Raw genomic sequence first — 72,089 nt, 5'->3', positions numbered from 1 at the left:
GAAGAAACGCCGTCCACAGAGGAAAGGGACAGATACTCCTCGCACTCATTCACTGAACTAAACCACTCATAAACCTACTTGATCGGCAACCCTTTCCCATTAGAGTAGACGGTTTTTGCCTAATCGGGGTAACGTGGGCCCCTTCAAAACCCCTCTCCAGGCGGAACGGTTTCGAAGCTTATTGGTTTCTCATCGGTGGGTGGGCAGATACCCCGGCTGTTGCAATAGTAAAAACACAGTTACGAATTATAACTCCACATTAGTCGCCTCCACAGGTGAAGCATTACTTATTCGGGATAGTGCAATACCACGGCAACTCGTTGTGAAGGTATTCACAATATGAGATATAATTTAAACGATGCATTGAAACTACGTTAGTAGCAGTAGAAGAAGTGATGTGTGTGCATTACCCATTCATAAGTAAATTTAGGCCAAGCTTCGGAGGGTTAGCAGGGCGAAAAGGGGGAATTAAGGGACGTCGTTTAAATCTATTACACAAAAGTATTTTATTCCTCATAACCGCGCATGCCACCAGAGATTGGTTTATGAAGGCTTAAAACTGAATAATACAGAAACATCTTCTTTCGGCCCAGACATTCGCTCTTTTGGGTGTTGCCCGTGTTTATCGCACCGAACTTATAAATGCCATACAGGTTTTTTCAGGTAAATTACCTGCTGACCTGTTGGTCATTCGTACTGGACTTATCTGTGACCTCGCACGGGGTAACCCTGCGTTGGTGTTAGGTGTTCGGTCGTGCTCAGATTGGGTGGGGCCCGGTGAGGCAGTGGCTTCAGTAGACTGGAGAACAATGTATGGTTTGGTTCTAAATGCATGGCAAACTCGCTGGAACAGCTCTGAGAATTGCAGAGAGACGTTCATATTCTCGCTCTCAGTCTCTTCTGTGAATTACGGGATTAGACCCTCGCACCAATTCAATTTGTATCCCTCTTCCTTTCGGATGGAGCGCGGCCTAAGGTCTAGACTAATTAAATTGAGCTACGTTTCTTCTGGCCTTTTCTTTTGCGCGGAGATGGAGGCTGGCAGTCATATCATTGTCCTCTGTCCATTCTATGTTCACCTATGAAAGTTGCTTGACAGAGGGGTCTGTACCCTAGACAGAGATAATTTACCACTTTTATTTGTAAATCACCTTAATTTTAAGGTTGTTTGTTGTTATGTGTATTCCTAAAAATGTTTTTTAACAGAAGATTTCGGTTAGTGCCAAGTAGAATATGGTACACCTGTGTGAGATTCAGGACGGTATTCGGTGGAACAATTTAGCCAAAGAATGGACTTGTTTCTCTTTTTATGTATATCGACTCTACTCAGTCCAAATTTTTTAAATAGAGATTGAGAAAATGATTAATTGAAATTAACATCGGAAATATTGTTTAAAGTATAAAAGAGGATGGTCTGTGGCACTGGATTTCATGATTTAAGAGAATAATACGACGCATCCAGTGGAGACTGGAACTGGATTTTAATAAGTAAGTTAAGATGAATACAAGTCGGTTTCAGGGTGACGAACGCCTTCTTCAGCAAGTGAAATAAACGCATACTAACAAAACATAGACGTTAGAGTGGAATAAAATAAATGCTAAATGAGCTGCGCGTGATTAGATGACTTCGAGAACGCGCACATGACCACGAGATTGCGCAAACATGATTCACGTGATCGGCACTCATTGTTGGTGCGCAGACGTGTGTGGGATTGCTGCGAACATATGTAGAGTTTCAAAACTGTTGATTCGAAGATAGGGTGTAACCTTGTATGCAGCCTTGGAGCGATTTGAGGCTTTTGGACAGTTCGATATATTTAACGGTTCTAACCGAAGGCGGTGACAGTAGTGTCGGGATTGGTTGATCACCTCACAATCGCGTATCGGGTTAAGGTTATGATGATTTGACCAGAAATGTTCCACGATTGCGAAGTGATCGGTGTCACCTAGGCGAATCCATCTATTATGCTCTGCGATGCAGTCCTGAAGGCGTCTTGAACTCTCTCCAAAAAAGCAACTGCCGCAATCAAATAAATGTTTGTTGTGAAGTACAGAGTAACAGCGATTTATCCCGTCACGGCCACGAGCACCAGGGGTTCACATGAAGTAGATTGAGAAAAACAGAATAATATACCGTTTTTACAAATACAAGACGAGTTTAAAAAAAAAAAAAAACTTGACAATGGTTCAGCAAGGCTCCAGTGATGACAGATTTGAACATGGGGAGAGGTGCATCACAATCCACTTTTAGAAGTTCAGGGTTAAAGAGCTTTGGTCAAGTTGTATCTGTCCTTCTTGTTACTTATTAGCCTGTCAAAGTCTGCGTCCACACACTTCAAGGTGGCGAGCATCTGCTTGGGGAGAAACCGTCAGTGAGTGCAAGGCAGTTGTGGTGAGCTTTCTAACAGTGAAGGGATGTCGGACGCAGCTGCTGCTTTGATATCCACCGTGACGAGAAAATGTGTTGATTTTGTCGATCTGGTTGACAAAGGACATCTTTTGATCAAACAGAACACCAAGGTGTGTATTTGCGCGAGGGTATGTTTGATACCCCTCCGAATGACACGTTGAGTAGAGTTGGCACGGATTTAAGGGAGAATATAACCTGAGCGGACTTCCGTGGATTGATTTTTAGATTGAAGCCCGCCAGCTACGATTCAACATCCTTAAGTAGGGAATTCATCCTATTGCTGAGGGTTGTCGCCAGTATTAATTTGCGTCAGCAGTTTGACATCATCAGCATAACATAAGAGACCGTTCATGGAGGCAATGGGCACGATGATAGACGTGAACAGTACAGCAGATAGGACACCGCCCAGCGGTACTCCAGCAGTAATATCACAGGATAGGGTGTGTTGTTCCCAATGTAAAATAAGTATTCTGGGACAGAGCAGAGATTACAAAGAGCACAACAAATCACCTCGAATATGAAATTTCTACTTAAGTAGAAGGAGCAAGGCCGGGATCGACACGGCATCAAAGGCTACTGTTATGTCGAGATATATGGTTGCCAGCACAGCTCTTTGTTGGAATGCTGAGAGGATGCGTTCTGTGGTGGCTGCTAGTTAGTGATTGATGATTTTCCTGGGATGGCGTAGTGGATTTCAGGTGGTTTCGTCTTGAGGATTTGATGAGTAACTGTCGGTAGCAGAGCCTTATCGAGAGTTTTTTTCAGCAAATAGGAATGCAACGAAGATGGGTCTAAACTGGCTGACGTGTTTGGAAAATTGGTTTCTAGGGATGGGGTACACTCCGTACTTATTCCACTTGGTTGGAAAATAATGTTCAGTGAGGCATCTGTTGTAGATCGAGAGAAGAGGGTCTATGATGAGTGTGCTCAAGCATTTGACCATAAATTGCGGAATTCCATCCTCCCCAACAGTGGCTGTTATGGGAAGAGAATTGATGGCACCTATGAGCTCCTGTTTCGTTATCTCGATAGTCCCCAGGACATCTGAAGGGTTTTCATAGCGTGGCATGTTGCGCGGTAGACTATTCCACTACGTAAGAGAGGGGCGATGGGAATTTTTTTACATTCGAGAGCAGAGGACGTAAGTTCCTACCAGGGAGTTGCACGCATTTCATGCCTAGGATCTTAGAAATCTGATCCGATGTGCCGGACAGTAAGGAATATAGGCAGTTGGTGTACTGTCACGGGGGGACGATGGCCTCAGATGTGTCGCAAGTTGTTGTGCTTGTAGGAAGCACTTGTCTAATAAATGGGTTGGGTACCCGCAATTCACTAGGTGAGCTTTTATTCTGGAAATCTCGGTGCGCCTGGCTTCCTCCGAGCTGGAATGTCTCCAAGCTCGAGATAATAGAGCGCGCGCAGTGTTTAGATGTCAAGGGGCATTGGCCGATCTCTAGTTTCGATAATTCTCGACAACAGTAATTACCGATAAATCTCGGTAATTTTACAATTTTATGAAATTCCGTCCACGAGAGTTCAATTCTTACGTGTGGACAGACAGACGGACAAACGGACGGACATCGTGAAAGCGACAGGCGCTTTACGCTCATATACAAATTCGCCGAAAAAGAGAAAAAAAAAAAGAAAACAGGGGAGGTAAGAGAAGAAAGAAAATGTTCCCTCTGACATTACAGTGGTTTTGTCACATTCATTCGTTTCTATAGGCCGTCGTTCCTTGTCTCTGATTGGAGGAATTTCTTAAGTCATCTGTCAAGGCTGTTGTTAGGCGATGACGGGTGGAGAAGTAAGAACAAGTATTCCAGGATTTTCAGGGCGCACAATATAAAAATCTGTGCGTGTACACACTTATGTAAACACAATACAAGCTGGCGTAACATGGAATAAGTGTTTGATGCGTCTAAAATTACAAAAAAGACAAGAAAATGCGTTCTTGCAATTGCGTACTTTCAAATGCTAAAAAGAATTGCTCCAGCATATTAATCCTACCGAACAGAGAGGAACCTGAATAGGTCTCGCCCATAAATAAAGGAGTCAGCACAAAAAAAAGAAAAAGAACTTGGTCCACACGCAGGAACAGACACAACTTGTCATAACCGCGGAGTGTGGAAATGGTAGATTTTAGTGAATATTAAACTGAGGAGTGTTAACAGCATCTTGCACAGCGCGGAGACAAAGATTTTTTCTACCAATGAAGGCCTTGCCGATGAAGTTTTCGGCAGGGGAACCCCCCCCCCGTGTTTGGTGAGATTTTCCCTAATAATGACAGGGTCTTTTAAGAGAAAAATAATTTCGTTTTCAGTCAACATTCCTGATTTATTCGCTGCTTATGACCAACCTCGCCGGAAGTATAAAGATTAAATTATACAAACTGAAATAATACAAATTGCGATAACAAAAGGAGTTTCCTTGAGTCCGGTTTTCTGTGAGATTCCGGTTTTCTGTCTTGAGTCCGGTTTTCTGTGAGATTCAGTAGGCACCACGAAGACATAAACCATCCAGTACAAAATGTACTAAAACTCCAATTTATTTATGACTTTCCTGTTGAACATTTCCTGTACAATTTCAGAACTGTATATTTTCAATTATGTATTTGTATAATCATCGTTTTTTTTAAGGGAACACCCCCTAAAAAGCCACCCCCTAAAAGGATTATATGTTCTCCCTCTCTTTTTGCTGTTATCTCCGAAAAAAGTGTAACAAAAAAACAAATAAATTATTATTATTATTATTATTTATAACATAAAGAACATTAATTTGTTAAGTACAACTTACTTTTTTTTATTTTAAATTGATTTGTTGACATTTAACATACGTGGCTGGTCGTGTTAAAAGTAATTAATACCGAATTAATTATTGACATGTGACAAAATGTCTTAAATTTTATTCAGGGTTGTTCCTTTTATATTAAACACAATTTATTAAATATTATTTTACACGCAGAAATATCCTCGAGATTTTCATTACTTCATTTCCTGACCTATTCACTTTAGTAAATATTATTAATTTTAATAATGCGTGGAGTACTGAAACCTGCCTAAATTCTACTTTCCAGTAATATATCACTCCACATTTATTCCCAAGAAGAAAAAACATACACACGCAGCTTTCTTTGCATTAACAACGCACGCTTAATAATTCACGCAGCCACCATTACAAATCCCTCACTCATCTCTGCATGGACTCCAAAAGGTCTTCTGTGTTCGCACGGTCGCAGCATCGAATATCCTTTTCCAGAAGGTCCCAAACGATCTCAATTGAGATGAGATGGGATGAGTTCGGCGGCCACTGGAGGTTGGGAGAATTTTCTTTTTCTTCTGCTTCCTTCCTTCCCAGTTAATATTAGGCCTAGTGGCCTGTTAATGGGCTTTTTTCTGTCCATCGCCGAGTTACTCAGTCACAGGCGTAGATACCAAGGTTTTTTACAGCAAGAATGTGGGGTTTTTCGTCCAGCGAAACAGACAAATCGATCATTGAACACACGAAATTAACAGACATAAGACACCCAGCACGGCATGTGAATTTAAAACATCCGGATGGCCTAAATATAATAGTCCACACACAGTCCTAATATAAAAGGTTTTCTAATAATAGTTTTAGCACAGAAGGTTTGCACTTTCTCACCCATATTGTCACGCATATTGTCAGGTGTCTTGATATAATCTAACTAAAAACTGCTTTGAACACGATATGTTACTGTTCTCTTAGGCTCAAACTCCATCATTACGCCTGTCGGTCATGGCTCTCCCCATGGTTCGGTGTTAGGGTCACTCGTCTGGAACTTTGTACAGGATGAGTAGCTCGTTAGAACTGTTCATAATTGCTTTAAACTAGTATACGCCGATGACCTCACACTGCTTGTAAAAAGGATTCTCTTTCCTCAATTGAATCTGTTGCATATGGTATTATGACTGATTTACCTCAATGGTGTACCATCATCAAGTTGTCTGTAGCATCAACCAACACTGCAATGATCATGCTAAAGGAGTTGCTTGATGCTTCGCGGCTTCCAATGTTTAAACTTTCAAATAAGTCATTGTCTTTGGTGGCCTTTCATAAATTTCTCGGTATGATCTGAAAGAGTAACTACACACTAAGTTCAATTAATTTTATTTTGATTTTCCGAAAGTCGTTGGGTACTCGGTACAGGATATTTCGGGTCCGTACCGAGTCACGCTTAGTTATCGCCCACCTCCTCGGGGTGTAACCGGCACGGGTAATCTCTCCGGTGGTCGTCTTCCTGATGGCAAATAACCATGCCCAAATATAACATTCTTCGGATTTTACAAAGTTTTGAATTCATCACCGTGTACCGAGATGGAGTTCATCTGATGTTCCTGAGACAGCGCACAAAAGATGGAATAAATGAAATATTGCCAGCATTCCACCGTTACCCACGACAATCATCCATTTTTCGAAATCTGTCAGAGTCGATTCGATCAAATAGTTCGTATGGACGGCATACAATCACCATGCAGGGTCACATTTACCAATTGTGTCCGCCATACGTGAATCACCCGCAGAAGAGGAACATCCGATTGCTAAAACACTCGGGTGGCCATAACCTTTTGACTGGACAGTGGAAAGTTTTGAAAACTGATATTATAAAACTTAATTATGCAAAAGAAGAATACAGCAGAACTAGGGGGTACGGTAACTAAATTAATTTTAATTCGGTAAAAAGAAGCTTTTGGGGTAGCGCACCCCGTCCTACGCTAAGTACATGCACACAGAAATGTAAACATAACATGAAATGTTAGGAATGAATTAAACTCAATAAGCAGTGTGGGCTCAGACTGCTGGAGAGCGTGCACATGAACGTGAGAGAGTTCAATCACTTACTCTGTCAGATCAGTTGTTTGTTGTTGGTACCCGGCGCGTATGTGGGATGACTGCCAGCATTTGTTGTTGTTTAACAGTACGTACTCTAAATTTGGGTGTAGTCTTGTACCTCTATTGCGATGTAAAACTTTGTGACAGCTAGATAAGTTTAGGGACTGTAACCATAGGCGACGATTGTCGTGTCGAGATTGGTCGATAACCTCACTGTCGAGGCTGGATCGAGGTCAAGTTGGGTTGACCAGAAATGCTTTGCGATTGCAGAGTCGCCTAGGCGGACGGATCCATCAAGTTTCTCGAGGCGGTCCTGGAGTCGTCTCGAGCTTTCCCCCACATAAGATCTCCCAGAATCGTGGCAAGTGATCTGGTATACAATACAGCTGCGTAACAGAGGGGCGATGGATGTTTTTACTCTCGAGACCAGAGATCGCAAACTTTTACCAGGAAGTTGTAAGCACTTCACGCGGTACTCGCGTAAGATCCTAGAAATCTGGTCTGAGGCGCACGAGGAATATGGTATATAAGCTGTAAATACCGTGTCGCTCTCATGAGGGAAGAAGAGCCTCCGGCGAGTTGGAAGTTCTTGTGCTTGTCCAACACACGGGGGTGGGAAGTCACAGTTGGTGAGGTCAGCTTTTATCATAGAAACCTCGGTGCGCCTGGCTTGTTTAGAGCTGCAATGACTCGAAGCTCGAGAGAGTAGAGCGCGTGAGCTCTACTCTCTCGAGCGTGATGAAAGGGTGTGATGAAAATTTGTTTTAGGTAGGCTCGGAAAATAGTCCCAGGAAGTGATCCATCAGGAGAATCAAATATAGTGAGAGAACTAAGTTTTGAAAGTTTAAGTGAAGTATAGTTTAGGTTACTGTAAAGGTAACCTGCTCGAGATGAAACACAGAAGTCAGCAGAGAAATGTATTTAGGAGGAAGACGGAGAGAGATAATGCTTATGGAAGAACACCGGACCGCTCTGCAGCCTACAGAGATAAATAAAGTAAGAGGGAGAGACTCCTACTGAATGATCTGGCACATCGAAGAAAGATATGACACCCAGGAATGATCGGCGAAGCGAATAGTATCCCTGATAAATGATAGCAGTTCCGGAGCTCAGGAAGAGCGATCTCAGTCTGATGGTGGACCCCGATGTAGAGCAGAAAGTCAAAGACCAATCCTTGTATTAGCTGAGGAATTTAGGTCACCAGAAGTAAGTCTTAACGGCATTGTGTACCATTAGGTAATGCAAAGGTCTGTAGCTAAAGATAGATAATGGTTAAAGGGGATTCGTTTGGGATACATGTAGTGAATTCAGTACTTATTCTATAGATAAGTGCAGAAATATCGTACGGATTGATTAATACAAGGGTAGCTCATAGTTACGTTTCATCTGCCTAACTTTAATGAATGTAGAATAACACCCTTTTGGAAGGGTTAATCAATAGGGTATGTTAACATGTATAACGTCCCAGAAGTAGAGGAGTGGCGCTGCACACCGCAGATAGCCGAGATTTTCCTTGAAAATCCAAAGGTGAGACAGAACAATTAAAGTTTAAATGGTAGCTTTATTAATGTTAAGGTGAGACTGGTCTAGAGAAACTTATCAGTCGGACAGTTAGCTTAAGAAGAAGAGAATTGTATTAGCGGAGGTTTAAAGGAAATATATGTGTAATAACTGCAGAAATAAATGTGATTGTTTTAATGAACTTTAATTAAAAAAATATATATATATAAACGCAAGAGAGTGTTACTGGCCCATTGGCAAGAAGTAGATGATGTATAGGAAGGCCTAATGACCAGGATCGTAATCCATGCCATGTTCTAATATCAAAGTGAATAATGTGTAATGATTTACTAGATTCCCTTTTTTTTGGTAAATATGTATAATAAACTAATTGTATATATTGTAGAGAAACTGTGTTTGTCATACTAATACCCAACCTGAACAAACAAAGAGGGGCACATAACCACTGCTGTTCCCTGGAGCCAGTCTCTTCTGTGAGATAACAAGTCAGTCTCTTCTGTGTAATAACAAGTTATTATTATTCTTACTGTACCCCACATTGTGGGGTACAGTAAGAATAATAATAATAATAAATGAGAAAGGGGCTTTTTAAGATAAGGGAGCTTAAAATTAAATAAATAGAAATATAGAGTTAAGGAAACATATATAAACCCCACCCCCACAGATGTATCGTTGCGTTGTTTCTAGCTTTCTCCTGTTTGTTGCGGTTGTTGATTTTGGATACCAGACTCCGGATGCATATAGGATGACTGGCAGGAAGATCGTTTTGTGGTAAAGGGCGAGGATCTTCTTTCTCAGGCCCCGGTCCTTGCGAGTAATTCTTGTGAAGAGACAGGAAATTCTAATTTTGTTCCGGATATAGTTAATGTGGGGTGTGAAGGATAACTTCTTGTCTAAGATGACACTGGGATACTTTAATTCTGTTGTTAGTTTGACTGTGGTCCCCTGAACTTTTATATTAGGGAGGCCTCCTGACGTCCAGAGTCCACCGAAGTAGTAATCAACTTGTCTTTATTGGGGATATTGTCATATTGTTTTGACTGGCCCATTGTTGTAAGGCAGCAAGCGCCCGGTTTGCAGTGTTTTCTAATTGAGCTCTACTGTCCGCAGCGAGCATCAAGACAAGGTCGTCAGCGTAGTCCTGTGTCTTAGCATTCCCAATATCGAGGTTTAAGAAGCCGTCCAGGACTACATTCCAGAGAAGTGAGCATAGGACGGAGCCTCGTGGGCATCCTCTATATACTGATCTTGAGACTGAGCAGAACGCGGCTGTGACAGTGATGGATCTGTTTGACAGGTAGGTAGCAATGCACTTATAAAGATTGGTTGGCAGGTTAGCCTCCCGGAGCCTGCCGAGGACGCTTGGCAATCAGAGGGTATCAAACGCCCTGGCAAAATCCACTGCTATGACAATGAAGTATTTTCTGTTTGTTGCTGTGGCTGTTTTGATGATGTTCTCCAGAGCATCAACAGTTGAGTGTCCCTCCCAAAATACTGGTTTGGCGATTGGAGTCCTCAGTTGGTGTAGTGATTTTCAATCCTGCTCCGCAATAGGTGTTCTAGGAGCCTTTGTTTTTTCATTCATTCATTTATTAATTACACACAATATAGTCCCAACATTATGTACATAAAAGTATATACATGATTTATATACAAGATATATTTACATATAATTATATGCTCTGACAAACAATAAACTCTGTGTGTGTGTGTGTGTGTGTGTGTGTGTGTGTGTGTGTGTGTGTGTGTGTGTGTGTGTGTGTGTGTGTGTGTGTGTGTTCTTATTCAGGGTAGCTCCCAAGCATAAGCCCAAATCTACCTTGAAAACTTGGGAATATGTAGTCTTTACAAAGCAGTCCTGAAAAAGTATGTTAAATTGCCTGAGTCTGATTTTACCGTAGCGCATTTCGCACATGAAATCCCGCACACACACTGGAGGAAGTGAAATACCAGTGAGAGCCAGCAATCCCGCGCCCCGGGTTGCCCTTACTAGGGAGCCAGCAGAGAAAAAAAAAAATTGCCTCAGCAGCCGTTTTTACGATTTCGGGAACAAGGAGATCCACGTCTGGTGTTTTCTTGTTCCGTAGTTTGGCTGCTGCATTTTCTAGGTCAATCCTGGTGAAAGGCTCCTCTACTTTTGCCGTGGTATAGGTACTGTTTTGGTGGCATAGCAGCAGTTGTTCTGACGTAATGCATTACAAGTCGTTGCAGGATACTTACCTCTCTATCTGGAAGTTGTCAAGAGGGGTCTCTTCCAGCGCCTGAAGAAGCGAATCCCAACGCAATTGTTAAACCTGCAATTGAACCATGCAAATGACCCTAAGAAGGAAAGAAGAAAAAATGCAGACCACCTACAAAACCTCTGGCAAGAAACATGGGACACAACGCCTAAAGGACACAACACCAAAAGGTTTATTCCCTCAATTAGTCGGACTTCCCCAAAGCCTCCTCCCTGGTACTCGCCTGGATTGCAAGTCACCTTCCTGCTTACAGGCCATGGACCGTTCCAGCAAAAACTAACAGCCATGGGAATAGAAAATAACCCATATTGCCGTTGTGGTGAAGAGGAGTCCTTGGAACACCTTATGTACGAGTGTCTCACTTAAGACAACGCCAGACTTCAATTTCTCACAGAGTTTCAAGGAAACCTCTGCAATCAGGAGTAAACTTTACTTCAAGAAGAGGCTACATACCTAGCCTTAACACGCTACGCCCAGGCTGTTTTCAATTGTAGAAGAGCAAGACTTGCGGAACTCAGGGCAGAACAGAATAATGTGCCACCCCTGCGATCCCCTACTGGGATAGGATAATGCAATTTACCCTGGGTGCAGGATACTCACAGGAGCACCTGCTCCTGTAATTTTCAACTCCCTTCTCCATCCTCTTCCTTAGAGTGGACTGCCTTCCCTCTTTGGTCCACACCAACTAGCTAGGAGTTTAGTACACCAGTGCTAGGAGATTAGTAAATAAATTTGATGAATTTGAGGTATTGCTCAAAACATCAAAGGCAGATATTGTTGGGATATCAGAAACGTGGTGTCACACAGATATAAGGAATGCAGAACTGGAATTTGGGGAGTACAACGTCTACAGAAAGGATAGACTGGATAGGAAGGGAGGAGGGGTTATGCTATTAGTTAAGAAATACATAAAATCCAAGGAAGTGAAGCCAGTGGACATCGCTGGACAGTGCAGTGTCGAGTCAGTTTGGTGTGGCAGGGACATTGGGAGATCAAAATTGAGAGTAGGAGTGTGCTCCTACTGACTCTGATAGTATAATGATAGGCCTAATGACTCTGATGAGTATAATACGAAACTGTACAGGGAAATAGAGTAGGCCAGTAAATCAGAGAGTCTTATAATGGGAGATTTTAATTTCCCAGATATTGACTGGAATTTGGGGGCTGGTCACTCATACACTAGCAAGGCTTTTGTGGATTTATTGGATGATTGTTTTCTACATCAGCATGTTCGGGAGGCAACTAGAGGGAGGAATACTCTTGATTTGATTATCAGCAGTGATTCTTCATGCATTAAGAATCTGATAAATGAACCACTAGGTGGCAGTGATCACATTGTGCTTAAGTGGGATTTACTCAAAGAGGTAACTACCATTAGGGGTAAAGGGAAGGGTTATTGCTTTCGTAAAGGCAACTACGATGGACTGAGACAGTATTTAAATTCTATACAGTGGGACCAACTGGTGATGTTACCAACAGCAAATGCAAAGTGGGAAGCCTTCAAAGAACTTATCTTGGAAGCTACTAGGCTTTACATACCAACTAAGAAATATTGTTCAAGGTTTAGGCCTGAATGGATGTCAGATGAACTGATGAGACATATGGCAGAGAAGAAAAATGCATGGGATACATACAAATTAACACATGACACAGAAGCCTATGATAGATACAGGTTGATCTGTAACCATGTTACAAAGTAGGTTAGGCAGGCGAAGGCAGATTACAAGAAATCTTTGGCAAGGGATGCAAAGAAAAACAGCAAAGATTTCTTTACTTATGTAAACTCTAGAAGGAAGGGGATGAATCAGATTGGTCCACTTGATATCGATGGGTCAACTGTTGATGATCCTGCTCTGGTAGCTAACAAACTAAATGAATATTTTGCATCGACATTCACACATGAGTAATTTAGCGAGGGGAAAGCCAGAGGTGTATTCAACTCTAGCAGTAAGCTAGAGAATCTTGTAATAACTGAGAGTAAAGTGGAGGAGAAATTGCTGAAGATAAACACAAGAAAGGCACCCGGGGTGGATGGGATCTATCCAGTTATATTAAAGGAGGCAGCAAAGGAAGTAAGCAAACCCGTAGCCATAATTATGAGAGCTTCCTTGAACTCAGGGGAGTTTCCCACGGACTGGAGATGTGCAAATGTATCCCCAATTCACAAAGGAGGATCAAAGGCTGACACAAGTAATTATAGACCTGTGAGTTTAACCTCTGTTCCAGGGAAATTAATGGAGCCACTAGTTAAAGAAGCACTGCAGGATCATTTAGACAAGACTTCAGTTATAGCTCGGACACAGCATGGTTTTGTTAAGGGGAAGTCTTGCCTGACCAATTTCATTGGATATTATGATGCAGTCACAAAAGAACTGGATGCAGGGAATAGCTTTGATATTATACAGGGTGTTTCAGTTAAACGTTTCAGAACTTCTAAGAGGGGTAGGGTACATCCTGACAACTCGAAATCATATAGCAATGTGGGGTCGGAAATGTTTTCCTGAAGCGGTGTTGTACACAGAAGCACCATAAAGAAAAGAGACCGTAAGTGAGAAATCGTTTTAATAATACATGAAAAGAAGCAAAAGGTACATGGATTAAAGTAAGTGTTCGAAGTTTCTTCCACGGGCTACAATGCACGCCTCACATCTCCGACGCAATGGACATCCGAACATTCTGGAATACTCCAGGCGAATTTCGAATTTCTTCGGCAGCTACTGCGATTCTTGCAACCAGCTCCTCAGCATTGTCAACAGGGTGTCATAAACTAGCGATTTCATATGACCCCAGAAATAAAAATCAAGACATGATAGGTCGGGTGACCGAGCAGGCCAACGCACGGGACCACCACGTCCGATCCACTGTTGACCAAATGTGACATCCAGGTAGTTACGAACATCTCCGCTATAATGGGCAGGGGCTCCATCGTGTTGGAACCACATTGTCTGTTGCGTCGATGCAGAAATCTGTTCATCTCTCAAAAGTTGTGGCAATACTTGCTGCAGAAAGATCAAGTAGATAGGTCCGGTTAGACGACACGGTAACAGGTAAGGTCCGATGAGGTGATCTCCCATAATACCGGCCCATACATTGACCGAAAATCGAATCTGTGCTGCACGACGTCGTATTGCATGCGGGTTCTCGACCGCCCAGATATGGTCGTTATGCGTGTTGAAAATTCCTTCCCTTGTGAAGGATGCCTCATCGGAAAACAACACTTCAGCAGGAAAAGGGGATTTGTAGCACATTTTCCAAGGTACCACTGTGCGAAAGCAATACGAGGTGCATAATCCTCCGGTTGCTGTGTCTGGACACGCTGCACGTGAAACGGATGCATGTCTTGTTCTCGGAGAATCCTCCAGACGCTGCAATGGGAAACCCCGACTGCGTTTGCTAGACTTCGTGTACTCGTTCTTGGATTCCGCTGTACACGCTGCAGCACATTCTGTTCGACGGCTGGCGTCCGTGCTGTTCTTACCCTGTCCCTGTCAGCTCTGTCAAATGAACCTCTCCCAGCTAACCTCTGGTACAGTCTTGCAAAGAAATTATGACTGGGAATACGCCTCGTCGGATATCGTTCCGCGTACAAACGCTGTGCGGCTGGCCCACTACAATTTGCAGCCCCGTACGCCAAATGCATATCGGCTAACTCTGCGTTCGTGTAATCATCCATCCTACTAACTTGGCGTTCTTGTTCAAGAAATTCGAAATTCGCCTGGAGTATTCCAGAATGTTCGGATGTCCATGCGTCGGAGATGTGAGGCGTGCATTGTAGCCCGTGGAAGGAACTTCGAACACTTACTTTAATCCATGTACCTTTTGCTTCTTTTCATGTATTATTAAAACGATTTCTCACTTACGGTCTCTTTTCTTTATGGTGCTTCTGTGTACAACACCGCTTCAGGAAAGCATTTCCGACCCCACATTGCTATATGATTTCGAGTTGTCAGGATGTACTCTACCCCTCTTAGAAGTTCTGAAACGTTTAACTGAAACACCCTGTATACTTGGATCTTAGAAAGGCTTTTGATACTGTTGCACATGGAAGACTGCTGCACAAATTGGAGCAGTGTGACATTGGAGGCAAATTGCTGCTATGGATAAAGGGGTGGTTGAGGGGGAGAAGACAGAGAGTGGTAATCAATGGACACTGCTCGTCGTGGACTAATGTTATTAGTGGAATCCCTCAGGGCTCAGTGTTGGGTCCATTATTGTTTTCTGTATTTATAAATGATATTGATGAGGGTATATCAAGCTTAATGTCCAAGTTTGCAGACGATAAAAGGTAGGCTGGGTTGTCAAGGACACTACTGACACTATGCTGCTGCAACAGGATCTGGAAAGGTTGAGCAGATGGGCTGAGTGGTGGGAAATGAAGTTTAACATTGACAAATGTAAAGTACTACACATGGGAAACAGCAACTCCAGAGCAACGTATCAACTCTGTGGTATTACACTGACAGTGGTAGAGAATGAAAGGGACCTGGGGGTGGTTGTGCAGGCAGATATGAAGTTCTCTGAGCAGTGCAGACGGGTTGCAAGAGTAGCTCATGGTGTATTGTCAATGATATATAGGAATTTTTCTAGCAGGGATAAGGAGGTGATTATTCCCTTGTATAAGGCAATGGTCAGGCCACACCTAGAGTACTGTATACAGGTCTGGAGGCCTCATTTCAAGAAGGATGTAGAGCTGCTGGAACGAGTACAGAGAAGGGCAACAAGATTAGTGAATGGAACAAAGGGGTGCTCTTACGAAGAAAGGTTTAAGTTTTGCAAATTACAGTGTCTGGAGACTAGGCACCAGCGAGGTGATCTGATAGAGGTGTATAAAGCCTTGAATGGTTTGAGCATGCTCAATGCTGATGGGATTCTTCCTCTCGCTCAGAATAATCACCTGAGAGGGCATAAATTCAAATTGAGGAAAGACAGATGTAGGATAGACGTGCGGAAATTTGCCTTTAGCCAGCGGGTGGTTGGTTGGTGGAACAGACTTCCATCCCTTGTCGTGGAAGTTGATAGCCTAAATAAGTTTAAGGCTCAGCTGGACAGGTAGTTTGAACGAACAGAGGGGTGAAGTGGAAGTTTTTTTTTTTTTTTTTGGCTGATGCTGCATAAGCTTGCTTTCTTGCATCAAATGTCTCTGCTAATGCTAATGTTAACTACTGTTCCCCACATTTGACCTCTACTTCTTCTCTTACTCCCCCCCATATGCTCTCTTATCTTTTTATTTTATTTATTTTTATTTTATTATTTTTTTTACAGCCTCAACTTTTTTTTTCACTCTTCATTTTTTTTATTATTTTTTATTATTATTTTTATTTTTTATTTATTTATTATTTTTTTAAATTAAATTTTATTTTATTTTTTATTATTTTATTTATTTATTTTATTATTATATTTTTATGGCTTCTGTCAGGAAACTTAGGCAACCCTGGCAGAATCAGCCAGAGTATCGTGGGCAGTCTGACTCACCTCCCAGTGGTTGTGGCGGGCAACGTAGAATCCCAGTAGGGGCCCCGCGACCAAAGAGCCAGACTCAACAACAGAACAAAGCACAATACTACGTTAACCAGACATTACACTTTTTTTTCTGGCTGTGCAGTAGTTCTGCATTTCATCACAGAGTACATATGGTGCAGATGTGGGAAACCACCGGTGGCGCCTGAACCTAAATACTATGCCATTATGCCACTATGTTCTGACGTAATTGGGTCCTGGTATTCCAGAAACATGGCGTCCAAAATGTTATTAATGGAGTCTTTCCACGTCTTGGTATATTCTCCTTGTGACCTCCTGGTTGCTGGGATAACTTCACCTCTTGGAAGCTTTTTGTGGTCACAAGAAAAACCACTCTCCAAGGATCATTGTTTCCTCTCTCAGAGACCAGGTGCTCCCATGTACGCTGCTTCCGTTCCCGGATCCTAGCTGTGTATCGATTTTTGATTGCGCGGTATTGCTCCAGCAGTGTCTCCACTTCAGCAGCAGGCCAACTGCGCCTGGAACGCTGGAAGCTTTTCCTGTCCTGGAGGTGTTCATCTCCTGTCTGAGTTGTTGGAGCTCTGGGGACCACCAGGGGACAGCCCTTGGGATTGGTCTTTTCTTTTTGATAGCAGCGTCAGTGATTAGTTTTGTTATTATAGTTTGATGTTGATCTAGATTTAGTCTATCCGTTTCAAATGTATTTTCAGTCATACGCAGCGTCTCCTGGAACATAGGCCAGTCAGCCTTGTGGATGGCATATTTAAATTGCTTTTGCTTTGGTGTTGTTCTGGTTATGGATCGGTTCAAGTTGAACTTGATTGCTCTATGATCAGACGTTGCCCAATCTTCGGTAACAGTCCACAAGGTAATGTGGTCAGCAATAGAGATGGTGGCCAGTGTAATATCTATTGTAGCCTCCCCCATGGTGCTGGAGAAGGTCTGCAGATTATGTAGTCGGTTTAAGATGGTGAAGTAACTGTTCGTGAGGAATTCCCCAAGGCGCTGTCCGTTTGTAGCACCACGTCGTTCCTAGATTTCACTGTGCCATGCAGCTGAGCAACGGTTTACGTCTGCACCGATAATTACTTTTGCGTTCATGAAGTCTGCACATATGCTCTGCAGATATGTTATGGTAGGTAAGATATCCTCTCTTGGCCTGCAGTAGAGTGAAACCGCATAGAATTCTCCCAGGGCTGTGACTATGTGAGCGCACGCCGCCCGCGATTACCGTGTAGTTAGGGTTCCTTATTAGAACCGCTGTCCAAGCGGTTTCCCCATCTATTTGGACTATTTTGTAATTCAGCGGGCATCCCCTGACCTCTTTACTGTGGGTGTAAGGCTCCTGTATAAGCACGATGTCTATGTTCTTTTCATCAGCTTTTTTGGTTAGCCGGGCTGCGACTGCTTTAGATCTTTGGCCATTTAGCTGGACGAAATGGACCCGGTTGTTGTTATAGTGTTTAAGGCATGCTGCCATAGTCCAGTCTTAGTTGGTACATTCCCTTTGCTTTAATATAAACAGGGCACTTGTTATCCCTGATTGAATGATGCCTTGCATTTGTTGCGACTTACAGTTCGCGCATGTTAGAAGTTCTGCTATTTTAGGACATTCCTTGAATTCGTGGCCCTTTTCAGCGCAGTGGCCACATGTGGGAATAGTTTGGGCACAGGTATAGGCAGTGTGTCCGAATCGACCACATCTAAACAATTGGGGACGGTCACATGCTCATTGTAGCGATGACTTCTCCAGTTTATAAAAAACCCTGTTGTGTCGGTTTATGGTCTTCCATGCTGCCGGCGAGGGTTCCACCACCCAATTTGTGGCGTTCCTTGAGCTGGATTTTGTCTGGTACCGTGGTGTTATTAGCGTCATCGGGTTGACTTCCAGATGATCCTGTTGCAGGTTTCTTATGTAGAGTTCTTCCCGGAGTGTTGCTGGTGTTATTTCTTTGTCCGTATCATATATGATGATACTAGGCCCTTTTCTTCTACGGGACGCTGCTTACAGGTCCAGTGTCTGTAATTTCGGGTTTGCTATTATCTTCTGGGCAACTTCTTTGGTCAGGATTTCTATTATGACCCCAGTGTTTCTTATTTTGCGGACAGATTTTATTCTTGTTGTTTTTAGATCTTCTGCGAGTTTTGTTATTACGGTATTTTTAACCGCCTAGCTTGTGGCATGCTCTTCTGTGGATGTTAGTCGGAGGAAGATGAAGTTTGGAGTTGGTAATAGCGTTCTGCGCTTGGTTATTGCCGCTGGCGGCTCCTGTGTATTTGTCCTCAGCGGTTGGGCATATGTAGGAGTGAGCTGTGGCATTTGGTTTGCCCCACATTCTTTGTATGCTTCTAGACGCGTGATGGCTCTTTCGCATTCAAGATGCGTGTTCACTAATATTGTTTCCATATTGTGGAAGATTGTGACTATTTGGGCCTTAAGGCTAGCGGATACTCTACTTGCGTTTTCCTTGAACAGATTTTCAAGGGTCGTATTTAGTAACAGGGATTTCTGGTAAATCGTACTCTCCGGCATGGTAGAATCCAGCGGTGGATGCTGCTTCTGCTTGTCGTCACTCATTTCCTTCTGTTGACATGATGTGTTCAGATGCTCTCTCGTCTCTGCCTGGGATCGCGTTTCCCGTTCCCGTTTGGGACCCGTCCTTTTGATGTTTTTCCGCATAGTCGGGGGGGGGGGGCACCCGGTCGGGTGTTTCCATATGATCCGTTTCTTCTGCGATGATCTGGACGTCCTCATACTGGTTGGATTGCTGAGAGCCCTTTCTTTTTTCTAGTTTTCCTTCCATGTCGACGCCGTCTGGATAGGCGGGAACTGTCCGGATTAGCGGGAAGTGGTTTGTGGAGCCTAATTGCTCCCTAAAGCGGTAACTGCCACAGTTTATAAACGCTCTGTCGGTCTGGCTAAGCGTGCACCAGACCGCTGGTGACGACTCCATGATCCAGTGGTAAGTATTTCCTGTTCTGACTTTCGTCTTGAACTTGGGAAAGTTCAAGTTGGCAGGTTCTGCTTCCGGATGTGCGTGCTGGAGGTTTCTGCGATACAGTTCCTCCTGGAGTGCAGATCATTGGTGTCAGATCATTGTCGAGGTTATATATCCTTAGGTTAGGTCCTTTGCGTCTATGGAGTAGGGCTTCAAGTCCGAGCAATTGAATTTTCTCATTTTGTAGGATTTTTGCTGTGTCCTCTTTTGTTTGAGTCTCGATGATAATTCTTACGTTTCGAGTCTTTCTTACCGATTTTACATGGTATCTCTGAAGTCGTCTGCTAACTTTGTGACCACCTGATTTTTGACTTGTTCTCTGGTACTGTTTTCGTCTGTGGAGGTCGGGCGCAGTATTACCAAATGTGGTGTTTGCAGGAGGGTCCTGCTTTTCATCGCTGAAGTCGCAGTTGGAGTTGGGTCAGAAATCGTTCGGGTCCTAAGCGCTTCTGCATACGAGGGAGCGCGCACTGGCATTTGGTCTGCTACCACGGATTGGAGGGCCTCCAGTTTCGCTTAAGCTGTTTTGCACTCTAGATTGGTTTGGAGTGGGACCATCTCCAGCTTTGTCCAGATGGACACTATTTTTCCTCGAAGTCCAGTAGTTATTCTGTTGCTGGTATCTTTAAGGAGGTTCTCTAATGTTGTTCTGAGAGAGAGGGTCTTTTCCAGTACCGTCCCCTCTGGGAGAGTCGGATCTAGCGATTCTAAGTTTTCGTCCTGCTTTTCGTTGTTTTTATTTTCTGCTTGGGAGCAGAGGATGTTCTAACTTCCTCTCATCCCTTGCTGGCTTCTTGTCTCTCTGTCGCTCTTTTCGACGACTTTTTTTTTTATTATTTTTCCGCTTGGATGCTGAGTTCGTTTCCTCTGTAGGAATTTCAGGCTGTGGAATGGCTCGCTCAAGTTTTTTGCAGGGATTGACTAGAAGAAGGCAGGGTAATTTTTTATTACTTTTTTTATTTTGGCTTACGCTGAAAAATTTAGTTTCGTGCGTCGTTAATCAACTTAAGGTAATGCATTTTAAAGTTGTAAAAGGATTTATCTTGATAATGTTTAAGAATAGCTTCAAATGAAAGTTGATAATGTGAATGCTAAACTAACATACAGGGTGTTTCAGTTAAACGTTTCAGAACTTCTAAGAGGGGTAGGGTACATCCTGACAACTCGAAATCATATAGCAATGTGGGGTCGGAAATGCTTTCCTGAAGCGGTGTTGTACACAAAAGCACCATAAAGAAAATAGACCGTAAGTGAAAAATCGTTTTAATAATACATGAAAAGAAGCAAAAGGTACATGGATTAAAGTAAGTGTTCGAAGTTTCTTCCACGGGCTACAATGCACGCCTCACATCTCCGACGCATGGACATCCGAACATTCTGGAATACTCCAGGCGAATTTCGAATTTCTTGAACAAGAACGCCAAGTTAGTAGGATGGATGATTACACGAACGCAGAGTTAGCCGATATGCATTTGGCGTACGGGGCTGCAAATTGTAGTGGGCCAGCCGCACAGCGTTTGTACGCGGAACGATATCCGACGAGGCGTATTCCCAGTCATAATTTCTTTGCAAGACTGCACCAGAGGTTAGCTGAGAGAGGTTCATTTGAAAGAGCTGACAGGACAGGGTAAGAACAGCACGGACTCCAGCCGTCGAACAGAATGTGCTGCAGCATGTACAGGGGAATCCAAGAACGAGTACACGAAGTCTAGCAAACGCAGTCGGGGTTTCCCATTGCAGCGTCTGGAGGATTCTCCGAGAACAAGACACGCATCCGTTTCACGTGCAGCGTGTCCAGACACAGCAACCGGAGGATTATGCACCTCGTATTGCTTTCGCACAGTGGTACCTTGGAAAATGTGCTACAAATCCCCTTTTTCCTACTGAAGTGTTGTTTTCCGATGAGGCATCCTTCACAAGGGAAGGAATTTTCAACACGCATAACGACCATATCTGGGCGGTCGAGAACCCGCATGCAATACGACGTCGTGCAGCACAGATTCGATTTTCGGTCAATGTATGGGCCGGTATTATGGGAGATCACCTCATCGGACCTTACCTGTTACCGTGTCGTCTAACCGGACCTATCTACTTGATCTTTCTGCAGCAAGTATTGCCACAACTTTTGAGAGATGAACAGATTTCTACATCGACGCAACAGACAATGTGGTTCCAACAGGATGGAGCCCCTGCCCATTATAGCGGAGATGTTCGTAACTACCTGGATGTCACATTTGGTCAACAGTGGATCGGACGTGGTGGTCCCGTGCGTTGGCCTGCTCGGTTGCCTACCCGACCTATCATGTCTTGATTTTTATTTCTGGGGTCATATGAAATCGCTAGTTTATGACACCCCTGTTAACAATGCTGAGGAGCTGGTTGCAAGAATCCCAGTAGCTGCCGAAGAAATTCGAAATTCGCCTGGAGTATTCCAGAATGTTCGGATGTCCATGCGTCGGAGATGTGAGGCGTGCATTGTAGCCCGTGGAAGAAACTTCGAACACTTACTTTAATCCATGTACCTTTTGCTTCTTTTCATGTATTATTAAAACGATTTCTCACTTACGGTCTCTTTTCTTTTTATGGTGCTTCTGTGTACAACACCGCTTCAGGAAAGCATTTCCGACCCCACATTGCTATATGATTTCGAGTTGTCAGGATGTACCCTACCCCTCTTAGAAGTTCTGAAACGTTTAACTGAAACACCCTGTATAATAAATCAATAGAATTTGTAGATTTTCTATGATTATTGAGTTAATCCCGTTTACACAATTATAAACTAAATACATATGTAGTAAAAAAAAAAAAAAAAAAAAAAAAAAAAAAAGAATTCAGTTTTATTTTAGAGCATTAAAGTTTACTTTTTGCAATTTTATAATCGAAAAATGGGCTATAGGACAGGAGGGCTATAGGTCGATAGGACTCTGGTATATGTGGCTGCTTTGATGGGTTTTTTATGATTAATTTTATGCTGGCTACCATCCAATCCGAGGGGAACCAGCCCTGACGAAGCCAGTGGTTATATAAGTCTAACAACAAGTTCGGGCATACTCGGCCATCTTTTTTACCAGTTCTGGTTCAAGCATGTCCAGTCCCGGGTTCTTTTTTTATTTTTTGTACGGCAGTTTGTGAATCTTGCACAGTGAATGGTTGTTCCCCTTGGGCCGATTGGTAGGTTTTGTTGGAGTGGCCCAGCTGATGCTGTTGAGGTGTGTGGTCAACTGGTATTTCCTCGCTAGCTTCTGGTGTATTATCCTGGCTACCTGGTCGGATATGAGTGTACTCAGTCTGGGTGATCACCTTGCACCCCGCGGTGATGTGTTGGATCGTTTCTGAGGCCACTTGGCATCGACGACATGTGTCATCTGACATTCGGGGCTCCTTTGCGATGTATTTTTTATACTTTCTGGTGTTGATTACCTGGCCTTGGATGGCCAGCATGAATCCTTCAGTCTCGGGGAAGAGCGTCCTGGTCTTGAGCCATGCATTGGAAGCAATGTTATCTATGTGACCTTGATTGGGATCATTGTAGTGTCTTCTATGGAGTGTCTCCTTTCCCCATCTTTCCAACTTCGTTTCTGGTACCGTCTGGGCGGGAAGGATTTCCTCGCTTAGGTTGAGTGGGGTATACCACTTATCTATTTTCCTTATGGCCTGGTGGAGTGTTGCTGTGTTGTTATAGAAGTAATCCTTCAGGTTAACTATCGCTGTTTTCTGTTGCTCTATCAGGCCTCTTTCTCCCTCTTTCTGAGCAATGGTTATAGTCTCTCCACTGCTGACTTCGGATGGTGTTGTCGGCTCTTGGTCACCATTGTCCTTGTCTTTCGCATGATATCTTCTAGCTCGGTATTACTCCGATCTATGGCCACCAAGGTGTATGATACTACAGGAGCTGCATAGGGGTTTATGGCTTTAACTGTGTTCCCTCCGTTCAGTTTTGCTTTCAGCAGGCTTCTGAGTCTCTGATGATATTTTTCGGTCAGGTACTTCTTGATTTCCTTCTGCTCTAACTGCTGAGCCTCCATCATCCCCAGCTATTTGTAGGTTTCTCCTTCTGTTATAGCTTTGATCTCTTTACCAGTCAGCAGCTGGTATTTCGGCCAACTAAATTTCCATGGTGCAGTGTGTGGGTCTTGCATTTGTCTAGACAAAATTCCATCCTGATATCCTTACTGTATTCTTCTGTAATCAGGAGTAGTTGCTGAAGTTGTTTCTCGGTTTTCGCTAGAGCTTGATGTCATCCATGTACATCAGGTGGGTGAGGGTGTGCAGTTTCTTTCTTCCTTCTTTAAGGTTATATACATACTTGCTGCCATTGAGCATGATTGATAGCGAGTTGAGTGCTAGACAGAACCACAGTGGGATGAGAGCATCTCCCTGAAAGATTCCTCTTCTAATGGGGATTGGCCTGGTTGTGATGTTCTCGACATTAATGGTGGTATTACATTTCGCGACTGTTGCTCCTAGAAAGTTTGTCATTATCGGATTGACATTGTAATCTTCAGGGTCTCTATTAGCAAGCTATGAGGTACAGAGTCGAAGTCCTTGTGGTAATTGATGTAGGCCGTGTATAGATTGCGGTGCTTCTTGTATGCTTGCTGTATAACTGCGGCATCTATGGTTAATTGCTCTTTGCATCCTTTGCTCCTCCGCTTGCATCCTTTCTGCTGTTCGGCCATTATGTTCTGACTCTGTAAATGGTCTGATCTCTCTCAGCCTTGAAACGTCCTTCTTGGTGACCGGCCACGGCTCCCTGAATGAAAAGCTGTACCAACTGTGGCTTCTCGCTACCGACCTATGCTTTTGTGGAGGCAAGGAAAACTGGTACCACCTTCTTTTTGACTGTGACTTGTACGAGGATCTCAGAGATCAACTTCGGAGAGACATTCTGAACTTCTCCGCAACCAATGTGGATCAACTAATCCAGACTCCATACAATCTTTCCTCCGTGCAGGCCTTTGCATCTGGCATTTTTATTAGGCGAAAGACCTTGTATGCCAATGCCAACCAAAACCAGAAAAACAATTCTACAGCCTGCCTAGATTTCACACTTGTGAAGGGGAAGGCTAAATTCAAATTTTTATTTATTTTTATTTTTTTATTTTATTTTTTATTTTAATTTTTATTATTTTTATTTATTTTTTATTATTATTATTAGTTTTATTTTATTATTAATATAATTAATATCGTTTTTTTTGCTCAATTTGCCACACTATCAATTTTTATTTTATTTTTATTTCTCACACATAAATATATCACTTTATTATTATAATATATTACAATGTATTACCTTTATTATAATATATTACCTGCACGCCCCACTAGCTTTTTTTATTATTTTTTATTTTTTATTTATTTTATTTTATTTTTGTTTATTTTTTTTTACAACCTACAACGCGGGTAGTTTTTTTTTTTTTTTCCTTTTTGTAATAATAATAGAATCTTTAATTGCAGCAATGATAGACATACAATTAGTCCCATCACGGCATGGTGGTGCCAGGGGGGTTTACAAAACATATTTACAAAAGAGATACAAATGAGAAAAACATATATGTTACATCAGATTATTGGAAGGCAACAAAGCACAGTTTCACATTTTCAGTTCGACGAGGATACCCTTCCTGTATTTTTTATTATTGACCACTTCTTGGAGGTCCCCGTCGATGGCTTGCAGTGAGGGCAGCATTTGCTTTGGCAGGAATCTGTCGGTTAGTACCAGCCGGTTACGGTTTGCTAGCAGCTGTGCTGAAGACCGGAGATAAGGGGGAGGAATGCGCCAAGAGCAGTGATCCCAGAAGTTCGGCTCTGTAATTTTACCGGTGGCCATCTTGATGGTGAACAGCAGCCTTCTTTCTCCGATGTAGGATCGGAGCCTGCGTAGTTGAAGAGCTTCTGCTAACTGCGTTGATCTGAGAGCTGGGGGAAGGTGGAGTTTGCTGTTGGCCCATTTTAGAAGCCAGAATTCGGCAGAGAATATTCTTTTAATGTTGGATTCGGCGGCCGAGGCCCATATCTCTGAAACATACAGTATTGTCGGGTAAAGGATTGATACGATGTATCATTTTACCAGTTATGGTTCGGTGGTGTGGAGCAGCTGTTGTTTGGCGACCCGGCGTAGTGAATTCAGCCTCGACTGTATGAGGTTTATGTGATCGTTGAAAGATAGTTTGGAGTCGAAAAGGACCACCAGATCTTTGTGTGTTTGAATACTTGGAACTGAGGAGCCGTTAAGCACAGGCTCCAACGTTGTTGGGCTGCCCTTTAGAGAGTAAGTTATTTGTGCTGATTTTAGGGGGTTGATCTTGCCTCTGGAATGGGCCCCCAGAGGTTCCTGGCCCACCTTCTGGCAACACCACGTGGGTCAGAGTCTCTTTAGAGACTGTACGTGTTTTATTGGGACTGGCCCATCTTCCCGTGGTGTGGACGAGTACCCAGAATGATCTGTCCAGGTGACTTATGCTTCTGGGTAGCCAAGCGGCCATAACAGAGCAACAGAACACACACATAATACACACAAACCTACGTCACACACATTTGGCCCAATTGTAGTGATACTGTTCTTCACAGAGATACGAGGCGGAGTTGAACAAACGTTCTAGGTGCCGCCCTTACATATTCACATGTCCACAAATGGTCTGATATCTTTTTGGTTATGCAGCTGGTCAGGATCTTGTACATTGTTGGGAGGCAGTTGATTGATCTGCCTTTCGATTCCTGGGGTAGCCAGTTGTGGGTGTACCTGGTAGACTGTTTTGCTTCTTTTCCTCGAATCTCCCATTCTCTCATCTCCCATTTCTCCCGTTCTATTTCTATCCGTGGTGCTCTGCTGTTATGTCTTACTTCACTGCTCCCGATATTTCCCCAGAACTCCTCAATCGTCTTCTTCTCGGGTGGTCCGTTTCCTGATTTCTTACCTTCAACCAGTTTCCTGTAGAAGGCTCTTTGGTCCTCATCGAAGATTCCGTTGTTTATTTTCCACTAGGAACTCTCTTTGTATCGGTGTACTCTCTTGCTGAGTTCCAGGAGGTTCTGCTTCAGTGGGTTCAAGTGTTCTCCTATTCTCTGATTTCTGGTTTCATGTTTGATGTGGAAGCTGTATCTCTTGAGGATGCTCTTCACCTTTGCCATCAATTTATTACTTCTATTAACCTGTTGGTACTAGGTCAACTGACCTATTTTAACTCTTCATTCTCAATTTCTTTTATATTCTGCAGAAGTCTTCTTTCCCAAGCTGGTTGTTCCGTCTGTTTTCGGTTCTTTTGTTGGTCGTTCCGTCTGTTTTCGTTTCTTTTGCTGCTTGTCTCTCGTTGTTTATTTTCCATTAATCCTAGTAGCTGCTATGGCCGCACAGTATAGAGCGGCGTGGATAGACTCAAGTGTTGCACCATTGTTGTCAAGGTGATGTGGCATTATTTGCCGATTGAGATGGTCTGTTACTCTTCACAGGATTTTATTTGGCCTCTGCTTAGGTACCACGTGGGTTCTTACGGGATTCATTCCTTCGAATTCAGTTAGGGCCTTCTTCTATTCATCTTCTATTCTGAATATCATGACTTCGTCTCTTTCAATTTCATCTGCTCTGGGTTGTATTTCTTCTTGCTGTTTCTACTCTTGTTCCGTATTCTTTGTAGTTTGTAGTTGATTGCTGACATGCTGCTTGATTTTCCCAAGATGGCAGGAGCTATTAGGTTCTTCGTGACGATGGTCCTTCTTTGGTCTGCTAATCGCTGTTCAGTGACCTGAATATCCGGCTATTGTTCCAACCACTTTGTATGCAGTCGCGACCTATACATTGCATATCAGTCTCTAGCCTGGTTATTTCATAGTATGCTGGCACGATGTACTTATTCATTTCAATGCTCCACTTTTCTACATAAAAGACACACCTGTCGAAATTCACTGATCGATATCTAATCAAGAAATTACCTATGTAATAATTTACCTGCGCATTTGTAGTGACGTAATTTCCCCGCCCATTTGTACCACGTAACTCGCATTCCTCTTCTCCCGTTGATTACCCCACCCCGTGGTATTCTCAAGGTGGAATAACTATCACTATATCTACCTGCATTTACATAGATCACTAAGAAAAAGGCCTTTTGCTTTGGGTTCCATAATGCATGAGGAATATTCTTGCATCCGAAATAGCAGGACTCAAATAGTTAACTAAAATATTTACAAACTGTACAAATATTTAAAATATTTACAAAATACTAAACTATTTACAAATATACAAAGTATATATCGTGCTCCTTCGTAAGCTGACATTACAATGGAATATCAAATGATGCCGGGCGTGGTTATGTATTAGACAGTGAAGCATATGCACGAAGTTGGTGAACGTTATGGAGGCAGTTGTCTTTCAATGGAGGACAACAAAGCAGTTTACCTGCGCATTTGTAGCTACGTAATTGTCCGCCCTCTTTTCCCATTAGCTCGAATAAATATCACTAGGAGGAAAGCTTTTTTTTTAATATATAGATAGATAATAATAATAATAATCTGTTACATATTATTCGGTTCATCCCGATGTTCCCCCCTCTTTGAAGTTTCTAACTATAGTATGCATTTTCCCTCACTGAATTTGTCCAAATAACTGCTTTAGACTCTACTGCTCACCACTCTAAAATCTCATTTCCTTATAGGTCTTATATTCCTTGGATATCACAGTAACGATTAATAGCCTGAGAAGGAAAATAACAATTGAGAAGCAACTACCATTGCTTAGAGTAGTGGAAGCGGCCACCATAAATCTTAACCATTACACCACTTTTTTTCTGGAATTAAGTGGTGCAGTGCACTTCAGGAAAAGAATTATCACTTGATCGAAAAGTAAGAGAACTCACGATGTTTGTTCAATTTATGTATTTGCAGAAAGTTGGCATTTTTGACGCACATTAAAGTACTATTACATAGTTATAAAGCTTGTAAAAAAAAGTCGCTGATCAAACAGTCCTTCGTGTTCTACATATTTCGGCACGCAAGTCGAGGTCTGTCCCAGTGTGATGAGGAAACTTATTTTTTCCGCTTTTCATTACCAGGATCTTGGTAACAAAAGCACCCTAACCTAAATATTGTGGAACTGCCTGAACATACAAAAGAAATAAGGTGTACTTTGCGCTTTATTGCGAGAACGTTACATTTTCTTATGTGGTCATATAAAGGTTTTGTGTTTCTAACTACTCTCTCTCTTTCTTGTGGGTGCAGATCGGACATTGGAAGAAAGGTAAGTTTTCCGAAAGCCATAACTTTCTTTGTTTCCTCATTCAGTTTTTATACTTTAAATGTACCAAGGGAAGAAGTAAAGCGCCTTTAAAACAATGATAAACTCTACTAGCTGGTTTTATAATGACAACACTCTCATCGTTTATTCACTACTACGTGCTGTTCTTTTTATTAAATTCAATTTTATTAGGATATGCGTGAGCAGTGACGATTTAAGTTCCGGGCACCACCACCACCACCAGGGGTAAGAAATGCGCATGTCACATTCCTGCACCATGATAGTTACGCTCCTGTTTCCAAGGAAATAAACAGGTGATATGCTGGATATTAATCAACTATTAAACTTAAATCGGAGTTCTAACTCTAACGTGTGCCAGCAGGCATTCAAAATTTAAAAAAAAATTAACATATCAGCGCATATGATGGACTGGATTTCTGTGCACAGGCTGATCATTTAATTCGCGGGATGGTAGCGCCACTGTACAATCATTTAAGTTTCGGCGACCTGCCGGTAGATGGCAAGAGAATGCATATCTAAGGATACGATGAGACAAATGCATTATGGCATATCGTCTGGTAGTTGCAAAGTGGCCTAAGTGAGGTGTTGTAACTGTGAACCGTTTTGTGTGATGCATAATGGAACTTTTGAAGACTGAGAAATGTTCGTGTTCAGTGGGGTGTCTGAATTCTATAGAGACAGCGAGAGAAATGTCACAGGTTTACGGAGACAAATGTTTGAAGAAAGCTGCAGTTCCCAAATGGCGCAGGCGCATTAAAGAATGTCGATAATCTATGACCAACGGCTCGCCGCCTGGACAGTCAAGGACTTTTACCTCTCCAGAGCAAATTGCAAAGGCCCAAGAGATTCCTTGATGAAGATTTGAAAATCACACTCCGTCAGCTGAGCAGCTGAGTGTCTGCAGGTGCACACATGACTGTTAAAGCGCACCTTAAATGGCGAGAATCTGTTATGGGTACCACATCATTTGATACCAGATCAGAAACAAGACCGGGCGAACGTGCATACAGAAATGCGAACACGATATGAGGGACACTGTGAAGAATTTCTCAGTCGAAGAGTGAATGGTAATGAGACGCGAATCAATTATTATGGCAAGGAAACTTCACACTTCCAGCACGTAATTTAAAGCCAGTTTGCAACCACCAGAAAGCACTTCAGAACTTGAGACTGTGTTAGAATATTCTTGGGCATGCGCTCTCCTGGAATCCATAGGAAATGCGTCAAAACTTATTATTATTAGCAGTATCTGTTTATTGCTCGTTTCATGAGCCACTATCGTGGACTGCAGAAAGCTGTTCCTTGAGTGGCTCATGAAATGGTGTGGGTATTTACATATTAAGATAGTAATGGAGTAATGGAGAGTGAGGGTGTTCGTTTCGTGGAACAACATATATGCGCTAATTACATGACTATCCTATCTAAAACAGACTTCATTTATATTTTGTCTATAATACATTTGTAATTTTCAGAAATATTAATGAAGATTTTTTTTTCCGGTTAACATTAATTATGGTTAACAGTTTATATCTTCAGTTTTCTTCCCTTCTTGCTGAAAACGACGACACCACTTAAAGCAAAATTTACTGCTTACTCGTTGCTCATCCATTCTCTTACATCGAGTGAGTATGACGTGTTGATGCAGCACAAACCTTACCAGTTTTCTCGGTATTAATAAATTCAGTTAAACGTTGCCCCTTAAAAACAATTTTACCTGGAACATTTGAGACAGAGCTGTATATGACATTCATTTGGATAATGATCTTTTTGATAACTTGAACTGATCTGATAACTCTAAAGCTAAAGGATAGTCATTGTTTTTCATTATTTTCCAGGTCATGTGCATCTATTTCATATGCATCACGACATCCATCGTTTTCTTTGTGACACCCACAATCGAGGCTGAAATATCCCAAAATAACGAGCTCGCTGAATCTCACATCAGAGCCATTCCCGTTGTGCAAGGCATGGTCCGTGTCATGAAACGATCACTTTACAGTCGAGGAGGTCCAATTACTTCGAAGAAATGTAGCGGTTATGGTGGTGGTGGTTATCCAGGAGGTGGAGGGTACGGTAATGCTGGATACGGTGGGTATGGTAATGGTGGGTATGGGAATGGCTACGATGATCCATACGGACCAGGACATAATGGCGATGGAGGTGGAGATGGTGGAGAAGAAAATGCTAACTTGAGAAAACCAGGTACTTAAATTTTGTATATTTTTATTTGGTTACGAGAAGGGATCATTTAATAGCAGAAATCCTAACGAATTATTTTTTAAATTTGAAAAGCATCGAAGAGCAGCATTGATCAAGTTCCGTCACATGTTTGGCGCCCTCGTGGGTAGCAAATAGTTTGTATAATGACCGTCCTCACCACACAGGGTGGAAAAGACCTGAGTTAGAACCCCATCAGTGACGCACGGAATTTTTATGAGTCTTTTTACAACGTGGCTGAGTTAGTTGGTCTCAAGAGTTTTTTTTTTTTTTCCTTTCGGGAACTCGGAATTTTCGTCCAGCAAAACGTCAAATAGACCACAGAACACACACACACACACACACACACACACACGCGCAATTTACAGACATATTATATACTGCGGAATATGTCCTAAGTTGCTGATGGGCCTTAAAACCTTACAACAACAACCAAGCAACGTGTACTAACCAAGTATGGTATGTTTGCGGAAAGGACAAGCACCATAGAACTCGGTGTACCCGTCAACTCGATAGAATCGTGCATATAATCGAAAAAGTTAAGGGTTGCAGTAATTCCTCGGGTAGGAAAATGCATGTTTACATTTCTGTCTTCACGAAAAACCTGCTCAGTTTCAAGTTGGAAGTTGGATTCTATTCTTTCTGCAGCTACACCATCTTTTCTGTTCCTTCAAAGACTTCTTTGAAACAATATTTCACCTATGATAATGTGATGAATATTTTCAAAGTCTGGTTTTGATCAGTGGGCACATTTCTTACAAATATAATAAAAAATTCTTCCATTTCTGTGGGGTATGTGCTTGAAAAATTTGTGTGATTCTGCTGTTATATACGTACTAGCAATAAATTAAAATATAATTCAATTCTGGTTACATGATTCCTTCTCGTTTCAGTTGTTACTAAACTATTTTTTTCCCGAAAAGTGCTCGAAAATTGTTGAAAATTCTCACAACTGTCTGTAAGGAAATGAGTTTAGTATTTATTTCTGAAAGAAGAATTGGAGTATTTGTAATTGCGTATTTATAATTAGAACTGAAGTTTTACAGTTGAAACATGTTTGCCTATTTTTCAGTCACTCTCTCTCTAATCATTTCAGGCTTAGATGTTTATTTTTAAAATGCTTTATGCCAACTGGATCCTACTAGTTCAGTTTAACATACACTATCCTTTCATTAATAGCTGAACACACCTTCGTTGATGGTTGGTCACTTCCAACCAGGTACCACGTGTCAGACACAGCCATAAATATTACTTGTTGGCCTTCGAGGAGATTACTACGATTATGAACAAAAGTTGCTGTGACCGACGGAATTAACAGATTTCCAGTCTCTGAACTCAGAATACATTGCTACCTATGGAATGGAGATAAATCCAACTAAATCTGCCACAGTATCTTCTTCCTCAGACGATGCCAAACTGGGATATATCACACTCTGGATGGCATCCCATCTCCCTAGATGAACTGCACACTGACGTACTTGTTCTTGACCAAAAAATTCACATTTTGGTACTAATCACCAAGGTTTCACCACAGCACGAATGTAAGTTCAATAGGTCAGAAAAAAGCATTTTGTTTAGTAAACATACAAGGTGAGGCTAAAAAGAAACGAGAAATATTTTTTTAAAATCATTTATTATTTTAAATGCAACAATTTCAATGTTTATCCCCTTTTAAGTACTCTTCAGTCGCGCCTATACAGAGCTCCACTCGATTTTTCCAGGATCTAAAACAGCAGCAGAAGTCCTCGGAAGATACCGCTTTTAATTGCTGCGTTGTGTTCTTCTGAATGTCTGCTAACTCCTCAAATCGTTTTCTTTTGAGGTGGATTTTAATTTTCAGTAACAGAAAAATTCGCACGGCGCCAGATCTGATGAATAAGGCGGGTGATCCAATGTTGTGATCTTATTTTTCGTTAAAAACTCTCTCACTGCGAACCATTCGCGCGGAACTATTTGCGTGTAAACCTTTCTCATGCTGTGTCAAAATTGTTCTTACTGTTTCTTTGGCAATGTGTAACTGTTATGCTATTAGTCGAATGCTCATCTGACAGTCTTGGCGCAAGACTTCTCAAATTTTTTCAGCGTTCTCGGCTGTCGTTGAAGTTGGCGGTTTTCTTGTTGTCATGGGCATCTTCATGTCCCTCTGTGAATCTTCCTATCCCTCTCTGAACTGTTTGTGGAATTCGTACACACGTGGCTGACTCATGGTTTCATCACCATATACTTTCCGTAACGCATCAAACGCTTCATTTTTACCGAGTTTCACTAAAGGTTAATGTCATCTACATACATCAATAACTGAAGCACTTCTTCCTAAGGGAATGACAGTCAGGTTATAATGTACACGTACACTGAAAGGACAGAATTCATGGGATACCTGGTTCCTGGGCAAAGTGACGCTGTCACCCCTCTCACTAGTGGACGAACCCAACGCTTGGCAGGTATACAGATACACTGAATCACTGCATTCACGTAGACGGTAATTCGATGTCAGTATGGATAAACGTCGTGAGTTAACCGACTTTGAAAGAGGGATGATAGTGGGTGCCCGACGCATGGGTCACTCTGTCGCGGAGGCGGTACAGAAATTGCACTATGTTCGACAGTATCAAGAGTGTATCGGGAATACGCCATTTCCGGAATAACATTTCATCGTGGACAGCACTGTCGGCGGAGAAAGGTGGTGGATGAACGTGGCCGTCGACGTCTGTATCGCATTGTTTCAGCCAACCGGAGAGCAACAGTGGCACAAATCACCGCCGATATCAACGAGGGATGTGCCAGAAACGTCTCCACCAAGTCCATCAGGCGATCATTAGCAGCAATGCGTTATGGGAGCCGCTGACCCAGCAGAGTCCCATTGCTAACACCTCTACACAGGACTCTACGCCTCAACTGAACGAAAGAACAACGGCACTGGACCTTGGATGATTGTAGACAGGTCTCCTGGTCCGATGAGTTCCGTTTCCAGTTATTTCGAGCGGACGGGAGGGTGCATATTTGGCAGAAACCGCACGAAGCTATGCACCCGTCTTGTCAACCACTGTTCAGGCAGATGGATGGTCGGTAATGGTCTGGAGTGTGTTCAACTGGCACACGTTGGGACCTCTGCGCCTCCCCACAGAGCCATGGTGACTAGAACATGGGTCGAAGAGCATTCCGCAGATTTTACAACCATCGAAAAGCCTCCCCGTTCCGTTCACGGACATGAACCCTGTGGAGCATCTTTGGGATGCTGTGGAAAGGCCCGTTCGCGCTTTGGATCCTCCACTCGGGTATGCGACGGAATTATGGACAGCGGTACAGTAAGTATGGATGGAAATATCTGTGGAACGATTTCGTGAACTAGTGTACTCAATGCCTGGTCGTGTGACTGCTCTTATCCGGGCGAAAGGAGGGCCTACCTGTTACTATGGGATACATAGATATCCCATGATTTCTATCCACTCAGTGTAAGTACTGAAAAGTAATGGGCCCTGTGGAACACCCAAAGAATACAACGCATTATGTGACATCGTTGTGCGTAACTTCATATACAGGATGAATCAAACGATTAAAGTCCTCTTCGCTCGAGGCTGTAGTTAGTCGATCGCAGGAGGAGGGAATAGGGTTGTTTGTTTGTTATTTAGTTTTTAGGAGCATTAGCACCTAAGGCCATATTGCTACGATACGATACGAATACGAGCCGCAAGCTCGGCTCGTATTCGTATCGTATATTTGTTAAAATAATAATTCAATTTATACCACAATCTATTATGGATGATGGTGTCAGCAGACCCATGACGAATATCTAGCTCTGTGATAACGTCATCATTTATCACACGCCGATCTGCCTTTAAGAGTTTATCTACCAAGACGTTTTCTTCTGGGATAACTGACAGTGGGAGAAGGTGATTCTCCGGAGCCTTCTTCCTCCATGGTAATATCAGCCTATTTGTGCACTGATGGACACAGTTTTCTCTGTGCAACTTTTCCATATATATGCAGGCGAATTTCTGTTGCAGAGACATCCCCCGCAGTAAAAAAAAAAAAAAAAAAAAAAAAGACAAATGTTGTCTACAGTGGCGTGACCGTGACCGTCACCGTAAACGCCATATTTTCTCTGCTGCTACTATGCTTAATTTAAATTTAAATAACAGAAATCTCGTTTTCATTTGGCTCACCCTATTATTTCAGTATTTGACATCTACAACAGTCAAGTCACGTTCATTTTTTTATTTAATGATAGTGAAACACTCTTTCAGCAAGATATCGTGCAGCCAGTCAACGGACAAGCCGACAAAGAGCTCCCCAAAGGAAACGACCTCAAAGAAGACGAATTAATGCTAATGCACGACCCAGACTGGCTCAGAATAGACAAAATTGAATCGAAAAGGTGGACAATCATCGAAAACTGTAAGAAACAAATTGATTTTTATCATATTAATTTTGCCTGTATTATTCTATATTTTAAATGAACATCACACTTTTCTGTTTATTATTATTTACAGTATTAGTATTAGCTATAGAGTACAGAATAGTGTAATTTAACTATATAGTGGAACCTAGGCTTTTCCAGGCTTCCGCTATACAAAAATAATAATAAACGACCTATCTGACTGCCTCCTCACGTAGATCTCAATCCAGCTAAGCTTTGAATTTCCCCAAGCCGTCAGCCTCAACCACCCATGCAGGCAACTCTTTCCAATAATCACCAACTCACTACCTAAAAGAAAATTTCGGTGTTTCATTACAAAATAAAAATAAAAAAAAAAAATAACTAAAAATATATTAAATAAATATATAATATAGGTAACATAAAAGCAACTGTCGAAAATATACAATTCAAATACAAATATCGAAAAAGAAAACCAAATATTATTTACAGGATTAAAGATCTTTGCAAATTCTAGAAAACGTGTAGAATTTTTCAGCAACAGCCAAATTGCCAATAAAATGCACCATGCAACAGTATTTTTTGGAAAATATTCTGGACGCCTGCACCCTGATGAAAAGCCTTCTATAAAAAGGGTACATCAAGTAGGTTGGTTGTGGTAGAGTTTTAGGCACATCAGGCCATGTTGCGCCGTATATAATATGCCCGTAAATTGCGTATGTTCTTTGGTCGATTTGCTGTTTGCTGGATGAAAAACTCTAGTTTCCAGAAGAAAAGCATACTATCCGCGCCTGAGACCAACTAACTCAGTTACTTGCTAAATTTTAGATAACCCCAAGCTTATATTACCAATGTTTAAATCTATCATTTTAAAAAGTACTGTAAATTGCAGTTGCAGATTTATCAATGTATAAAATTTATTATTATTTTATAGTATAATAATTATGGATTTTAATTTATTCCCTCTAATAGATATAAATGGAAGATAGCTGAAAACAACTGGTAAGCTGTTAAATCAGAAGAAAAGATAAACAACCGGAAACTTAGCAGAACACGTTTTTATTAAAATTCAGGAGAGAAATTCAATATTTAAATTTGAAATTTAAATAAAAAAGACAATATACATTATCTTGTATTTGTAAATATTTACAATTAATCATAATATATAAAAGTGACAATAGTTTTTCGGAAAAATATATTTATTGAGAATAAAGAAAAAGTTAGTTATCATAAGTTTAGGTATTTTCGTTTTCATTTAAAACAAACACAAGATTACAAACGAAAACCATACAAGTACATAATTAATTTGCTTATTTAGATTAATCCTGGCGACCATATTTCAAACCTCTACAGAATAATTATCTTAAATAATTATCTTGTTAATTGTCGACTCCCAGTTAACCCAGCAAAATGGGACCAAATATTTTTCTCTTAGAAGATATACATATATCTTCTATGCCAAAAGACATCTGGATACCTCGGATGGTAATCATCCTCAACAGTTGACTTGTTTGCTTCTTTAACTTGTATAAACATTATTAAAAAGTGTCTCGATGGGGACTGCATGCCAAGAGTTTTCATGGCATGCAGTCCCAAGTCCTTTGATAATAAAACTAGGCTTTGAATCCATGGAAATAGGTCCTGTAGAACAAATCACGCTCCTCTTTCTTCTAGCCTGCTGCCATATTTGCGTGTTACCGATGCTTCTGGAAAGATTATTACGAGATTTATTGTCTCAACTGGAAGCCGAGAAGAGACTGCAATAGTAATACGTAGTTGTTGTAGGATTTAGGCGCATCAGCAACTTAGGCTATATTGCGTCACACACACACGTATATATATTATGTCTCTAAATTGTGTGTATGTTCTGTTGTCGATTTGCTGCTTGTTGGACGAAAAACCCGAGTTTCTGGGAGAAAAATCCTTGAGACCGACTAACTCATCCATGTTGTGAAAAAAATCCGTAAAAAATTCCTCGAGTCGTTGACGGGATTCGAATTCAGTTCTTTTCCATCCGGTGTGAGGAAGACAGTAATTATACTACCCACGAGGAAAGAGGAAGTGCCATGGGCTGGGGGTGTTTCCCTTTGTATAGGTTAGGTCCACTGATCGCAGTGCATGCAACCATTAATTTTTCCACCCATATTCATGTTCTGGACAATTCTGTGCCCCCTACATTGTGGCAGTTTTACGGAAGCGGCCCTTACATCTAACACGATAGCACTACGTCATAAAGCGAGGATTGAACACGAGTTGTGTAAAGTGAATAATATCGGAACATTGCATTGGCCAGTACAGAGCTGCGACTTCCTCGCACCTTAGTCTGTAAATATTCATACCCTTCTGGCTCAGAGCCGTCCCGGGGTGACCCAAGGTTTCTTGAGAAATAAACTGATATTAATAATAATAATAATAATTTACAGTCCGAAATATCTCGATGTTTCTAAATGCATTACAGTAGCATCTCTCATCCCATGGTATGTTCTTGAGTCATGTGATACCCTACTAGCGGCGGACCAGTTAACTAAATGGATTATCACGGTAGCTCAATATGTGGCCTCAAAGACAGTCACAATCATTGCCCACTCTAGAGCATGGTGGACCCCACATTTGTCTCCGCGGTAGCACAGTGGTATCGTCACAGGCTTCCCCACACCGGGTGGGAAAAGGCCCGGGTTCGAATCCGACGACGTGAGAAACTTTAATGGGCTTTTTTCACTCCGTGGCTGAGTTAGTCGGTCTCAGGCGTAGATAACAAGGTTTTTTCCCCAGAAACTGAGGTTTTTCGTCCAGCAAAACAGACAAATCGACCATAGACCACACGCAATTAACAGACATAAGACATAGCACGGCAGATGAATTTAATTATTCGGGTGGCCTAAATATAATAGTTTGGTTTTTTTCGACTCCACATCTAAACTCCAGCTTTCAATTAAAACAGCATCTCCAGAGAGAATGGAAGCAATCTGGCAAAATTAATCATAGGACAGCCATTTCAAGAGCACGAGCCATTTTCAACCGTCAAAAATCCCAGTCCATCAAGAGCTATTTTGAACGGCTGCTAACAACGGGAAAGACACCATACACAGAAGAAACTGCTTGTTTCCCAGAGCAACGTGATCCCCAGAGATGGATTGACTTCATTACCTGATTTGAAGACGTTGCGGCATCCAACAATAATTTCGACCACATACTCAATCGTAGTAGAGAGGACTCGCTGACATCCATCATTATATCTAATCATCAAATTTAGCAGCCTTGAATTCAGCCACATCCTCTACAACTATGGGTGCAGATGGAATTCCTCAGTTCATGCTGAGATGCCTGGGCCCATATATCATCCAGCTCCTTGTTAGCATCTTCAATGCAGTACTAAGCAAACACGCCTTTCCCCATCAATGGAATGTCTATTTGGTAAGGCCGCACCCGAAAATAAGAACGCCATCATTAGAGAAACACTTCAGACCCATTCCAATTCCTCATGTCACCTGAAACTACTAGAAAGGACTCGCCTGTCAACTCTAGCAGCTCGCATACTTCCAGATGCTCCACCACAAATTCATTCATCAGTACCAAACAGGTCCACCATTACCAATCTCCTTGCAACCACCCACAGCATTCTTACAGCTTTTGAGAGGAAAGAAGAACTCCTCATAACCTAGACATCGAAGCAGCATCTGATGCCGTTCAAGTACCTGCCCTCCTACGACTGCTTGAAGACCACTACTCCATGGGTGGGAATGAATTGCATTTCCTCTCATCACTCCTTCAGAACCGTACAATCATACTCCATAATTCTGAAAAAATCTATACTAAGCAAATATCTACAGAAGTATCACAAGGTGCAGTCCTCTCCAGCCTCCTCTTTATTGCCATTATCTTCCCTTTTATAATCCAGAGACCAGATATTCTTATATTCTTATGCTGACGATTTAAAAATACTAACCACCATCCAAACAAATACAGACCCCAATATGATCACAGAGGAAAATAACAGTGTGCTCCTCGCATTAATAGGCTACCTCAAACAATTTGGCCTTAATATCAACCTAGCGAAGTCTGAGTGCATGCTCTACTCCTTGAAGAAAGAGCCCACAACCATCTTGCCAAAGATTAATGCAGTATCCATAATTCCTCTTTCATGTCATTTAGATTTGGGGGTAGTTTTTGACACAAAGCTGACATTTAACCATCACATCGAAAAACTCATCAGGCGAGCGGCACACCTGAAATGGAGAGCGAAGACCTTCATTAGTCTCAGACAAGGTTACCGCAACAAAATATGTCAGGACCATCATATATCCCCCGCAGCTCCGACCCATGGGACTTGTTACATGAACTCAGCAAAAATAAAATCCACTCTACTGAGGTTTACAACACCGTCAATAGCAACAATGTAGAAACTCTAAATTGGCAGGACACCGTCAATGCCATACTGGACAGGCTTCTTCCACACGATGAGCAATCTACTGATTCCTCTGAGCACTGTTCCATTAGAAATAACAACTGTACATACCAACCCCTTGAAGACACAGAACTCTTTACCATGAATGAACTGAAATCAGCCATCTCCAACATCAGAATCAAGAAATGTCCGGGCCTCGACTTAGTTGAAAACATATTCATAATAAAACCTTTTGAAATAATGCCAGAAGTACTCATAAATTTATATAACAAATGCCTTATGGAAAGAATCTTTCCAGATGTATGGAAAAGTGCACTCATCAAAATTATACAAAAACCAGGAAAGCCAGTTTCAGACCCGAAAGCCTACAGACCAATTTCGTCGCTAGCAAATCTAGGAAAATTATTTGAAAGACTACTTGCTCTAAGAATTATAAACCTCTTTGAAAACAGCAACCTAAATTCTCCCCGACAGTTCGGGTTTAAGAAGGGAAAATCTTGCAAAGATGCCCTTGTGGATTTCGTCCATCTCATTGGGACCTCTCAGGCTAAATATGAATTAGCCATTTTTATTGACTTCGAGGGCGCTTTCTGCTCCCTGTGGTGGGAAAGCGCCCTCGATAGACTCGTCAAGGCCAATTGCTCCCGAAAACTGTTCCACGTAATTAGAAGCTACTTTCAAGACAGATATATCAGAGTCATTTCAAAACAGCAGTCTCTAACAAGAAAAGTTTCCAGAGGGTGTCCACAAAGTTCTGTCTTAGACAGTTGGTCTATATATATATATTCCAGTTGGAATATAGTCCTAGACAGTTGGTTACTTCGCAGTTTTGATAAGACACACGCAATAGCATATGCCGACGACTTGACTCTCATCTTTGCAGTCAAATCTCGCTCGGATATGGAATCTCTCGCCAACATAGTCCTCTCTGACCTCCTTGCTTGGGCAGCGACTAATAAAGTGAGTATATCTCCTTCAAAGACCATCTTGGTCTTTGAAGGAGATATTCAGGAGAGACTTTCAGGGGAAATTTTGATTACGATAGACCTCCGCTCATTAAAATTAATGGCCGTTCCATTCCAATGGTTCCACAGCTCAAATATCACGGAGTTATTGTGGATGACCGATCAAACTTTGTGGCCTACGTCAACTATCTAACTTCAAAGATCAAAAAGTATACTAACGCTCTAATCAGAATTACCAAGACTGAATGGGGATTAAATAGGAAAACTCTTTCCCTATATTACAAGGCTGTTTTTGTCCCAATGGCCACGTACGCCTCTGGAGCGTGGTTTCACAAGGCAACAAACATCAAATTTAAAGGTAAACTCATCATACTTCAACGATCTATGCTCCTTTCCATGCTTCGCGCTTGCAGGACAATATCCTCTGCTGCACTGCAGGTCTTGAGAGGTGGGTTTTCAATGGACCTTCACCTTGTGTACAAAGGTCTCTGCTACCGAATAAAACCAAGAATTCCCACTGAAATTCTCGGCATAACTTGTAATATAGATGTAGATATGAAGCAAGAAAAACTCAGAATATGGAAAAATTTGATAAACATCTGGCAAACCAGATGGGATACCAGCCAAACTGGGCATGTGACACGAAACTTTATATCAGGTATTACATTTGCCACAGCAAGAGATGTTAAGAAATGGTTCAGCCCTAGTCGGTACTCTTCATACTTAATCACTGGTCACGGATCCCTAAATTCAAAATTATTTCAATTCAGCCTTGTCAACTCACAGCTTTGCTCCTGCGCGTCCCAGGAAACTTGGGCTCATGTGATTTATCATCGCTCCAACTACAAAGACCAAAGATCAACAATAAAATCTTATCATAATAATTTTTCTGAGGGAAATGAAGCTATATTCATGGAAAATGAAGAATCCTTTCAGACATTCCAAAGATTTGCACTAGAAGTATTCACAAAAAGAAAAGAGATGTTGGCTGCTCCATCTCCTGCTTCTTCTCAACTGTCGGACCGCAGGCAAATACACCTACGTCATCTACAACAAACTCTTAAACTTCCGACCACTACCTTACGTGAATGTTAACTGTACAATAGGCTTTTTGCATTTATCTAGAAATGCATCCTAAACTTCAAACAATAGAGAAGAGGAGAAGAAAAAAAAACACGCTGATACTTGATTACGCCCTTGGACTCTATTGAAACAAATACTTGGTATTCAGCGCACCTACTACGGTTATATTACCAAATGGACCCACTTACCTGACAGGACGTACCTAAGATAGAATACTTGCTATGATATTTCTCTTTTCCCAGAAGACCTAATTTCAAACCAGAATGACTTTTCGATCGCCTTCCTGGTGACAAAGAGGCCAGAAACAACTAAACAACACAACAACACACACACACACACACACACACTGCACAAACATGACATTACACACATTTCTGGCCTGTTACAGTGATCTGTAATCATCACAGTGTACAAAGGCGGAGTTGAACTCACGTTCAGGTGCCGTCCCATTATAGTATAATAATTCAGATACTATACATGTCTGCATATACCACCCCCCGCTACTTTATGCAGCAGAAATCTGGCAGTCGGCAGCACCCACGAACACAAAACACATCTAGGCAGCAGAGTATTGGCTCCTCAAGTGGGTAACCTACAAACACAGGATACCACCCCAAGCCCATTATACTGAAATGGCCCTGGCCCTAGGAATTCCCAGGGTGCGCTCTCTCATTGAACAAAGGAGACTGGTAATCACGATAAAGATGCTGACCTGTCTCATCACATCTCCATCATTCTAGGATCTCTGTGGCTGGAGGATTCCACCTGCCCAGCTCTGAGCCACCCCAACAATTTGCCCTCTTCACTCACGCCTCCATTTATCAGATCGTTTCCTACCCTACCAGATTCTCGGAAGAATCCAGGGCATCGATGCCGATTTAAAGAATTTTGCGGTTAACCGACACTATAGGAAGAGGATTCTGGATACCACACATCCCATGCCCTATAATCACTCAGCATATACAGAGGGCGTCCTCGAAGCAATCTAGTGACATGCAAATTCACCTCAGGTTCCCTTCAGTAAGGAACAGTCAACGACTGTCCGGACAGTCTGCAAAATGAAAAGCCTTATCTTCATCGCATCCAAGCCAGCATGCCCTGTACTCGCCACTTTAATGCTCCGATTAATTACTGAACATACCGGGAAAGGAGCCAGCGGTGTGTGCATCAACTGCCTCTGTTCATGCTGTTCTCTTCCACGAGTTGTGAAGACGAAAATCGGGACTTTCAAGTGTCTCTTTGTTAATTTAATCTAAACGTTACGTTACACAAGTATTTATTTAATGTAATTTTTATGTCATCTTAATATTTTTATGTAATCTAATGCCATTATGGAAGTCATTGTATCGTCTTATTAATGTCTTTTGTAAATTGATGTTATTTCATTTAATTTGTTTTATATCATCTCTATAAGTGTTAATCCCTGGCTTTTTGGCCGTGAAGGGACATTACAACACGATCCAATCACGTAATTGTCACAATTGAAGGTGTGGTGCAATAAAAGACTCTCTCTCTCTGACTTCTAATCTCACTTGGCATAAGCACTTCAAGCTTCTAGACTGCATTCAAAAGAGGAAGTTAGTTTAATTAGTTTAAGTTAGTTTAATGACCCATCTCTTACAAATTATCTCCATTCTCTGTCTCATAGCCGTTATATTTTTTTGCTGCATGCTTTTTCTATAGATACTTCCATGGACACTGCTCTTCTGGTTTCGCTTCTGCAATTCCCGCATTCTCTTCTAAACCGGTCGGAACACTTTCTGCAACCAGTCAACATCCTTTTATTGTCCAAATTCAAACTTATAGAACCAAAAAACCTCCCTTCATATGTATTTCCTGAAAATTACAATATACAGCAATTCGAGTCTAATGTCACAAGTATCTTCGCTGATCTTCTCAACCTTCAATCCGCGCTCGGTAATAAGTAGTATAGGTTCTGATACCTTTCGTGTTTGAGGTTTTCATTAAAAAAAAAAACCACCTCTATCGCGCATTTAACGTGGCGCATGGTTTCATTGTAAACATGCAGAATTTCACGAAGTACTTGATCTTCAAGAATGTTCAGATCTGATCTGCTTTGGAGTTTAGATGGCCTGCTTCGTAACTCCTTTGACAACAGAAAAATTGTAACATTTGCGGACGATCTCACCATCATCGTGTCTGGAAATTCACGCTCTGCTCTGGAAGCTAATGCTCAGCATGTTTTGTCCAATCTCTCCATCTGGACCAGGTTAAACAAGCTCCACATAAATCCAGCTAAATCCAAAATCATAATCTTCAAAACAAACTTGACCTGCGGAGACCCCCGCAAATAAAGATCTCTGGTGTGCAACTGACTTTAGTTACGCAAGCAAGGGTCTTAGGGGTCACTATAGACCACAAACTCTGCTTCTTCCCACACCTCCAACACCTCAGCACCAAAGTTAAAGGTTTTTCTGGCTCCATCCTCAGACATGGACATGTGGACATGTGTATATGTAAGGACGGCACCTAGAACGTTTGTTCAACCCCGCCTCGTATCTCTGTGAAGATCAGTATCACTACAAATGGGCCAGATGTGTGTGACGTGGTTTGTGTGTATTATGTGTGTTCTGTTGTTGTGTCTGGCCGCTTGGCTACCCAGAAGCATCAGTCACCTGGACAGATGATTCTGGGTACTCGTCCACACCACGGGAAGGTGGGCCAGTCCCAGTAAAACACGTACCGTCTCGAAAGAGACTCTAACCCACCTGGTGTTGTCAGCAGGTGGGCCAGGAACCTCTGAGGGCCCATTCCAGAGGAAAGAGTGGAGAAAAAAAAAAAAAAACTACCCATGGTGTAGGTTGTAAAATAAAAATTTAAAAAAATAATAATAATTAAAAAAATAAATAAAATAATAATAATAAATAGAAAAAAAAATTAAAAAAATAAAATATAAAAAATGATAATAAAATAAAAAATAAATAAAAATAAAATAAAACAAATAAAAAATAAATAAAAATAAAATAAAACAAATAAAAAATAAATAAAATTAGAATTTAAAAAAAATAATAATAATAAAAAAAGCTAGTGGTGCGTGCAGGTAATATATTATAATAAAGGTAATACAGTGTAATATATTATAATAATAAAGTAATATATTTATGTATGAAAAATAAAAATAAATAAAATAAAAATTAATAGTATGGCAAATTTACAAAAAAAAAAGCCGAACTAAAATAAAAAAATGATAATAAAAATATTAAAATTAAAAAAATATATATAGAAAAAAAATTTGAATTGAGCCTTCCCCTTCACAAGTGTGAAATTTGGTTGTAGAATTGTTTGTCTGGTTTTGGTTGGCATTGGACCAGACATTTTTACCTGGACTTTCGCCGGGCAAAAATGCCAGATGCAAAGGCCTGCAGGGAAGAGAGATTGTCTAGAGTCTGGATTAGTTGATCCACATTGTTTGGGGAGAAGTTCAGAATGTCTCTCCGAAGTTGATCGCTGAGATCCTCGTACAAGTCACAGTCAAAAAGAAGGTGGTACCAGTTTTCCTTGCCTCCACAAAAGCATAGGTCGGTAGCGAGAAGCCCCAGTTGGTACAGCTTTTCATTCAGGGAGCCGTGGCCTGTCACCAAGAAGGACGTTTCAAGGCTGAGAGAGAACTAGGATCTTGTAATTTTGGTCATCACAAACTTTACATCGGGGAGGAATGTTTTGGTTACTGTGCCTTGTGGCGACATATTCCACCTGTTTTGCCAGATGTTGACCAGTTCATTGTAACACCTTGTTTTTTCACACTTACCATCTGCAGTGAGATTAAGCTCAATATCCAGAATACAGGTTGGTATTTTCTTTCTGATTCTGAAGCAGAGCCCACGGAAGATTGTAAACAAATCAAGCGGGAGAGTTCCCGCAATTACCTGAATAGCTGCCGTAGAGACAGTCCTGCATATTCTGTGGGTGGCCAGGATCGTTCCTCTTTGAATGGAGTTCAGTTTGTTTCTCATTTTTATAATAACTGCACGGTGGAACCACACACCGGCGGCATTAGTTACTATGGGTAGGAATACTGCTTTGTAGTATAGCGATAACGTTCTCTTAGACAAACCCCAAATCACTTCGAGAGACTCTGAGGATGGAGGCAGAAAAACCTTTAACTTTGGTGCTGAGATGTTGGAGGTGTGGGAAGAAGCAGTTTGTGGTCTACAGTAACCCCTAAGACCCTTGCTTGCATAACTTGGCAGTTGCACACCAGAGATCTTGATTTGTGGGGGTGTCCGCAGGTCAAGTTTGTTCCTGAAGATCATCATTTTGGATTTAGCTGGATTTATGTGGAGCTTGTTAACCTGGTCCAGATGGAGAGATTGGACAAAACATGTTGAGCATTAGCTTCCAGAGAAGAGCGTGAGTTTCCAGACACGATGATGGTGAGATCGTCTGCAAATGCTACAATTTCTGTGTTGTCAAAGGAGTTACCAAGGCAATTTTGGAGAACCATGTTCCAGACCAGGGGCACAAGGGCGGAGTCCTTAGGACAAACCCGGTAGACAGGCCTTGTGATCTGAAGAAATTTTGATTTTTTCCTCAGAGTCGCTCAAAGTGATTGGAGTTTGTCTAAAAGAACGTTATCGCTATACTACAAAGTAGTATTCCTACCCATTGTAACTTATGCCGCCGGTGTGTGGTTCCACCATGCAGTTATTATAAAAATGAGAAACAATGTGAACTCCACACAAAGAGGAATGATCCTGGCCACCCACCGTATATGCTGGACTGTCTCCACGGCAGCTATTCAGGTAATTGCGGGAACTCTCCCACTTGATTTGTTTACAATCTTCCGTGGGCTCTGCTTCAGAATCAGAAAGAAAATACCAACCTGTATTCTGGATATTGAGCTTAATCTCACTGTAGATGATAAGTGTGAAAAAACAAGGTGTTACAATGAACTGGTCAACATCTGGCAAACCAGGTGGAATACGTCGCCACAAGGCACAGTAACCAAAAATTCTTCCCGAGGAAAAGTTTGCGATGACCAAAACTGCAAGATCCTGGTTCTCTCTCAGCCTGGAAACGTCCTTCTTGGTGATCGGCCACGGCTCCCTGAATGAAAAGCTGTACCAACTGGGGCTTCTCGCTACCGACCTATGCTTTTGTGGAGGCAAGGAAAACTGGTACCACCTTCTTTTTGACTGTGACTTGTACGAGGATCTCAGAGATCAACTTCGGAGAGACATTCTGAATTTCTTCCCAAACCACGTGGGTCAACTAATCAAGATTCCAGGCAATCTTTATTCCCTGCAGGCCTTTGCACCTGGTATTTTTACCAGGCGAAAGACCATGTATGCCAATGCCAACCAAAACCAGACAAACAATTCTACAGCCTAGATTTCACACTTGTGAAGGGGAAGGCTAAATTAAAATTTTTTTTCTATTATATTTTATTTTATCTATTTTAATTTTAATTATTATTATTATTATTATTATTATTATTATTATTATTTTATTTTATTATTAATATTATTATTATCATTTTTAAAAAATTTAGTTCGGTTATTTTTTTTTTTGCTAAATTTGCCATACTACCAATTTTTATTTTATTTTACAATATACCGAATTACCTTTATTATGATATATTACCTGTACGCACCACTAGATTTATTATTATTATTTATTTATTTATTTATTATTTTTTATTCTATTTTTATTTATTTATTATTTTTTATTTTTTAATTTTAATTTTTTAAATTTAATTTTATTTAATTTTATTTTTTTTAATTTTTAATTTTAATTAATTTAATTTAATTTTATTATTATTTTTTTTATTTTACAACCTACACCACGGATAGTTTTTTTTTTTTTTCTCTCGCCTCTCTTCCCTCTGGAATGGGTTCCCAGAGGTTCCTGGCCCACCAGCTGACAACACCAGGTGGGTTAGAGTCTCTTTCGAGACGGTACGTGTTTTACTGGGACTGGCCCACCTTCCTGTGGTGTGGACGAATACCCAGAATCGTCTGTCCAGGTGACTGATGCTTCTGGGTAGCCAAGCGGCCAGACAACAACAGCACACACACATAATACAAACAAACCTACGTCACACACATATCTGGCCATTTATAGTGATACTGATCTTCAGAGAGATACGAGGCGGGGTTGAACAAACTTTTTATGTGCCGCCCTTACATGTCCACATGGCCTGCAGTGAGATCAAAGAAATATGAATATGCCAAAAAAAAAAATTCCCCACCCAGCCTGCACTAGCCGTTATTGTCAATACACAAAGGATGCTTCTAATACAGTGTTCCGCAACCTTTTTCTCTTCGAGGCATTAATGATTTAATTAGTTAAATGACTTAGGTATTTATGCACACGTCACACACCATGTGGCCTCTTTTATTTACATATTTTTGCATAGATTGTTGCATATAGTCTAAACTTCGAAGCTCCTAGTAAAGTGGTCGGGCAGTGTATATATTCATTGTGTTATTTATAATTAGCTTAGCTCCTCATTACAGGAAGAACAAAATGACCATTCAGATCTCATCATGCAAAAATCTAGTAGCTCCCAACAGGATAACACCCTATCAACAGAGATCTCCGCAATAATTAATCAAACATCACTCGAACACAGTCCAATCCTGGTCTCGCTCCTCACAAATATTGAGACAACTCTATGTATAAAGCTGTCGCCAATTCATAATATCCTCGCAGACCTACTGCTAGAAAACAAGCGACTACGAGAACACAATGAATGCATACACAAAACATTGGAGGTGTTGCGGAAAAATTTTGAGGACCTGAAGCAATCGGTTTGTGATCTTGCTGTTCAAACTAACCATCATGAGCAGCAGCCTCCGGACGAACACTTTCACGCGAAACCGAGAGCTCCTACCCAAACCACCCCATCTTTATTACCACTTGACCCCTCTCCAGCCCCCATTCTTACAACATGTGAGTCTGAAGTTGTGTGCCCTGAACGTAGCACTAGACCAGTATATATTGAAATCACAGCAGATGCCAACGGATACTCAGGAAATACTGCCTCACAGAAGACCCAAAGAATTCATCAGGAGCAGAATCTGCCAAATCGCACCTATTCGCGATCACAAAACTCACATATGGGGTCCTCGCGCTCAAAACCGGATAATGCTTTGGCTGCTAAAGTACATCGCAATTGTAGTTCCGCTTCAAACAACGTGAGAGGTAACCATTATGCAGGGACTACGATTGCATCTAATGTAAAGACCCATAGAGACACTACAACGTATGCAATGATTGCAAGCCAACGAACAAAAGAACAAACACTGACCCGTAATCCAACTGTTAAGGAACTGAGCCCCAATCTTAAAGTTATTGGAACCAATTTGCACTTCAGCAAGATGCAAATTGCGAACACTGGAATGATGAGCAAGCGGATCCGTAATTGTCTTCATTAGTAGGCTCTCCCCTGCTACCACAGCTGATGATGTGGAACACCTTCTTGCTGCTTTCAAAATGAATGGTAGAGTCACCAAGCTATCCACAAATATCCCACCTACGCCTCCTTTAAGATCGATGTGGCTGATGCAGATTTTGAAGCACTCTTCCATCCTGAAATCTGGCCTGCTGGAGCTCTTGTTATGCCATATCTCGGGCATAAAGGGCAGCGATATAGAAGTAATGGAAAGGACTCCCACCAATGGTACCCTGATTCATAGCAATCCCAGATCTCGTTACCGCAACTAGAACCACAGACACGGAACACCAATATGCCGATCCCTGTGCTCATCAGTCCTAGACACACCCCGCTGAATCGAGTCGTGCGATGTCAGAGACCACCTGTCTGTATCAAAGTACCTACAGTACCTGCCTGCACCATATTTTATCAGAATGTGCGTAGTCTTAGGAACAAGCTTGACACTATGGAGCAAATTCTGCTCCCCGGATATTTTGACCTGCTCGCCATCACCGAAACCTGGCTCAATGACGATGAAGAATTCCTACCAGCAGCTGCCCCAGCTGATTATGGGGTCGTATTCACATCTCGGATTGCACGCAAGGGTGGAGGCGTCGCAATATTTTACAAGAAATCCACTTTCAAGCTATTGGATAATAAATCCAGTAACTCCCCTAACTATGAAGCAATCCTCGTTACGTTAAGATACAACTTCGTGACGTTTGACCTCTGTGTGGTGTACATACCTCCAACGCCTTCCCCGCAAATCATCCTTGAAGTTTCCAACTGGATAATCAATCAGCTGCATCCCACAGCCTCTCACGTAGTTTGTGGTGATTTCAATTTACCTCCTCAGCTATCTAATATGAAAAAGGATCTTCTGGCACACTTGAGATGTGCTGATCTACAACTTATTAATGAAGCTCCAACCAGGGGGAATAACCTCTTAGATCTAGTTCTAGCCTCTATCCCTTGCACCCTTGATTACATTGCAGAAACGTCATTCGACTCTGATCATGTCCCAATACATGTGACTGCATATCTGCCAGCCCCCAAATTAGAAACCAGAAGGACAACAAAAAAGGTTGACATCACTAGCCCCAACTTACTTGACGTAGATAAGTGCATCAGAGCCGCCTCTCTCATTCCCTGGGTGGCCTTAGAGACTTGTGACCCAGAAATAGCTGTGAACATTCTCACAAACTGGATCAACACGGTTGCCAAATATGCCGCCTCTAAAAAAATCACAATCAGTCCATATACAAGACTTTGGTGGAATTCAGAACTCAAAATGAGTTTCCAGCTGAAGCAACAGCTCCATCGCACATGGAAACAGTCGCAAAATGTCAATGATCGCATCGTTTATTCTAGGGCACGGGCTCAATTTAATCGCATGAAATCTGAGGCAATCAAATTATATGTTAACCGAGATCTGGCTAAAGGAAAAATTCCATACAAGAAAGTGAACCTTCATTTTCCTCTGCAATTTGATCCTGAATTGTGGCTCGATTTCGTCACAAGATTTAATCGTAATCCTATGCCAAACTCAGATCTGGCTCTACTAACAGAGCCCACCCAGCAAGAAGTGTTGAGCACCATTCAGATCACAAAACAACAGCTGATCGTCGCCATCAATTCTCTACCTGCCTCGTCAACCGCTGGTGATGATGGAGTTCCCCAATTCATGCTCAAATGCCTAAGTCCGTACATTATTCAGCCACTTTTAATTATTTTCAACCAGTTACTCTCGAACCAGATTTTCCCACAGCAATGGGAAAACTATCTTATCAAACCTTTAGCCAAAGTTCAGTCGCCATCGAAACCTAAACATTTCCGACCCATCTCCAACTCCTCCAGCCTGCTGAAGCTCCTGGAGAAGACCTTACTCCCGATCCTCACCAAGCAGATCATGCCCAGTAATCCAGCCCAAATTCACTACTCCCTTCCAAACAGATCAACGATCACAAATCTGCTAGCCACAACGAATACTATCTTGTCAGCATTCGAGAAAAGGCACGAACTAGCTGTGACTTACTTAGACATTGAGGCTGCATTTGATGCCGTCCGAGTAAACCAACTACTCACTCTCCTGGAATGCCACTTCCAGATCACAGGGAACATATTATGCTTTCTCTCCTCTCTTCTGAATAACAGAGTTATAAAGCTTCATACAGGAGATCGCACCCTTACTAGATCCGTCACCGCAGGAGTCCCACAAGGAGGGGTCCTTTCCGGCCTTCTGTTCTCATCTATTATCTTCCCACTGGTTGCACATTCTCGATGTCTACTGAGCTATGCAGATGATATCAAGATACTGACTCCCATCATCCCTGGTCAAGACCTTGATCTGGTAAAAACGGAAATTAACAACACTCTCACTGCAGTCACATCTTACCTCTGCCAGTTCGGGCTCAAGATCAATCCTGCTAAGTCCGAATTCATGGTGTATTCATTGAAGCAATCTCCTTCTTCTCTCCAGCCTTCGGTCGGCAACATCCTCATCCCAATTGCATCCAGCCATCGTGATCTGGGCGTTGTATTCGACTCCAAACTTCGATTCAACGCCCACATAGACATGCTCCTCACACGTGCTTCAAGACTCCGGTGGATAGCAAAACAGCATCTCCTTCATATCAGAGATAAAAAGACAACCGTGAGGTACATAAGAGCAATCATCTTTCCACCTTTACTCTATGCTGCTGAAATTTGGGCGTCAGCGGCACCATCAATAAAGAAACCACTCTTTGCCACAGAATTCTGGCTCCTAAAGTGGGCCAACAGGAAGCACAACCTTCCAGCTCTGATTCACACCACGCAGCTTGCCAACTCTCTCGGGATTCCACGGCTTCCCACCTTAGTCGAAGACCAACGCCTCCTAGCAACAGTCAAGATGATAACAGGCATAATCGCAACACCTTCATTCTGGGATACCTGTGGCTGGAGGATCCCCCCTGCTGCCCTTAGGGCCAATCCCGAGCTCTACTCGCATTCAGCGCGACTCCATCTCTCGGACAGGTTCCTTCCTCAGCAGATGTTCAAGCAAACCCAGGCACTTGACGCCGACCTGAACAAATTCGCTATTGACCGGACTTACAGGAAAAAAATTATGTCTAGTAGGACTAATCTGCATTGACATGTGTACCTTGCATCTGTTCCTGTCTGATTGAGCTGGTGCTCTTATCTCGATGTTAAGTCAGCTCAATCAGACCTAACTCTCGTAAGGATTTCTCTCCTTTGTATAAAATATGTTTTCTTTTGTAAAATTACCTGTTTTTGTAAATTAATTGTTCTATTTTCCCGGAAGTTTCGGGAAGTTGTACAAATGTAAACCCCTGGCTTTTTGGCCGTGAAGGGCATTAAAGATTATCTCTCTCTCTCTCTCCTCAGTTTTACTAAAAGACACGTAAGGTTATGTGTATATAATATTCAGTAGATGTTGAAGGTTGGAAGTTGTAGTCTTCATCGAATGATGATTCTCAGATGAAATGAGAAAAAAATATTCGTTTTAAAGGTAAATAAAAGCGAATATTGTTGGTCTCAAAGCAGACTTAGAAATCAACTGACAACTTGGATCAGTTGGCCACTATTTACACTAAGGCCGAACTGATTTTTATCCGACTGAAAATTAATATTCATTTAATATAAATTGATATTATACAGTTATTTTTTTTTAAAACTTGAGTTCTCTGAGGTACTCGTGAAAGATCCTACTCTGCAGTTTTATAACTGAAGAACTAACAGTCTGAACAAACAAATCCCCTCATTGTTCTCGACATTTCAACATAAACAAACAGCGTTGATCTTTGATGGTGACGACAATATGCCAATATTACTGTTTCCTCTTCTGCGTTACCACGCAGATTGGACCACGAGATTAGACCTATGCTTTCATCTCTACACAAAGAATGTATACCACTGCTGAATACACAAAGAAAGTTTTCTTTTTTTTCCTCCTTTTCCACGCAAAGGAATTTGACATTTTCTTATATGGACGTATAAAGGATCATGTGCATTAAGCTATACCTCTCATGTATTGGACATCGAAGAGTACACGCCGGTAAGTTTCCAGAAATCGATGGATATTTTCTTTATTGATTTTGTGAATCAATTTTCGTTGCATATATATCTAATGAGTTTGTTCGACCATTTTACTGCTTCTCTGTCATTTACCGGAGGAGAGAGGTTTCGCTAATGGGCACCGAATTTAGATTAAATTTCTGTTTCATGACTGAGCTACTTCATTTATTTAAAACAGCGAATTAATATTTTAATTATTAATAATATGTAATTATTTATGTAATTATAATATGTTAATATATTGCTTGTGTTCTGTGCCGAGTTGCCTGTTTGATGGACGAAAACCCGAGTTTCTGGAGATAAAACCATGCAACCCTTTCCTGAGACCAACTAACTCAGCTTCATCGTGAAAAAAGCCCATAAAAATCCTTCGCGTTATTGACGGGATTCGAACCCAGGTGTGAACCCAGACAGAGCTCATATGCACTGTGCCACCCGTAAGGGCATATTAGCATAATAATGTTTTAAATTTTAATATAGTTGCAGAAGGAAGTTACGTGGTGGTTTTTCCATGGAATTTAAATTCCTGTAATGACCATTCTAATACCATGTGAGTGAATATTAAGATAGTTTATTTAGCCAGTAACTAAATCACTATATATTAAAGTAATGTTTCTGGAACCCTGCTTGAACCCCAGACTGTTGCCAACTTCCTGCTTGCCGAATGTCTCAGTTCGAACTGCGCGTTCTCTGCAAGTCCAAATGCATGAATTGAGACATTCGGTAAGCAGGTGATTGGCAACAGCTAATGCATGGTCTGAGGATGCGTTCTGGCAAGGTTCCTGAAACGAAAACCCGAGATAGACAGTTTATTTAGTTAATAGCTAAATAAACTATCTTAATATTCGCGTGGTATAAGAGTGATCATCATAGAAATCTAGATTCCATTTTTCAGTTGTTGCTTTTTTGGTTTCTAAACGCATTCCTAAACTAATTAGCATTATTATTTGCATTAAGTTTAAATGGAATTTAATTTATTATTTGCTTTTCTCTTAATTAAGAAATCAATCTTCTATAAATTGGATTAGATTTATACTTCGTGCATCATATCATCATATCATAGTTTAACTTCTGTTCCGAGTAAAATAATGGAGTCGCTGGTTAAAGATGCATTGCAGGATCATCTAGACAAGACTGCAGCAATAATTCAGATACAGCATGGGTTTGTTAAGGGAAAGTCTTGTCTGACAAATTTGATAGGATATTATGATATGGTTACAAAGGAACTGGATGCAAAAAATAATTTTGATATCATATATTTGGATTTCAGGAAAGCTTTTGACACTGTTGCGCATGGAAGACTACTGTACAACTTAGAGCAGTATGGTATTAAGGGTAAGTTGCTACAATGGATAAAAAGATGGTTAAGTGCGAGAAGACAGAGAGTGGTAATCAATGGGTGCTGCTCTTCTTGGACTAATGTTATTAGTGGAGTCCCACAGGGTTCGGTGTTGGGTCCACTGTTGTTTTGTATATTTATCAATGATATTTATTATTATTATTATTATTATTAGCCATATGGTACAAGGAAGCCTGAGGCTTATGCTGCACCAGCCAAAAAAAAAAAAAAAATTCTGAATTACCCTGAGAGAGAGAGAGAGAGAGAGAGAGAGAGAGAGAGAGAGAGAGAGAGAGAGAGAGAGAGAGAGAGAGAGAGAGAGAGAGAGAGAGAAGTAGAAGGGATTCACCAAGAAAGGGAAGAATGATGATATCCAGCTCAGGACCCTGGGTGTGCCAAGCCCATACTCACTAGATGTGAGCCCCTGGGGTGGGATGAAGGAATATCAGGCTTAGTGTCGAAGTTTGCAGATGATACAAAGGTTGGCAGGGTTGTTAATGACAGTAATGGCAGTGTGCTACTGCAACAGGATCTAGATAATTTGGGCAGATTGGCTAAGAAGTGGCAACTGAAGTTTAACCTTGACAAATGCAAAGTACTGCATATGGGTAGAAGTAACCCCAGAGAAACGTACCAACTGTGTGGTACTACAGTTGGTACCACACAGTTGGCGGTAGAAAATGAAAAAGACCTGGGAGTAATTGTGCAGGCAGATATGAAGTTTTCTGAGCAATGCAGACAGGCTGCCAGGGCAGGTGATGGGGTTTTGTCAATGATATATAGGAATTTTGCTAGCAGGGAAAAGGAGCTGATTATCGCTCTGTATAACGCAATGGTCAGGCTACTCCTTGAGTACTGCGTACAGGTCTGGAAGCCTCATTTTAGGAAGGATGTAGATTTACTTGAGCGTGTACAGAGAAGGGCAACAAGATTGGTGAGGGGAATGAAGGGAACCACTTATCAAGAGAGGCTTAAGTTCTGCAAATTGCAATGGCTGGAGACTAGGCACTTGCGCGGTGATCTGATTGAGGTGTATAAGGCCTTGAATCGGTTGAGCACGCTGAATTCTGATGGGATCCTTCCACTTGTTCAGATTACGAACCTAAGGGGGCATTAATTCAAATTAAGAAAGGACAGATGTAGAATAGATGTGAGGAAATTTGCCTTTAGCCAGCAGGTGGTTAATTGCTGGAACAAACTTCCATCTGTCGTTGTGAAAGTTGATAGGTTGAATAAATTTAAGGAGGAACTGGACAGGCATTTGGAGGGAATGGTGTGATTTTTTTTTTTTTTTTTTTGGCTGATGCTGTATAAGCTCATACACTTGCTTTCTTGCATCACATGCCACTACTACTACTACTACTACTACTAGTCTGAACAAAGTCTAAAATACAACCATCAATACTATTTGGATTAATAAAAATATTAACCTGTCACGATATAAAATGCTGCTCAAGATAATGGACTTCCTCTGTTATACATTTTACAAATATTGTATTTGTATATATTTTTAAACATTAAATTAACTTCAAGACATCATGAAGTACCAGGAAAAACCCAATTCATTTCTCGACTGGCGAATAACTGCGTCAGCTTCTACTTTCAACATTATTTTCACGACTTTCAGCCTTTTGCAACTTTCTTTTCCCCTTCATAAAGTATAGCAGCACTATGGACTTCATAGTGAACTTAGTCCGAGACCGAGAGAAGAGCCCAAATGAATTTATTCCATCTTGACTGGATTCGAACTCGTGGTATTAATAGTCAGAAATTTCTCGCAGATGTTCATAAATCATTTCTGTTTGTAAAAAAACGTCACCATAAATGACAAAGTTTTCCATTATTTATCATGATACCAAACAAGTTAGTAAGCTCCCTTCACGGCAGACAGTTTCTGGCTTTTAGGATGTAATTATAGATATACTCTGTTCGCGAAATTTGTCTTTTTGAAGCTAAATTTTAATTGCATAAAATTAAATTACTGATGACCTTACGCTATTTGAAACATTATAATGTTCTTTCTATTATTTTCAGACAATGAAGTGTTTCATATGTTTAACAACGTGTACTGTGTTAACGGTTTGGACAGGCATCATCGAGGCCATATTACCTACAAACGATGAGCAATTCCAGCTTCGTGATGAATCCTTGAGCGTCATTAGCCCTACAGGAAACACTGCAAATATAGTGAAAAGGTCACTTTTCAGCAGAGGAAATTTTGCTTCGAAGAAATGTTATGGAGGTTACGGTGGCTATGGCGGATATGGCAATCCGTATGGACCTGGATATGGTGGAGGAGGAGGAGATGGTGGTGGTGGTGGAGGTGGCGGAGTTGATGGTGGTGGAGGAGGTGTTGGAGGAGGTGGTGGAGCCGATGGTGGAGGTTTTGGTGGTGACGGTGGTGTTGAACCTGCTCCCTTAAGAAGACGAGGTATTTATATTTCTTCTTATTATTATTATCATTATTATTTAAAAAATTTGAGTATCCTGAGAGAGAAAGAGAGAGAGATAAGTAGGAGGGAATCACCAAAAAAGAGAAGAATGGTGATATCCAGCTCAGGACCATGTGTGTGCCAAGACCATAGTCACCAGATGTGAGCCACTTTATTCATACATTTATGAACAGTTCAATTTATTGATCAGTCAATCTGTGATCATTAAATATGTGGTACACAGGTAGAATTTAAAAATTTCAATGCTGTATTGTGCTCGATGATCCAAATAACTATTGACATACAAGCACACTACATATTGTCAAAAGTAATGTTTCAATGAAGCTTTTATTGTTCAAATATTTAATAACGTATCGGCGAAATCTGACCTTATTTACGCATTCTATACTCGCTAATTATGACGTGCAGTAAATTTTTACGCCGTATAATATATGCAGAAAGAGAAATTGGAGGTGCCCCAAAATGCTTCCACAGTGAGGGCAGCGCTGAACTGTTCGAAATGTCAATGTATAAAACGGCATTCATTGTTCCAGGAAAGACGATCATGGTGAACATAGTGTGTTTGTTAGATAGTGCCAATGGTTTCCCATAAAACTGCACTTAGTGGCACTGCGAAGATGCTACAGTCTGCAAAGCCAGATGAGTGAGCGCTATGTCGGGTGCCGTGAGTTATGTGTTGGTGTGTGTGTTTTTCATTTGACCACTTAGTTAATGGAAGACTCTCTTGACAGGAATTGAGCGTTCTAGCATCCGTCCGACACAAGAAACCAGGCCAGGACAGTGGATTTTCGCTATCGGGGCCCTCATCGCCTGCAGAACAAAGAGGTAAGGAGATCCAGGAAATGTAGTGGGGGTTGGAATAACAGAGGAAAACAGGAATGAACTTTAGACAAAGAAGTCCGCTAGGAAAGCAGGAGCAAAGAAACCACTAGTAGGGAGGAACCCTGTAGAAGGTTGGGGATAAGTATACAGGGTGTCTCAAAAATACACGGCATAACTTCAGGAATGAGTTCCTCATATGTAGCGAATAAAAGTATTTTATATCAATATAGTTCCGAAAATGCTTGGTTCCCGAATTATTAACCGGAATGTGTTATCTCCCGCAGGTGATTTCCTTCATCACAAGGTACTGACAGAATCTGGTGGTTTTCCATTCCGACCATGTACTCAAATCAGGAGCAAGTGGATATGCACTTTATGTACGGTTTGGCGGACGACAATGCTCTGGAGGCTCGTCGTTTGTACCACCAACGGTTCCCAGAACGAAGGTGTCCAGACAGGAAAACGTTTGAAGGTATCCATCGCCGCCTTAGTGAACATGAGACCTTTACACCTCGTGCTGCCGACAGAGGACAATATCCTAAATCTCCTCCTCTACTTCAGGAGTCGTAGATCTTGGTCATCCTCCGTGGATGACCAAGAGGATGACCGAGAGGATGACGGAAGATGACCAAGATCTACGACTCCTGAAGTAGAGGAGGAGATTTAGGATATTGTCCTCTGTCGGCAGCACGAGGTGTAAAGGTCCCATGTTCAAAAAGGCGGCGATGGATACCCCCAAACGTTTTCCTGTCTGGACATCTTCGTTCTGGGAACCTTTCGTGGTACAAACGACGAGCCTCCAGAGCATTGCCGTCCGCCAAACCGTACATAAAGTGCATATCCGCTTGCTCCTGATTTGAGTACATGGCCGGATTGGAAAACCACCAGATTCTGTCAGTACTTTGTGATGAAGGAAATCACCTGCGGGAGATAACGCAATCCGGTTAATAACTCGGGAACCAAGCATTTCCGGAACTATATTGATATAAAATACTTTTATTGTCTACATATGAGGAACTCATTCCTGAAGTTATGCCGTGTATTTTTGAGACACCCTGTATATATAGCGAAGTAAAAGCAGACAGCTAACGGAGAGAGCTAAACAGACAGCTAAGGGACCCGATATAATGGCTCTCTCCTGCACGATCCTTCATCTAAAGAGGGGTTAACAGAAGACTGGAAACCAGTCCGACTTGAATCCCACGCCATAGGTACAGTGTCAGCAACAGCTCATAACCATGGTGTTGTTAATGCAGAAATAGTTCCTAAATTGCATCTACAAGCATCTAGTACGGGATTGAAGAGGAGGTGGAGCTGCAGCTGCAGCTGCAGCTGCAAAAAGACATCTGTGTTGCTGGAATAAACTGCTGTCATAGCTCAAAAGGGTAGTAAAGGAAACTGCTTACCAGATGATAAGTTGATCTTTTGATTGGAGATTGCTGGCTGTGAGAGGCTGTTGACGTAGGTATAGGCGTATTGTACAGTTGCATATAGGATGAGTCCTGCCTATGTTCCCCGCATAGGCACTTATCGTCGTCAGTACCGCCTAGTTCCATGAGTTTGGCGTTGAGGGATCCATGGCTGGTGATAACGTATGTAGTTTGAAGGTTGTGTGCGAACCAGGTCAGGGTGTCTTTAGAGCGGTCTGATACCTGGAAAGAATCACTACTTGGCTGAGGGTTTATTCCCACAAGCATGGAAACTAACTATAATTAAAGTAATCTTAAAGAATCCGGGGGAAAATTCTATTGAACCTAAATCATACAGACCTATAACTTTATTGCCTTTCTAGGAAAAATAATGGAACGCCTACTCTTCTATAGACTTAATTCATATTATAATGAAGCCAACCTAAATTCTGAATAGCAATTTAGTTTCGAGAAGGATCCTCAACTGAGGATGCCATGCACTATATCTTAACAACAGTAAATAATAGTATATATATGTATGTATGTATAGTATCTTATGTAGGATGGCACCTGAACGTCAGTTTATTTCCGCCTTTGTACACTATGATGATTACAGAAAGCACTGTAAAAGGCCAGAAATGTGTGTAATGTTATGTTCGTGCAGTATATGTGTTGTTTAGTTGTTTTTTCACCTGGAAGGAATGCCCAGTGTCCGTCTACACCACGGGGAGGTAGGCCGCAACTACGCATGTATCGCGGCCGCCCTCAAAGAAAAAGAAATAAATAAAAAAATAAAAAATAAAAATAAAATAAAAAGATAAAAAAAGAAGAGAAAAAGAGAGAGAGAGAGAGAAGAAAAAAAAATATATATATATCTGATCCCGCACTGGCCAAAAGCCTGTGCCAGCAGGAGTCTCCACTAGGAAGGCTAGGAGGTATTCCGTAGTTGAGTGAGAAGGCGTCTGCGGCGATCAAAAGCATGACGAGCAAATTCTTGCAGGAACTGGAAAATTTCTCTGGTGTTCAGCAAGTCCGGCTCATTTCCGAGGACGGTGATTCTGGTGGAGAGAAGAAGGTGCTGTCGAAGATCTAGGTATTGATGGCAGTGGTATAAAATATGTTCCCAGTCTTCTGGGTCACCACAAGAACAGAGAGGTGATTCAGCAAGGTTGAAAGTTGCAAGTTTGGCGTTAAGGGTTGTTGTTGTTATTTGGTTTTTAGGAGCAACTAAGGCCATATTGCTCCGGAGATATGCGGTAGTCATTCCCTGACCTTTCTGCAGTCTGCGTGGGTAGCACAGTGGTATCGTCACCGTCCTCCCCACACCGGGTGGAAAAGGCCTGAGTTCGAATCCCGTCGATGACGCGAGGAACTTTAATGGGCTTTTTTCACTCCGTGGCTGAGTTAGTTGGTCTCAGGCGTAGATAGCAAGGTTTTTCTCCCCAGTAACTGGGGTTTTTTTCGACCAGCAAAACAGGCAAATCAACCATAGAACATACGCAATTTATAGACACAAATACTGGTTAATGTATTTAATTACGGACAACCCTAAAATAATAATTTGATTTTTTTTTTTTTTTTGACCTTTCTGCATCCTCCGTATTTGGTGGTCACGGGCTTGAACCCCGGTCTAATCAAGAAGCGTGTGCTATGCACTGCTGCTCCTGCCCACCTGGCTACGGTGGCGCCGACGTTAAGGGAGCCATGACCAGAGAGTAAGTAGAGAGTGTACAGACCAGGATGAAACCATTTCTGAGTGGAATCTAAAGTGGCAAAGGTGACGTTAGGGATGAACTTTAAAGTAACAAGACCGTTAGAGGTAGCGGACCATCTGTCTTGCCAGCTCTGCATCAGAATATTCCAACAGCGTCTTTTCTCTGCCTTGGGATCCACAGTGACATTGATAGTAATATCAAGGAAGGTGACAGGGACAGCGTGCCTATATGTAGAAGCACAGGCCTCGGTACAGAAGAAAGAGATCGAGGGGCAGACAGCCGTTAAGGACCTGCAAAGCAGGGGTAGACACAGTCCTACAGGCTCTGCACATTGCTAAAAGCATTTTACATTGAATGCTGTGAAGTTTAATCTGTACTGAAACCTTCTTAACATGCCAGAACCAGACGGCTGCGCCATAGGAACAAATTGGTAGAAACACAGCTTTGTAATATAACAGTAGAGAACGAGAATTAAGACCCCAAGATTGTTTAGAGAGACGCAGAAGTGAGAAGGTAGGTTTTTTGACTTTCTCTGAGAGATCCTCCAAGTGTTTAGTAAACGTAAGTTTACTATCAATGATCAGACCAAGAAATTTTAGAGAAGAAACCATGGAAAGTGATTTGTTTTGAAGTTTTACAACAGGTGGCCGTGAAATATTAAGCAAACCTTTAACCAGTATCATTTTAGTTTTCCTGGAGGATATGGATAGTTTATTTATAGTGGACCATTGAGAGAGTGTGACATGACTAAGTTGGCAATACTTTCAAGAGAGGTACGGGAATTGCCCTGTATCAGCAGGGTGAGATCGTCTGCATAAGCCAATTTGGAAGTATAAGGAATAGTTTTAAGGAGCCATTCGTCAAGAACGATGTTCCAGACCAGTGGTCCAAGAACAGAGCCCTGGGATCAGCCCCTAGTGACAGAGAGGGAGATGGAGTTAGATCCAGAAATAACAGAAACTGTATGGTTTTCAAAATAACTTCTTAAAAGGTTATAGAGAGAAAAAGGACAATCGGCAGCACATAAGCGAGCAAACAAACTAGACCACCATAACAGATCAAACGCCGCAGAGAAATCAGCAAAAATAGCAAGAACGTATTTAGAGTTTGCAGAGTTAACTCGAGAAAGGAATTCAACGACTGCTTCTTCAGTTCCTTGTCCAGTTCGGAAACCATATTGACAAAAGATTTAGGCCCTACAGACAGGGTCGCCTTTGCTGACGACCTTGTCTTATTGGTAAAAGGCAACACCGGAAGGGTGGTGGAAGAAAGAGAAAACGTGGCACTCGAGCAACTGTAGGAATGGGTGTTGACCCACGTGTTCAAAATTTCGGCAAAAAAAAAACTAATTGTATCATACTGAAAGGAAATGTAAATATAAGACGACCACCAGTGATAAAAATAGGTAATACCTCAATTCACATGTACACATGTCCTCAATTCACATGTCCAAGAATTGAAATACTTAGGGATAATTCTAGACTCCAAATTAACATTCTATCCACACCTGTCATACTTCAAAAAAAGTCCAAAACTATGCCGGAATGATTGCCAGAATCAGCCGAGCCGATTGGAGTGTCAAACGCAGAACCTTGCACTCATTTACAGAGCAGTTTTTTTTTTTTTTTTTACCTGTAATCTCCTATGGTGCTGGAGTATGGTTCCATTGCACAACCATAATTAGAAACAGAGCAAAATTAAATAGAATTCAAAGAACAATCTTATTAACAATAACTAGAGCATGCTGTACAGTTTGTACAGTACGGGCCAAAACTTCCCGGCCCGGTAAGTTTTGGCCGGTACCCTACCACTCCACCTTGAAATCGCAAAAAGAAAAAAAAAAAAAAAAAAAGGGAGGGCTATATTATAGACTTAAAATAAAAAAGAATCCCCATGGGTTTCCCAGGCATAATCCCAAACCTTGCCAATGACATAAAGGCAGAGAAACGACAAATTTCCGCATGACTACATCAGATACGACAAACTGAATGGGAGCAAAAGACCAAAGGTCCTACTACCAAAAATGAGCATACCACTTAGGTGGCTATGGTTAGCCCAAAACCACCTAAGTGGAATGCTCCAGGACTTTATACTACATTTCTATTGACAGGTCATGTCATGGATCCCTTATAGCTAAATTGCACTCTTTGTGACTGGCCGATGACCCACCACTGTACCTGTGGCGAAAGTGATGATTGGGAACAGGTTCTATATGACTGTGTAATCTATGAAAATCAACGTAGACAGTTAATCACAGAAATTGGACCCCTTCTTAGGAGCTAAGAACACGAATTCATCATGGAGGAGGTTTTTTAAAAGATCTTCACCAAGTATGCTCAAAACATTTTTGAAATCTGCCGAAACTTGCAGAGACAGGCTCTTCAGCCAGTCCCTGTACCAAATCAATAGACCAAATATATAACCAGCCCATTTCCCTCCCCATGCCCAGTGAATGACAAAATCTCTACATGACTGAACACACCTGCATTGACTCAGAAATCACCGGACATTACCAGATTTGACGCCCTGCCTCTTAGGACTCCTTTGGCTCATTGCCAGGAGACCATAGAGGTAGGAAAATAACCAAATGTGACTGATGAGAATAAAGGCAGGCTGGTATTGCCCTCATCACAGCATACATCCAACCAAAACAGACTGAGTTCCCAAACATGACAACACTGACGGAAAAGGACTTTAGAGAGACTGGTATAGACATGCAGCCTGGGTTGCCTATCAGCTGGAAAAAACTAGTAAGCTGCAGGTTTTTGAAGTATGCTAGTATGAATGAGGATTGAATGTATGAGAACTGGAGTGAATGTAAAGGTAAGAGTATGAAAGGAATTGCTACGAAGGGTGAGTGAATGATAATTTATGACTGGGGATGAATGTGTGTGAAAGGGTGAGTGCTGAAAAAGTAAATGTGGAAATTAAGTAAAATTAGCGAATGGCTGACTGTGGAGTCTGAGTTTGTGTGAATGTAAGGGTGTAAAAGTGTATGCATGGATGAGTGAATGAATGCGAGAAATAGTGTGTTGAATGTATAAATGTCTAAAGAAGAATGTAAAAGAATGACAGGAAGTTTGAAAAAAAAAATAGTATTAGTATAATTGTTATATTAACCCCAGGGGTTCAGATCTGGTGAGTATGGGCTTGGCACACCCAGGGTCCTGAGCTGGATATCATCATTCTTCTTTTTCTGGGTGATTCCTTTCTCTTCTGACTCCAGTTCTCTCTCTCTCTCTCTCTCTCTCTCTCTCTCTCTCTTTTTTTTTGGTTGGTGTAGCATAAGCCACAGGCTTCCTTGCACCATATGGCCAATAATAAAAATATAAATGTGTGTGTGCGTGTGTTTTTTTTTTGTTCAGATATGTAGATAAATATTCTCCTAAATTTGATTATTTATATGTCATTTAAATTGTGTGAGCTTTCTTTAAATTATTTGTTTGTTTAAATTGTTGCTTTGTCTTTAAAGCAATGGTTAAACAAGCATTCAATTATTTTAAAAGCAATAATTGGATAGGCAGGGCTGACAGCTTGGTGTCAGCTTGTTTAATAAGTCACCCCCCCTGGTGTGAATGAGAATGATGAATGGATGAGGGAAAAAGTATAAAAAAGTTGTAAAATGTAAAAACTATAAAATGTTGCCTTGAAATGTAGGGGGAAAACTAATTAAATAATTAATTAAAAAAATAAATAAATAAAAATAATAATAAAATAAAAATGTGTGTGAGCGAATGACATAAATTGCATGTTCTATTCCAGCTTCTTCACCAGAGGGACGGATGGCCATGGGAACCTTGTGGATCCCAAGATCATCCAGGTGGGTCACAACCACCAGCACAGCTCAGCTGCTGCCATTAGGCCTTGCTAGCCACGCTCCATTGTGTGGTAATTTGCCTCCACTCCCCGGGCGGGAGGAGTTACCCCTTGTCTCCTTCCCCCTCGCCACCACTCTTTCCGTTCTGGTGGGGCATGGGCCTGCTCCACTGATTTGGGGGTCATCTTCTCTATGGACCCCATATCTCTGTCTTTCCCCCCAGCCTTCAGTCTCCCCTCCCTATCTAACTTACAACTACTAGCGTTCGAATCATTGTTAAATTGCTTGAGCCCTACACCCAAAAACTCAATGACATCAAATCGCATAACTAGTACGCACTTTGGCTGATTCCTATCTATAGCGGTTTTTTTTTTTAGGTCCTAGCCACTGAAATCTCAGGAAATTAGGTGGCAGGACCTGCCAGAGTAAATAACTATTATACTGGTGTACCTGGTCCGCCTCCACAGGGCAGAGTGGGGCAGAGTTGGGTCCCATTAGGGGCCCAGCGGCCAAATGACCAGAGAAACAACGGTACACTACACATACACGTATACAAGATCCATACACCTTTAAACCTCTGGCACTGACAGTGTTCTGTTTCACACCCACAATGGGTGTGAAATATACTACGCGGAGATGGAGAAAACCCCTAGTGCCGTTTGACACTAAACACACTCTACGCTCTACCGGGAAAGAATTTATTTCTTGGTAATCATTTCTTTGGATTCCTGGCTCCACATGGTTTGCCAAAGCGAATGCAGTTGCTCCCATACTTTCTTCCTCATCACCTTTATATCCGGGTCTATTATTATAACAATTCCTAGGAATTCTGTTTGTTTTTCCTATCATAATGGGCAAGGTCTTGAAAGATGATATATAAATCAAGTGGGATGCATCCCGATATTACCCGCAGTGCTGGAGTTCATGGTAAGTCGAAGGTAGAAGAGACGCTGGATCTGATTCAATTTCTTCATAACGGTGATTTGTTCATCTACCTGAACCAAACTTGAACCACATAGGTCAGAATTGGGAGAAAGACAGTTCTGTACATTAGATAGAGAAGACCTTTCCTTTTTAAACTGCCAACCCTGCCAAAACAAGGAGTTGGTTGATTGGTTGTTTTAGGGTTTTAAGTGCATCAGCAACCTAGGCCTTATTGAGCAGTATATAATATATCTGTAAATTGCGTGCGTTCTGTGGTAGATTTGCTGTTTGGTAGGCAAAAACCCTGGTTTCCGGTCGTAAAAACCATGCTACCTTTGCCTGAAACCGACTAATAGCTAGTTCAGAAAAAGACCCATAAAAATGCCTCGCATCATTAACGGAATTCTAACTCAAGTCTTTTCCACCCCGTGTAAGGAGGACGGTGATTATACCAATTCTGCTACCCACGAGGGCAACATAAGGGAAACATATACATCGACTTTTTCTTTTATGTGTTTTAGATGATGGCAGAAGGAAAGACCAATTTTTGTCAAGAATAATTCTCAGATGCTTTATAACATGGGGTCTGTTTCGATGAAGTGTTCCTTAACAAGAAACATTCTGTGTTGTTGGTTGAGGGCGTCAGCTTATGATTGGCAGTCCATTCCGAGAGAGCAGAAAAGACACAACTAGTCTGCCGCTCCAGTGTGGCTCTAGAGAGTCTAAAGACCAAAAGGACGTCATCGGCGTAAGAAAACACGGTGGTGTGTTGGAAATTAATAATAAGCCATTCATCCAACATGATGTTCCATAGAACTGCGCCCATAATGGAAACAGCCTGTTTTGTGCCTTGCTAGAGGCAACACTGGTGGCAGTCTCCAGTCTTTTAGACGGGAGTGTAGCCATATACCTTTGTGCGGCTGCAAGGGTCTGCGCAAGTAACATAATGGTATCGTCACCGTCCTCACCACACCGGCTAATGTCCCGAGTTCGAATTTCGTCTATGACGCGAGGAACTTTAATGTGCATTTTTTTCTCCGTGGCAGAGTTAGTCGGTCTCAGGATTAGACAGCAAGGTTTTTTCCCCAGAAACTGGGGTTTTTTCGTCCTGCAAAACAGGCAAATCGAGCAGAGAACACACTCAATTTACATACAAAATAAATATATGGGTAGATTTAATCATTTACGGGTGACCCTAATACATGTATCATAATTTGTTTTTGTTTTGTTTTTTTTGTGCGGCTACAAGAAGCTATTATTAACTATTATATTAGGGTCATCTATAAAATTACTTTCAACTACCCATGTGTATTGTGTCTGTAAATTACATGTGTTCTCTAGTCGATTTGCCTGCTTTTCTGGACGAGAAACCCTAGTTTTACCAGAGAAAAGCCTTACTATCTACGCCTGAGACCGACTAACTCAGCCACGGTGTGAAAAAAGCCCGTTAAAAGTTCCTCGCGTCATCGATGGCATTCGAACCCGGGACCTTTCCGCCCCGTGTAGGGAGGACGGTGAGGATACCAATGTGCTCGCAGACGGCTACATGAAACTTAAAAAAGCTCAATGTGTGCATTTTGCGTCGTTTGTGAAGTTTGTGTTGTGTTATGTTGATTGGCCTCTTCACCACCAGGAAGAAGCGATCACAAGGAAAGCTACTTCCCAGTGTCCACTCCAAACAACTTGTAGATGGACAGTTCTGCTCTGCAATGACTATTCCATAACAGGACATAATCCCACAACCACTGAAGGGAGTGCTATAACAGTGGGTGCCAGCAAATCCCGTGAATCCTGAAGGCCCAATCCAGGAGCATCCGCAAAAATAAAAAATAATAAAATAAAAAAATATGAAAGTAATGAAAGTGGAAGTTCAATAATATAACAATTATACAATTACATAAATTGCAATCAACTGTTGGGTAAAACTTTAGCTTAAATATTAAAGATCTTAGACCTTAAATTAAAGCCAGACTCAGAAAAATTTAAATTACTACAATGTTCATAAAGTTATCAAGAGCTCAGAAAACTCTAATAAGTTCTACGAGGTTAATATTTTTTGTTGTTGTTGGAGTGAGTTTTAATGGCGTAAGGGCTACTGTTGCCAAATTACGCCTTCGAGGTTAATAAAAACAAAACAAAAAGAGAGGCAGTGCCGAAAAACTGCAATAGAAACAGTTCTATGGAAAAAGTTCTGCAACTACAAGGATTAAAAACAACCCAAGATCAGTATACTTATTGACGATGGGGATAGGAGAATTGCACAATGTTGGCTGAATATAAGAAAGCGTTTTCTTTAATGAGAATATCATAAATTCAAACTTTTCTGGTTTTATTTTAAGTCCCAAATATTTGAGGTGGTTTGCAAATTCCAGGAGTGTATTATTAATTGATGCTGTTATCACAAGAAAATCATCCTTCGGAGTAATTAGTGTGAGGAGCTTCGTGTCATCAGCATAACATAAATATCATGCTTGGACTCAACAAATGGGGAGATAAGCGCTGCAAATAGGAGACCAGATAAGCCACCACCCTGTGGCACGCCTGAAAAGATACATCGCTCGTATATTTGCCCATGGACAGTAAGCCGGATTTTTCTATTTTGAAGGAGTAACATGAGGAACTGCAGAGTGTCTCCCGTGATCTGATAATGGTCTGAAAATAGCTTCAGCATTGCAAAAGCTGCTTCGAGGTCTACATAGGTGACTGCAAGATCCGCTTGAGATTCGAACGCAGAGAGGATAGAGCTGATGGTGGCTAAGAGGTTAGTCACAGTCGATCTATGAAGAAGGGAGTAATGGATTTGAGGAGGCTGATGTGAAAGAGGTTGTTTAGTTAGAACAGGGAGGAGTACTTTCTCAAGGAGTTTTAGAAGACCTGAGGCGTTGGAGATTGGCCGGTAATGCTTAAGATGAGCATGAGATTGAATTTTGGGTATAGGCTTTACAAGATCGATATTCCACTGATGGCGAAAGAAATGACTTGACAAAATAACATTAAAAATAGTTAGAAGTGGATCCAAATATATGGGCTAAGACCTTTGATAATGAATTGGGGATTCCATCTGCATCTGCCGTAGCACAAGCTGGTGTAGAATTAATGACAGCAATAAGCTGTTCCCTGGAGATTGATACTGCAGTCAGTGTGTGTGCCAGGCGGGATTCCAGTTGTTGGTGTATGAAGATCAGGACATTATTCCGGATTCGAGGCAAATCTAGATATAAAGTTAAGCAAGGTTCAAGGTCTAGGGGGAAATCAGAAGACCTCTGAGATTAGGGGAATTTTCGTCTACGAAAGGTTATATCCTTGATTCCCAAAATAAATTGGACCTACAGTTCCCAGTGAAAAATAAAGAGTTAAATCGTCTGAAAATGCTAGTGAATTATAATTTGGATAAACCTTAGTAAGCCATAGATATAAAACAATATTCCAGGTAATGGGAGCTTGGATGCAGCTTTGCAGACATTTGCGAAAGACCTGACGAATGAGTGATTATAAATAGCTCTTTACAGTAATATACCTGTCAGCAAAATAGTTCCTAGTAGTATCAAACAGTTTTTTACAACAAGAAAGTAGATGAAGACTAAAGGGAATCAAATTAAAGGGAATTTTCTACTAAAGGGAATCAAAAACGCCCTCGAAATCAATAAAGATAAAAAGGGGATATTTGCATTCCAGCGAATTAATAACAAGAAATAATTCCACAAGTACATCGTCAGTAAATAATCCTACGGAAAAATCGAATTGACGAAGAGCAATAAATTATTTTCAATCAGTAAATATTGAATTCTGTAAGGGGTCAATCTCTCGAAGAGCTTTCCTAAAGTGGCCAAAAGAGAGATAAGATAATAAGATCGGAGAGAACTGTTGTACGAGATTTGCCAGGCTTCCAAATAATTTTAACTAATGCAGATTTCCTAGGAATTGGAAGAGTGGATAAAGTTAAGCATTTATTATATGGAGCAAGCAAAATTTACGATATACCGAGTAGAACTTAAGAATGATATTAGCTTCGATTATGTCCTCGCACATTTATTTATCTTCATTTTTTAAGAGCTGCTGGTGCATCAGAGGTAAACGGAGTAGTATCCACAAGAGAATTATTTAATTTTCTAATAAGACCATGGTAAGGAGAATCATTCTCAATGGAATCAGACAGGAAAAGAGCATCAACAATAGAACTGACAGTCTCGAGCCAAGTAATGGAGGTGCCAGCATCACTTTGGATTGTGTTTAACAATGCTGAGTTGGGATCTCGTAGTTTGGGCGTATTCAGTGGGTATGAGGGGACCCAGTGATCTCCACGAAAACATCCTCCAAACCATCGCCACCAGCCTGTTTCCGGCCAGCCGCGCAGTCTGGTTGTAGCTGTTCACCTGCTTGTTATGGAATACGCTCCCATCCATCATGATGGAGATGGAATCTTGATTCATGAGACCAGGTGACTCCTTTTCGGTCATCTAATGTCAAAACGATGCTTCACTGCCCACTGAAGTCAAGTCGGAAATATCGATTACGGTCGGTCAACATGGCCACATGAACAGGTGGCCTACTCTGTAGCCCTATCGGCAAGAGCGTTTGCTGCCCGGTCTGCTCGGAAACGTTTCTCTTTGTGCTCTGGTTGTAGTCTGCCATTAATTGACTGATTTCCTGGAAAGCATGTACTAATCGCCATTTATCCCGACTGTCAATCAGTAGTGGTATCTCTATCCTGGCACGTTGGGTGTTTGTGCGTCCCCTTCGGACTATTCTCGCCACTATGGCGGCCTCCAACAGCCGACAATGACTGCAGTTGCTGAGATGTTGTCCCTCCACCTTTCTAGCGCCGCAAATCATTCCCCGTTCAAACTCTGCCAGGACCTTCCCTTTCCTGCACGAATTCATACTGAACTTGAAAGCACTATCCGTGCCGTCACTATATATGCTGCGCCGGTCGGTGATGTCATCCCTAGGTGCTATGCGATGCGTCCACTCGTGGACATGGGGTGTTGATAATATTTTGACTCATGAGTGTATATCCACAATTTTCATGTTTTATTAAAAGATGATCCCAGGAAATTCAAATTTTCAACAAGCACAGCACAGCATCATGTTGTGTTTTCTATCTAGTAATATTAATGTTTCTTAAAACACCATTTCAGCAAGAATTAGGGCAGCTAGACAACAGGCAGCGAGACAACAAGCAGCAAGACAACAAACATCTAGACAACAAGCATCCAGGCAACAGGCAGGTCGACAGAGAATGGGAGGCGGTGGTAGTGGGGGACGAAGACCCCAAAGAAGGCAACCCACCACTAACAGAAGAATGAGATCTGCCGAAATTCAAAGTGGCTCCAGTACAGAAACCTAGATTTTCATCTAATACAGTAAGAAAAAGAACGGATTGTTCTGTTGTTATGGTTTTGTGATTAATTTTTACGTAAGATAAAACATCATTAAATATTTTTATCGGTTGAAATTTAGTTTAAAAAATATATATAGTGGAAAATATCTTGTTATACGTTTTTGTTTATAGGTTAATGTAGATGAATTTGTTTATTAAAAAATATTTATTTAATTTTCATTTATTCAATTCGCAATCAACATCTCACCCCTGAACGGCTTAGAAAATGTTTTACGAAATATTATTATTTATTCTACATTTTTATCGTGATAATTTTATCTCCCTACAAATATAGAACTGTAGTTCACGGCAGTCCAACGTTTTTGAAAGACACTCAACTAATTTTCTTGCCACAAATTGGATTAATTCAGAGCGTCTTCTATTCGTTCATATGTCTGTTGAATCCTCAAAGATATTTTATATCTGTCAAAACGAAATGTCTTTTACATTTCCTTACCTAGAAAATTTCAGAGGTGACATTCCAGCTTTACAAAGAAAAACTTATACGACCTTTCCAATCAAAAAAACCCTCCAAAAGACTGAGTACCGTCGATAACGTGAGGAACTTTTATGGGCAACGTGGCTGAGTTAGTCAGTCTCAGGCGACAGTAGAGGGAGTTTTTCGTCTAGCAAACAGAAAATCGACCTCAACACACGCAATACAGACAAATAAACGGAGAAATATAAACGGAGAAATATGACCTTAGTAGCTGATGCTTCTAAAACCCTACAACTACTGTAACTACCAATCCAAAAGACTTGAAACTTAACATTTAAAACACTTCAAACGTGTTGTTGTTTTTCTGGATAAAAAACCAGAGTTTCCAGGAGAAAAAAACCACACTACCCTCAGACCAACTAATTCAGCCGCGTTGTGAAAAAACCATAAAAATTCCTCCCGTCATCGACGGTAATCAAAGTCAGATCTTTTCTACACGGTGTGGGGAGGACGGCGATCCTACCAAT

General features: G+C 41.5%; 2 protein-coding genes across 2 annotated transcripts; both read left to right on the top strand.

Moving 5' to 3' along the window:
- The first annotated feature begins 28,671 nt into the window (after window positions 1–28,671).
- On the top strand, window positions 28,672–36,404 carry LOC150080176 (uncharacterized). Its single transcript, XM_090381603.1, has 4 exons — window positions 28,672–28,725; window positions 30,579–30,945; window positions 35,205–35,355; window positions 36,308–36,404. Exons 2-3 carry the CDS (start codon window positions 30,582–30,584, stop codon window positions 35,324–35,326), a joined length of 486 nt encoding a protein of 161 aa, XP_090237729.1. The 5' UTR covers window positions 28,672–28,725; window positions 30,579–30,581; the 3' UTR covers window positions 35,327–35,355; window positions 36,308–36,404.
- A 16,786-nt stretch (window positions 36,405–53,190) lies between these two features.
- On the top strand, window positions 53,191–71,090 carry LOC150080175 (uncharacterized). Its single transcript, XM_090380635.1, has 3 exons — window positions 53,191–53,244; window positions 56,638–57,034; window positions 70,882–71,090. Exons 2-3 carry the CDS (start codon window positions 56,641–56,643, stop codon window positions 71,088–71,090), a joined length of 603 nt encoding a protein of 200 aa, XP_090236761.1. The 5' UTR covers window positions 53,191–53,244; window positions 56,638–56,640.
- The last annotated feature ends 999 nt before the right edge of the window (window positions 71,091–72,089 follow it).

Source organism: Mastigoproctus giganteus, chromosome 9, assembly GCF_048544385.1.
Source record: "Mastigoproctus giganteus isolate SK-2022 chromosome 9, ASM4854438v1, whole genome shotgun sequence".
Classification (NCBI taxonomy): domain Eukaryota; kingdom Metazoa; phylum Arthropoda; class Arachnida; order Uropygi; family Thelyphonidae; genus Mastigoproctus; species Mastigoproctus giganteus.
The sequence above is the reverse complement of the archived record's forward strand: the minus strand, read 5'-3'. Positions and strand labels throughout refer to the sequence as shown.

Bases quoted from the DNA above. Each gene is read 5' to 3' on its own strand.
- LOC150080176 (XM_090381603.1), top strand. From the start codon at position 30,582: ATGTGCATCTATTTCATATGCATCACGACATCCATCGTTTTCTTTGTG. The intron at 30,946-35,204 runs GTACTTAAATTT...ACACTCTTTCAG, and splicing joins TGCTAACTTGAGAAAACCAG to CAAGATATCGTGCAGCCAGT.
- LOC150080175 (XM_090380635.1), top strand. From the start codon at position 56,641: ATGAAGTGTTTCATATGTTTAACAACGTGTACTGTGTTAACGGTTTGG. The intron at 57,035-70,881 runs GTATTTATATTT...ACACCATTTCAG, and splicing joins TGCTCCCTTAAGAAGACGAG to CAAGAATTAGGGCAGCTAGA.